The sequence below is a fragment of the Amaranthus tricolor genome, chromosome 17 (assembly GCF_026212465.1).
Source record: "Amaranthus tricolor cultivar Red isolate AtriRed21 chromosome 17, ASM2621246v1, whole genome shotgun sequence".
In the NCBI taxonomy this organism is placed as follows: domain Eukaryota; kingdom Viridiplantae; phylum Streptophyta; class Magnoliopsida; order Caryophyllales; family Amaranthaceae; genus Amaranthus; species Amaranthus tricolor.
In genome coordinates this window covers 14930820-14991090 of record NC_080063.1, presented here as the reverse complement: position 1 = coordinate 14991090, position 60271 = coordinate 14930820, and the positions used below count along the sequence as shown (strand labels likewise).

The 60271-nt window shown below is 32.5% G+C and overlaps 6 protein-coding genes across 18 annotated transcripts; 4 read left to right on the top strand and 2 right to left on the bottom strand.

Moving 5' to 3' along the window:
* Nucleotides 1-1995: 1995 nt before the first annotated feature.
* LOC130804575 (NADP-dependent malic enzyme) lies at nucleotides 1996-8340 on the bottom strand. The gene is made up of 19 exons (XM_057669055.1): nucleotides 8104-8340; nucleotides 7508-7683; nucleotides 6221-6341; nucleotides 6056-6130; nucleotides 5816-5967; nucleotides 5614-5719; nucleotides 5447-5512; nucleotides 4848-5015; nucleotides 4680-4763; nucleotides 4492-4590; nucleotides 4048-4095; nucleotides 3867-3920; nucleotides 3649-3747; nucleotides 3471-3560; nucleotides 3197-3274; nucleotides 3023-3097; nucleotides 2821-2911; nucleotides 2615-2743; nucleotides 1996-2349 (listed from the first exon to the last, which is right to left on the bottom strand). Exons 1-19 carry the CDS (start codon nucleotides 8131-8133, stop codon nucleotides 2261-2263), a joined length of 1830 nt encoding a protein of 609 aa, XP_057525038.1. The 5' UTR covers nucleotides 8134-8340; the 3' UTR covers nucleotides 1996-2260.
* A 2046-nt stretch (nucleotides 8341-10386) lies between these two features.
* Nucleotides 10387-21596, bottom strand: LOC130804574 (uncharacterized). Of its 2 annotated transcripts, XM_057669053.1 has the most exons (11): nucleotides 21263-21596; nucleotides 17078-19637; nucleotides 16030-16085; nucleotides 15871-15954; nucleotides 15630-15742; nucleotides 15488-15553; nucleotides 14350-14451; nucleotides 13693-14248; nucleotides 12467-12672; nucleotides 11983-12146; nucleotides 10387-10783 (listed from the first exon to the last, which is right to left on the bottom strand). In XM_057669053.1, coding segments are annotated over exons 2-11 (1485 nt in total). In that variant the 5' UTR covers nucleotides 17080-19637; nucleotides 21263-21596; the 3' UTR covers nucleotides 10387-10647. The 2 variants fall into 2 exon arrangements, with proteins under 2 accessions (XP_057525036.1, XP_057525035.1); XM_057669052.1 differs by lacking the exon at nucleotides 17078-19637 and having other exon boundaries at nucleotides 21263-21595.
* Nucleotides 21597-23693: 2097 nt separating this feature from the next.
* On the top strand, nucleotides 23694-38548 carry LOC130804572 (histidine-containing phosphotransfer protein 4-like). 9 transcript variants are annotated; one of them, XM_057669051.1, is made up of 9 exons: nucleotides 23696-23989; nucleotides 31821-32068; nucleotides 32182-32236; nucleotides 32952-33081; nucleotides 33956-34035; nucleotides 36854-36984; nucleotides 37067-37135; nucleotides 37576-37647; nucleotides 37755-38546. In XM_057669051.1, the coding sequence occupies exons 5-9, from the start codon at nucleotides 33988-33990 to the stop codon at nucleotides 37852-37854; spliced, it is 420 nt and encodes a 139-aa protein (XP_057525034.1). In that variant the 5' UTR covers nucleotides 23696-23989; nucleotides 31821-32068; nucleotides 32182-32236; nucleotides 32952-33081; nucleotides 33956-33987; the 3' UTR covers nucleotides 37855-38546. The 9 variants fall into 9 exon arrangements, with proteins under 9 accessions (XP_057525033.1, XP_057525030.1, XP_057525026.1 ...); XM_057669050.1 differs by having other exon boundaries at nucleotides 23694-23989; nucleotides 31877-32068; nucleotides 32952-36332; nucleotides 37755-38548; XM_057669047.1 differs by having other exon boundaries at nucleotides 23694-23989; nucleotides 31821-32040; nucleotides 32952-36332; nucleotides 37755-38548.
* Nucleotides 25786-29169, top strand: LOC130803786 (uncharacterized mitochondrial protein AtMg00810-like). Its single transcript, XM_057667988.1, has 2 exons — nucleotides 25786-25921; nucleotides 26164-29169. The coding sequence occupies exon 2, from the start codon at nucleotides 27979-27981 to the stop codon at nucleotides 29167-29169; it is 1191 nt and encodes a 396-aa protein (XP_057523971.1). The 5' UTR covers nucleotides 25786-25921; nucleotides 26164-27978.
* A 2227-nt stretch (nucleotides 38549-40775) lies between the features above and the next one.
* On the top strand, nucleotides 40776-52465 carry LOC130804571 (phosphatidylinositol N-acetylglucosaminyltransferase subunit A). Of its 4 annotated transcripts, none has more exons than XM_057669040.1 (10): nucleotides 40776-40932; nucleotides 41279-41337; nucleotides 48100-48227; nucleotides 48614-49186; nucleotides 49360-49514; nucleotides 50941-51031; nucleotides 51203-51319; nucleotides 51402-51505; nucleotides 52000-52090; nucleotides 52184-52465. In XM_057669040.1, the coding sequence occupies exons 3-10, from the start codon at nucleotides 48108-48110 to the stop codon at nucleotides 52277-52279; spliced, it is 1347 nt and encodes a 448-aa protein (XP_057525023.1). In that variant the 5' UTR covers nucleotides 40776-40932; nucleotides 41279-41337; nucleotides 48100-48107; the 3' UTR covers nucleotides 52280-52465. The 4 variants fall into 4 exon arrangements, with proteins under 4 accessions (XP_057525023.1, XP_057525024.1, XP_057525025.1 ...); XM_057669041.1 differs by having other exon boundaries at nucleotides 40777-40906; XM_057669042.1 differs by having other exon boundaries at nucleotides 40781-40932; nucleotides 41292-41337.
* A 2087-nt stretch (nucleotides 52466-54552) lies between these two features.
* On the top strand, nucleotides 54553-54981 carry LOC130803785 (egg cell-secreted protein 1.1-like). Its single transcript, XM_057667987.1, has one exon. It carries the CDS (start codon nucleotides 54553-54555, stop codon nucleotides 54979-54981), a length of 429 nt encoding a protein of 142 aa, XP_057523970.1.
* The last annotated feature ends 5290 nt before the right edge of the window (nucleotides 54982-60271 follow it).

The window sequence follows — 60271 nt, the reverse complement described above, 5'->3', positions numbered from 1 at the left end:
TAATTTCTTTTGAAATATATGCAAAAATTAAGAAAATAATATTGTTAGTATTGTATAATAAGTTAATGTATTAATGATAATGACATCATCATAAAAATACAAATAATAAAAGTATGATAATATTAATTATAAGAGCACCATCATTAGTTCATAAATTTTTAATTCATAGTGTTTTTTAAAGACAAAAATTTACCACAAATTAACACATAAACAATTTTTAGAAAAATAACATAAACATTTTTTTATTTTAGTTGTATTGTATTTATTATAATCACTCAAATAAGTCAACAAATAAACTCCAATATTTTATACTTTATTGTATATAATCTTAGTCAATTAAAGACACCTAAGTTTGAGCTTGATTCACCATTACCATCCATTAGTATGACAAAAATTTGTTAATTAAGGAGACTAAACTTACCAAATATAATCACCATTTAATATTATTTTTGTCATTAAATTAAGGGGAGTTTGGTGTTTTTTGAATTAATTAATGAATTTGTTTTGGTAAGTTATTCAAATAGGAAACGTCTTCGGTGGGGAGTATTTTGGTTACCATGTTCAAATCATATCCTCCCAATTATTTTAAAAATATATATGAAATTGTGATTTTGATTGACATTCTTTGTATATGCATGTGCTTATGTTTCTTGTTCTTTACATGATTAGTATCGGTGCTAAATCTTTTATTTATACTATATAGATATAATTATATATTAAAGTTGGTAATCTCAATAATATTATCGTAATTATGTATATATTTTCCTGCTAAAGTTAAGTGTAAAAAGAAAAATAATTAACAAATCAGTAGACATTTATAAATTTTTCACGATAAATATAAATATACTACTAGTTAAATACTTATGTAATACATGATTTTTATAAATTTAAAACTTATGAATAACTGTGCTTAAATGTAGTTCATAATTTATTTACGATTTTTAAATTGAGTTTTTAAAGTTTGATAACTAGACTCAAGAGTAACTTTATATTTATATGAAAGAAATCACATTATCAAATATTGACAATAACAATCAAATATTTGATTTGCAGGAATATCATCATATTTTATCTTCTAATTTAAATATTTAATTATCAATTGAAATTTTGACAAAAGTTATGTGGGTTTATTTTGAATGATTTGGTGATCCTATCAATAAATGGTGGGTCAAATAGTAAAAAAAAAAATTAAATAATAAAAATTTAAATCACAGTTCGGGTACTTAATTCACTATATATTATAATAACTATTTTTATCCAACTTAATTTTAAAGCTAAGAATTAGTAATTTTTATTTTTATAGACTTGTCCTATAGTATTATTTTTAGGTTAAAGTAATACTCTTATATTTATTTAGAAAAATGTTTAACACCGACTATCGGTTATTGTTTTATGGTGATTAGTATATGTTTGAATATATATAAAAAAAATTAAGAGAAAGTACAAATAAAATAGAATAAATTCGTATAGTGCTATCAAAATCGATTCAAATCATATAAAAAATATGATGACCCTAAAAAAATATGTTTAATTTCTAAATTTTTTTTAAAAATAGCTAAAAATACATTATTTATGTATTCTTTATAAATTTTAAGTTAGTCAATATTATGCTATTTAGTAAATTTAATTCTATTATAGGTTAAATTATTAATTCTAATATAAGTGCATTAACTACCACTTTAGAGTCAACTCTTTTCAATTAGGCATACAATTAAATGGCAATGTAGACTTAAATTAGACATAGCTAGTAAGGTCACGAACAGAGGTGCCTACATGTGAATATTATTGATTTGCCCAAGTTATACCGATTATGATAATAACTTGACCTTTTGAGATTGATGAGATTGATTATATATATATATATATATATATATATATATATATATATATATATATATATATATATATATATAATTTATTAAATTTATTATTAAATTATTGTACATGTGGAATATTTTCATAAGTTAAAATGTTATAATTTATAGATTCATAAAATTGATGATAAAGTATAGTAATTTATCGGATTATTAATCGAGAATTTATTACATAATTTTTTTGTATTATACTACTAATTCATAAAGTATTAGAATTAATGAACAATTACCTAATTAGATATTTTCCAAACAAACTTATCAACTACATTCTCAACAATTACATCATAACAAATATATGATCAAAATTGCACAAAAACCATATAGTAGTACCCAAAAGCCAATAAGGGTAACAAGAGCTGCAGGAACCTCAAAAAACTGCAAGAAATTCAACGGTAATTTCTGTAAACAGGGCTGTACATGCATCTCTCAGCGAACTTTACAAGATTTTCGGGTTTTGGAAGACGACCAGCCAAGCCTATACAGATAGATAACAACGGGTTAGTAGACTAACGAAACGATGTAAGTATTTCTGCATACATCAGACAATGGTCATGGTCAACAGCCTAGTGTCCCGCACGATTTCAGGGTCTTGGGGAAGAGATAGCGAACAAGTCATACCCGTACCCACTCGAGGGAGAGGGTAGGACAAGTGTGCGCAGTCAAGATAGCCCGCATGTAGTGAGTGCCCTTTCTGATATCTTTCGGATACATTAGACAGCGAAAAGAGTAAATTAGCTTACCAAGTTCATAAGCCTTTTCTGCTACTTTAGCAGCAATATGAGCAGATATCTTTCGGATGTCCTTGTATGGCGGATAGATAAGTCCCTTTGCTAAATGCTCCTCAGTAACTTGTGAAGCCAATGCCTCAGCTGTTTACGATGATAACAACAGTTATATATGGGTTCGCAGTTTCATTTGTAGAGATAAAATTTCGATGGGCACTTACAGGCAGCCAAAAGCATGTCATCATGTATGCGAATTGCACCACACATTATCAGACCCAAACCAAAACCCGGGAATATGTATGCATTATTTGCCTGAAACACAGAAATTCAAATCAATGATCTATCTATATGGGTCAGTCTGATGGTGAGATGGTCTCATACAATACGAGCTGTTAAGAAAAAGGTTTTGATTGTTGATTAAACCTGGCCAGGGACGAAAGTTTTTCCTTCGTATTCAACAGGATCGAATGGACTTCCACTGGCAAATATTGCCTTCCCCTACTTATATGAAATTATGATTTGTATTAGTTTCTTCATTTTCAGTAAGATATTTTGTAGAAAAGTACAAATTCAAAAGCAAACTGAAATTTTTTTTACTTGACTCCAATTGTAGGCCTCCTCGGCTGTACATTCCGCCTGTGAGGTAGGGTTTGATAGAGCCAGAATAAGAGGTTTCTGCACAAACAACCAAATGAGTCTTAGTGGGCCCAATATAACATAACTCGCCAGATTCGCTTTATGAATTTCCGATGCACTCAAAATCGCCAAAAATAGCCGAAAACCCATAATTTGGCTTTTGGGTTTGTGATTTGCGAGAAGATTGATGAATCATGTGACACAGAAAGGGGCGGTAAAAAGAAAAGAATAGTACCGAATTGATAGATGACATAGCTTCAACCACCTCCTTAGTAAATGTCTTTCCTTTACCAGAAGTACCAATCAGCACAGTGGGCCTGATTGTCTGAAAATTTATGCCAGAAAATAAGACATCAGATTTAGTCAAAAGGAAGTTGCGTAACGATCAAATGCATTCTCAGCACGCCGTTCACCTGAACTGCCTCTAGAAGAGTTGTGACTGGTTCAAAATCATGAGCCCACGGCAGCTTGAATGATTGAAGCGACTCCTTCCTAGAGCTGACAACAAGTCCCTGTCGTAACAATTGCAGCAAGCTTGTTAACCAAAAGGGGTTGGAATCAACTAATATGGACTAGATAATAGTCCATACAATAAGGATAATCAGCAACAAGTTCAGTGTGTGGAGTTTACCTTGGAGTCGACAAGCCAGATCTTTTTACGCATTTCTTCGATTGGAGAATTTGTCTGTCGAAAGATAGTAGAACAAAAAATTAAATAAAGGAAGAGCAAGTAAATGGGGTATAAAGAATGGAGTATGGGCGTAAACATACAGAGAAAACAAATAACGAAAAACATTGGATCAGTTGGATACCTTCTTCGACATCTCAAGTGCTATAAGCTCTGCAATACCGGTTCCAGCCTTTAAAGAACAAAATTTTGATTGTTAGAAAACAAAGCTCGTAAATGGGTAGCAATAGAGTGTAGCGACAAAGACCAGTATCAAACAAGGGGTCGATAAAAATATAGAAGGTAACAAGAAGATATCTCAACATAGTATATGCGAAGCTCTGTTGGAATGATTTATCCCACATCGATAAATTAAAGATGGTGTGCACACTTTATTAATCATTAGAGCTTTTCCTCTCATTGTCATATGGTTTTGGGATGGTATCTCCTTGGCTAATGAAGTGTATGCACCTTCTGTTTTCCCGAGTATATACTGGCATTGACAATAAGTCCAGCCTAGTTTAACAAGTTTAAGGACGGAGGAATACAAGAATAATGATTCGTGAACATAAGCTAGTTAAGTGCTCACTTCACCAGCGCCAAGGAATAGGAACGTATGGTCAGCCAAGTTTCCTCCCAGAAGCTTCAACGAAGCAATAAGCCCTGCAAGAACCACAGAGGCAGTACCCTGCACTCGAAAAGGAAACTTATGTCAATTAAATTTCTAAAAGCAACTAGACTATCTCAAGTCTTCCGACACAAGTATCGAACTTTTACCTGAATGTCATCGTTAAAGACAAGATGAGTAGTGCGATATTTTTCCAGCAGTTCAAACGCATTATGGTTTGCAAAATCTTCGAACTGTCAAATAACATCATAACATTAGAACTAATATTTTTTTGGAAGAAACTATGTGTTCAGAAGCTCAATTTTGTCAAGACTGACCTGTATGAGGATTTTCTCCCCATAGTTTTGCTTAACAGCAGACATAAACTCGTGAACAAACTCAGCGTATTCCGACCCTGTAGCCCGCTTTTGTCTCAATCCAATATAAAACTCGTCATTCAAAAGATCTTCATTGTTTGTGCCAACGTCAAGGGTTATAGGCAAGCACTGCAAAGATCAAAGAGAGGGGAAATTCAATATTTTGGTGTGAAATGAAGTAACAAGGATCTAACACTGAAACAAAGAGTCAACACAACGCAGTTGAGATTAGAGGTGTTCATTCGGGTCATCGGGTCAGGTGTTTCGGGTCTGTTCAAAATTGGGTCTTGCGTCCATATTAATTTTTACATCATTTTAAATTCATTTGAGGTCGAATCAATTCGGATAATATCAAGTCATTGGGTCTGTTTTGAACACCTTTAGTCGGGATATAAGCTCAAAGCTTAAGTTCATACATTTTAAAAAACTTCTAAAAAGCACCAGTGCGCGCTAATAAGTTAAGACAGGGAACATATAGTTCATGCTATCACCGTACACATTTCAAATTCAAAACCTATACAAAGATAAAAGCTTAATCAAATTATACTCCTAATACTTACTGCTGAAGGGCGAACTCCACCAAGTGCTGTGTACAACGAAAGTTTTCCAACGGGTATGCCCATTCCCTAAACACATCAAAAATTCATCAAATCAGTAAAGAATCAACAAGGTATAGCATTAGCTTAGCGCACACGAAAAACAAACGAGACTAAACAAGCACAGTTACCTGACAGCCAAGATCTCCTAGTCCAAGAATACGTTCACCATCAGTTACGACTATAACTTGAATATCTTTTTCATGCCAGTTCTTCAAAATCTCGAGAATCTTCCCCCTGTTACCCCAAATACACCGAATTCTCATTTCCTAAAACATAAAGGACTCGAGAATTTGAAATCGATGAGAATGCACTAAAACAAAAAAAACGTACTTATCCTTTAAGCTAATGAAAAGACCTTGAGGGCGTCTAAAAATACTTCCGTACTTTTGGCAGGCCTCACCAACAGTTGGAGTATACACAAGCGGTAGCAGTTCTTCTACATGGTCGATAAGAAGCTTATAAAATAGCTTCTCGTTCCTCTCCTGTGAATGTTACAGCATTGTTCTTTAAGTGACAAACAGTACAGAAATTGCACCCGTCTTACAAGTATAATGCAAAACAAAGATGTACCTGAAGATCCATCATGGCCATGTATTTATGCAAGGGAACTTGATATTGACGAAGGAGGGTCAAAAACTTCTTTTCCTGGTGGTTGAGAAAACTAGCGAGTAAGTACAATCGCTACGCAAAAAAGCTAAATAGATTGTATGCTCAAACAATGTTCAGTGAGGTAACCTGGAGCTCCTGGGATAGAACAGACGGAGGTAATAGACCGCGTAAGTAGTGAGCATCTCTTTCTTTATCTGTAAATGCAAGCCCTTTGTTGTGATGGGGATCCCTCAGCAATGTAAATCCACTGCAATTGATATTAAGGGAGATAGCAAAATCAGCATCAAATGAAAACATTTAAACTCATTAAAGGATATGACCCGGGAATTTTTTATAACGTAGTTATGGTATGATCTGTGTCACATGATTAGTTATCTTGTTATGAATCGAAAAAAATAAATTATGGTCTATTTTGGGCTATTTTCAGAGATTTTGAGTGAATTGAGGATAAAAAAAGTGAATTAGTTGGTGAATTATGTTACATTGGGTATGAATTTCAGAATCTCTTGATCAAACAATTTTGAACTATTTTAAGCTAAAAGCAAATTCAAAAAGCGATTTAGGTTACCATGCCCTTGCTCGTCTAAAATGGATGATAAAATAGGAAATGCAAGGCAATAAGAAACATCCATAACAGACATAAATAAATAGCCACATTTATGCATATATTAGGCTGTCGATAAGTCACATAATCACCTGGGGACACACCCACAGGGCATCCATAGGCTCGGACCTACAAACCTAGGGATCATGAGCATTGACTTGCATACAACATATAATGAGTTTCACTCTTTCCCAAAATCAAATGGCATTAAAAGATCCATCAAATATTATATACAAGTCTACAATTTACTCTTTTAGCGATATAAAATCTTCCTCACATGTGAAGTATTTCCGGGAAATTACATACCAAAATCCTCAACGGTCAAGATAACAAACAAAAATGACAAAATTTGGTGTACATTTCCACATTTAATTCAACTATTAGCCTATTAGCCATTAGATTAATTAACAAAAATAGCTTAACAATTCAACCTTATTATATTATTTAACAAGAAAACAATCTTAACGTTATATCTTATTGACCGCAACCTCCAAACTCCTTTGATAATGGTAAGTCGTCTTTTAATTTTTTTTTGGACCCTAATTATAATTTTTACGAGGGGATATACGGATATACAAATATGATGATATTATTATGTCATATAACAAACATGTAAGTATGTAACAAAAGATCAAATCAAGCAATACCCATCAAATCTTTGATCTTATTTTTACCAAAATCATTAAATTTTACCATGATCCATTTATTACCCAAAAACCCAAAAAGATCACATGATCCCCATTCCCAATTCCCACCCATCAAAATCATCCACAAAATTACAAAAAAAAAAAAAAAATAGAAATAATCACCTAGCAACAGAAAAGGCCCAAGGAGTAACAGGCTGATCCTCGGTGGCAGAATCCTCACCATAGAAATCCTTAACACCAGCAACACTGTTGGATCCTTGAGTCATCTCCTCCAAAACACTACGACTTCCCATTATTCCTCTAATCACCCTTTTTTCTTTCCTCCAATTCAAGAATCTCTACAAAACAAACCCAGAAAAAGAATAACACCCAGAAATGATCTGAAACAACAATGTATATTAATTCTTAATATTTATGGTTTCTGTTATTGAAATGCAAATGTAACTTTGGTCATTCTTATAAGCTACGTTGGGGAAATGGGAATATGAAAAGGGTTGAATTTTCTAAAAATAAATATGTCGAAAATTTATTAATTTATGTATGAAAAAGGGAAAATTTGTCAGAACACCAGGATTTGAAATTGAAAACTCAAAGATTATTAAATTATAATTATAAAAATCTAAAACGTGTGAGTTGTGATTGACTATTTTTATGTTGTTTGATTAGAAGCTTCTATAAGAATATTATTGCTTAAATAAATATTAAATTACTATTGATGATAATAAATTAAAAAAGATTATAAAGTGAATGTGAATTACCAGGAAATGGGGCTTGTTAAAAGCCATCATTTTTTTTGAATTTTTGGAAAATTAAGAGTATTATTTCACAAATTATCGTGAAAGACGGTCTCTTCGAGAGAAGTATTATTTTTTGTATTATTTTTGGGTATTATGGAAAGGGGTCTAATTGAGGAGAGATTATACCCAAGTTAGTTGGAAAAGAATAAAAATAGAAAATATAGAAATATTTGTAAATTGTAGGTGAGAATGTAAAATTTCAAAGTCTAATATTCCTTTACATTTACGCGTTGTTTTATTGGTATGAGCTAGTGGAAAATACTAGGACTTTTGTTTGTTTGTTTGACATAAAAAGTAAATTTTTAGGGGAATTTGCTAATTTTTGAGAATTTAATTTATTTTTTAAATTCTTAGGAATTATGAAAACTTGTTTATTTGAGGAAATGAAATATTAATATTACAAGAATTGGTAATTTAATTTCTATAAAGTGTTGGAATTCACACTAATTTTGAATTCCTATGGTTATACTCCATTTGTCACTAAAAATTATGATATCTATATTGTATAAAGATTAAAAAATGGTGAAATTATTTGAATTGTGTGGATAATATTAATGGGGATTGAAATATGTGATTGATAATAAAAGAAAGTTGTGAGACATTTTTATAAAAAAAAATTATAGCAAAGTAAATTGAACAGACTAAAAAGAAAAGTGTGATAAGACGTAAAAATAATTTTCTTTTTTTTCAAAGAGTACCAAGTAACGTTTTCCTTCAGTTGACCGTTAAATATAACGGTTGACTGGTCAAAATCGATATTTTTTTTCTTCATCTTTAATTTCGTTTTCAATTTAATTTTAATTTTGAGTTAAAAGTAGACGAAAAAGACAATGATGAAATTGAATTGGGAAAAAATTGAATATGAGGAAGAAGAATTTTTGATTTTGACCAGTCAACCGTTATATATTTAACAGTCAACTGAAAGAAAATTTTAATTGGTACTCTTTGGAAAAGAAAAAAATTTGTTATGTATTTTTTGACAATACTTTTTTTATTAGGTACTTTTTGAAAAAAAATATTTATTAAATACTTTTTCACACTTTTCCTTTTTTTTCAAACAAACATCATCTAAAATATCAGTTTACTAGATACAAATAGCCTCTGGATAATTTTTTTATTTTTGGTTAGGAGAATTTTCTACATGTAGAAGAGACGAAGAATTTATGTAAGGTGAAAGTTTTGGAGTAAAAAATTAAAGGAAAAACTTTTCATGATTCTCGGTAACTAACACCTAATATTATGTCTATATTTTTGGGCTTTTTTGTTTCATATTAATATTAATATTATGAGTCAAAAATAGGCAATAGTAATTTGATGTAGATAATATAAAACAATATTCTTTTTTGATGGTCATGGTCTTTGAACCATTTATGAATTCCTAATTGTAGTGCCATTTAATAACTATCTTTTGGAATAATTCAATGTTGATAACTTAAGAGATTGTCAAGACCCTTTTTTACATCATTACTTAATTATACCCCTAACATACTTTTATTAGAGTTTTTTACATAATTAACGGGTCTTCTTGACAAAATCCCTTTTGAACACTTTACGTGATAACTTAAAAGATTGTCAAAACCGTTTTTATCTTGAGCGTTATAGGTTTGATTCTTATTTATAATATATTTTCAAATAAGAAAATATGTGATAATAAGTGAAACGACTTAAAATAGAAAAATAAAATAGTTTGAAAGAAACAAAGAGATAAAACATAGTTTGAAAGAAACAAAGAGATAAAACATGAATATTCTTATGAATACATAGAAATTCCTAGTCAATCACGGTGATTTGTAAATCACCACAAAAAGACAATGAAAATAAATAAAATTTAAAAGGATAAAAGAAAATTCCTAAATCTTTTCCCTATTAAATCATGCAAAATAAGAGTGATTTATCAAGTTAATAAATAGCCGTAATATACCTAGACAAACTCTTAAATATAATGCTTGATTCCTTGATTCTTGAAGTGTATGCAAAGTATCCTAATTTCATGGGTTTAGAGTAGATAGCATATTACTTATTCTTTACCTACGTTATCAAACAACTTATTTTGTTCAAATTACTCATTCTAATTTCTAAGCACGAGGAACGCCAATCCCTCGAGCAGCCCGTGGACGGCACCATGAAATAATGGCAATATGCTGCAGCCTGCAGTCCTGTGCCCGTGCGGACTTGATTTCCCTCATGTATCCCTATAGAAACGTTCTACCCTGCTAAGTTCCAAAATTTTCACTATTTAAAACATTTATGAAAACCAGTCAAGCCATATATTGTTGAATTTTTACAAACATACACAGATTACAAGAGAGATATCCTATACAACCAACTGTCCCAGAGGAGCCTTGTTGGTTATACGAAAAAAATTAAACGAACTACACATTATACAGTTTCACTTGTTCGTATAGACACATACGGCCGCTCTCATTGACAAGACTACAGCATCGATATGTGACCGGTTTACTAGCAGAACACGTAAAGGAGGTTCGGGAGTCGGCTAAGAAATCCTTATCGCATGTCATCAGAAACCTGAGAACTTCGAACTCCCCAGAAAGATTTAGGCTTCAACTTCTTGTTTGTTGCAGTAAAAAGCCACCCCATGTGCCTCTCACAGGTAACACAGTTGACAATAGTCCACGCATATCTGCACAACGTTTGGTGTATTAGGTGCTCAGCGTATACGAAAAAACAAGAAACATTGGTGGATGATTTATCCTAATTGAGGGTATTTGATCTCAAGAACTACCCGTTAGTTGAAAATTAGTTAGCACTATCACCCATAAGTCCATAACCTTCACTCTACATCACATAATCAAATCATAATCTCTATTAGGGATAATTTTCTTAGTAGGATGATGTGAGAAAAACTTCATTTAACAGTTGTAACGTTGTACTCCGATTTGTCACATTCCAAAAAAAATTCCTAAAAAACTGTCTATGGCTTTATTTGTATGGACTGGACTACCAAACTCAGTGGGAGTCGCACGGAAAATATTTTTCTTGGAAAACTATTTTCCAATGTAAAATGCAAATGATGATATATTTTCTTATGTTTAGTTAGATAAAAAAAATCTCGACAAAAAATGAGGTTGTACAGGATGGAAGAGCAAATTTGGATTCTTCCCCAGTTTGGAAGGGAAAAGTTTGTAAAGTAATGGAAAAAACATTCCATCAAAGTCCCCATTTGAAGTCCGTTGTTAAACCAAAGGAAAATGGAAAAAACTTTTTTTACAAAAAAGTTTTCCCCCAAACCAAACTCTCTAAAGAATATAAGTCAAAAATGGTTTCGTGAAGGCTGCCTCAAGGGCAAGTTTAATAAGAAACCAAAATAAAGCTTGGCATATGTCAAAGAATTTGCTTATATCTTATTGCTAAAGAATTGCACATCACTTGTATGGATGAATATGTCATCCTCATTGGAGCCGAAGATTTATAGTATTTTAATTTCACATTATAATAGACTGTAGTAAAATGATTGATTAAATCATGTGCGCTTTTTATTAATGTTCATGTTTTATATCAAGAGTCAAGCAAAAATAACTTCTTTGTTTTGACAAGTTAGCAAATACAGCTTCGCAAATCAATATCAACACTTCTTCAGCTTTATGCTAGTTGCTACTTTCATTAATTTACAATTTAAGTATCCTGATATTTATTTGCAAATTATAAGTGTTACCCACTAACTTAATGTTAAGGGCCTAAGGCCTCAATCAAATAACATGTTTACAGAGGCCCAAAGCAAATAGGTAGTTTTGTGAAATCCACTTTAAAGTTAAGGAAATACTCCAATAAAGAGAAATAAACAAGGTAGCATGATCTGCCTAATATGAGAAGTGGTCATACCCTGGAAACCAGCTGAACTCCTTTCTAGGCCGGCCAATCAGTGCCAAACCATTGGCTTTGTAAAGAGTCATTATCTCATGCACGAAGCCACTAGGGTTAACATATGCACCAAGGGGGCCTTCGTTAGACATCACCAGCATATCACTTCGCCTGGCAATTTCGGTCTGCCACAAGGCAAAATCACCAGTTAAGATATTGAACAAATTAACACACTTGATGAATAAAGTATATGGCACAACAGCCAAGCAGAACCAAGACTTGGAACAGTTGCGTGTTAGTTGCAGTTGTAATGGTAAATTTCGGCAATAATGGGGGACCTAATTATCTTAATCTCGAAAATCAGGCACCTAGCTTGGTCCTTCACTAACCTAAAGGATAAGGCCTCAATCAATCTCACCCCACGTCCCCACCCCACCAATAAAAGAATAATTCCCCTTCAGGAAAAAATGAAAATCAAATTAAAAAAGGGAAATCTCTGCGGTACCTGACAATTTTTACACCTCACACGATCAAAACTTTCAAGTAATTCAATTTCCCGGCGTAGTCTATATGAGACTCCATTAATTTCCAGTAATTCTTGTCTCGTAGCCTCCGAAATAGGAATTTTACTGGCAATATAAAACGACAAAGTATCCGGCTTTCTAACAAAACCATCCATATTTGGTGCCCCAACTACCTGCTTCCACATACCTGCATAACAAGCATGTGTTATTGTTACCTTGTAGAAAACTGCAATATACCTTTAAACAGTCACTTATAGTATTCAATTTTCACATCAGAAGGCAGTCACAAGTCATAACTAAAGTTTCAGAAACTTTTCACCATTACAAAAAGATGCACCTCCATAATCCAGAACCTCATAATGGTAAAGGAGTCAATCACCACAATAATTTAGTGTTTAAACTGCATAGTGCAAAAACAAGGTCGCATCATCCCATCGTGACCGTATCGTAAAGGTTTATGAATTCACTGCGATTAAAAATATAGGCTGCATTGACTGCAAATCAGATTCGCAACCGTTTCCATGACCAAAACCGTCTTTTTGCAGTATACTTTGATGTTTGAAGCCTTGGGTGAAAGGAGGTTATCTACATGGTTTTAAATTTTTTATGCTTTGACAACATCATTGATAGAAGGAATCACATAAATCCATCAAAACAGACCATACAGCAGCTCTATCACAGAAGTTGAGAAAACTATTTCAAAAGACTGGCGGACAATTTGGTTCACGGAACAAATTCAGAGAGCAAACAGGGTTAAACATTGTCAAGGGGATACAATTAGGAAACGTTAGATTTTTTTGCCCCCCTTCCGAAGTTCTTGACAAATAAATGCATATTATCATGCTCCAAGGCCCAAGCTACTAGCTGCCCCATGTTCTCCACTTAATCCATTTGCATCTAATTTTGAAGTCCTTATCATTCATAGTTTACCCCCACCTCCCAGATAGAACTCATCATCAACAGAAAAATACTAAAATTTGTAATAACAAAAGGCATTTCCAATTCCAAGAACGAGCAGGACAGAAACCCACAGAATTTTGCACTCACCATGCTTCATAGCACAAACAAATAAAAATAATACACAAGTCACACCATATGGAAAGAAAAAATGGCGTGCAAGAACGTTTTGAAGATTATATCAAAATACGTCAGTATTTGAATGGTGGAGAAGGAGAAACGATTCTAGAGAAAGGAGAGAGAGAAGCACCTGCAGCCTTTTGAGCTAGAGAAAAAGAATCTTGCATCTGATAAACCCAGTATGGCCAGAATGCTCTGGGAACTGTGCGGAATCGATTCAACCTGGAAGGCATACCTCTCCTCCTCCACGGTTCCTCTTTCTGAGGCGATTGACTTGTCTTATCTTTTGTCAGAACTCCTGTGACAGCATTTATTCTCCTTCTATATTTCGATGCAGATGAGCCGTCACTTGATTGAGATATTCTTGAATGATGCTCCGAATCACAAACATACTTCTCATCATCACTACTTGTGAACTCATCAATCATATCATAGTCACAGCAGGACTCAATAACAGATTGATGCAATCTCATCTCTGATAATGAAAGCTCCGTCAGGAAACTTTCATCCGACTCGGCATCAGAATCATTGTTTTCAACATCTCCACGGCTCTTTGCCTGATGTGATTTTGTAGAGTCAGAAAAGCCCCGGCAACAAAGATTACTTAATGGAGGTAAGGTTCCAAATGCATCACGTGGAGTCCTCAAAGGCAAATCTTCTTCAATAACTTCAATCTCTCCATATGGCTAAAAATACAACATTTTGTCAATATTAATCTCTAGTAGTGGAACACAACAGCATCACGATAGTGGCACTAATGGTAATTTGACATAAAGTTTGCTCTTACAGCTCCATCAGCATCAATCCAATGCCGTCTAACATGGAACCGCTGCCTTCCACGGGTAACCACATTGACCGATCCATCCTCTAAACGACGAAATTGTCGAATCTGTGTCAGTGGAAAGAAGATTTATAATCGGCTGTATACTCAAGTTAAGGCACCCAAATGTTTCTTAATCCAATTTTATTTCCTCAGTATAGCTCAGACAACAATCATTGTTCAACAAGTAGCTATGACTGGCCAACAATTTTCAGAACAGGCGCACAAAGTAGCAAGAACAACGTAACACGTAAAGTGATAATTTGAAAGTGAAAGTCCACTTAGAGGATAAATCTCATAATGTGAGTACTCAGTACTACTTTATTCATTATTAATAATTTTTGGACAGCCTAAACAACAAAAAAGATAAAAGTGCAAGTCCTTTGGACAATATATGAAGAGCAGTCACATGCAATATTTAGTTTACCATGATTTTGGGACAAGTTTGGCGGCAAATCCTTTTGGCTCATGTACATTATCTTCTAAAAACAATGTGAAGCATAAGATAACCCTCACCTTGGCTAACACACTGCTTAGTAAAACATAATTCCCACTATCAAAACCTGGAAAGTTATCTGGTTGCGGCTACAGCTTCCCAATCGGATAAAAATTACCAGACCTAAACTGTGATTGACCCGAAAACAAAATCAAAGAGTCAAAAAGGCAAACTATGAACACACAACGTCTGATACCCTAAACCGTACAACAGGAACTGGACTAAATGACCAAAATCAGCAGTCTACTTGCAACCCTTACTGAAAAAGGTGTATCAGTGTATATAGTTCATTTCACCCAGCAAGGTTTCAATTTCATAATTCCCAGCTAAACAAGGAACAGCGCATATCCAGTAAATTAAAAGGCTATGCCATGACTTATCTGAGATCTGACACAATATTAGTTATAAGAAAAGGAAGATTACAAGCAACTACAAGATTGATAACAATGATTCTCCAGTTTAGAAAAATTAAACCAACAATGAAGACAATATTTATACGACATAAAATATCAGAATCTCACAAGCAATAGCTCTATTAGCATTGGAATGTAAAACAAGAATGGTAAGAGAAAATCGAACATATCTATGTAATAGCATTTAATAGAATACCTCAGCTGTGGTCCCAACAGATGCAAATCTTAGCCTTCTAGTCTCAAAATCCCAGTAGACACGAACCTGACAGCATAAAAAAGTCGAGCATAGTAAAATTAAAATTTAAAACTATGATAAATAAGGCAAGTAGTTTACGTACCACACCTATTGTATAAGGGGAATCAATCTGACCCATTGCTCTTTCAACAGAAACTATTAAATTTGGTTGTATGATTCTCAAAGGAAGAGTTGCTTCCGGAAACAGTACCACGCCTGGCCAACACAAAATAAAAAACAATTCACTTAGACGCATATTAAAGTTACATAAAAGGATTTAACAAAATAAAATTTAGACAATTGTATTGCTGACACATAATCGAAGTGTTACTTAATACAAAAACCTTCAAGATAGAAAAGAGGGAGTGTCAAAATGGCGCCTTTATCAACAATTGCTGCCCTGTGACTGTGATGAGTATCTTCAACCGCTGCATCATTTGTGAAAAATCAGGGAAAGACTTGTAAAATAAAAAAATTAACCACAATATAAATTATGTGCCTACCACCCAAATAGGTATGCAGTGATGCCAGACAGGTGTCAAATGTGAATTCACTCAGCCTGGAAATGACCACCAGAGTTAGAGGAGAAACAAGTAAAACAAGGAGTCAAAGGTTATGCATTAATAAACAAAGAATTCACACTATTGTAGCTATAAGGGCTATGCAACATATCAAGCCCAAATTTCACTTTTCGATCTGGGTCAACAACAAAGCCATCATTACCGTCCAAATTGGCCAGAGAGGGAGTATCCTTTTATAACCCTTCCTCCCAGTCCAACCCTAAATCCAGTATACCAATCCATAGTGCAAAAACAAGTCAAATTTTATCGTATCGGCTAGGTTGTAAAGTTCTTCATATACGCCAAACAGAAGCTACCCACATTATAAAGGTATAAAACACATGTTTAGACCAATTCAAGGGGTATCTCATTCTCATGGTCTCCGCCAATACATGGCCGTACGAGAACCAAGATAGTATTCTGCACCTTGTACCACACTTACAAAAGCAGCGTCACATAATTTCCTAATCTTCATAGGACTATTTTGGGTCAATTTAAACGAAAAGAGAAATAAAAATAACAATTAGCCACGCAAAAGCAATGAAATTACATATATATTTGCATAAACATAAACTAAACTAAGTGGAGATATGGAAAGAAGTCAAAAACAATCTGTTAAAAAACATGGCAATGTAAATTCCATTCAAAGTTTTAACAGGGCATGTGATATAGAAGTACACCTTGTGAAGCTTAGACTCTAGTACAAGTGTTCCTAGTGTCGCTGTTTCGGACTCATCAAGTTCTTATTTTGAGAAGTGGTCAAGTGGAAGACTAAATTTTTATAGGAAGTGGGAGACTTGTTTAAAAAAGACCCAATATATTTATTTTCTAAGTCATAAATAAAATAATTATTGCAACTAGAATACACATAGGAAATAGGAATACCAAATACTCTCTAGTACTTGATATAAACACAAAGGGAGAAAGAGATATCATGTTTTTTTAATAGTAAATGAGTGAGAGGCGGTTGTAAATAATAAATTAAGCATACATTTGTTTCTCATTTGACCTTCATAAAACCAAAAGGTGGTGTCTATAATTTCTCTTTCTTTCGAGTTTTCAGATCTAAGTTCCTCGGAGCAGAGTCTGTTTTCTCTCTTGAAATACCCTGGGTCGTTTCTTAGGGACACTGGGTCTGATGACAAAATTACAAAGAATAACCTTTAGGCTTTAAATTATATTACTTTATGAGGTGCAGAGGGATTTGACTGTGGCAGTATGCAAAAAAACTCATGCATGGGACCACAATAATGCCTAGAACACTCTATCCAGAAGTTGCACCCCACCACCAGCTCAAAGAAATAGGTCCCAAGCACCCAAAACAGGACCACTTTAAAGGGTCTTCTTTTTTCCATGATAGAATACATAGACCTGAAGCAGATTTTAAAACACCCAAACTCCTCCCATTAAGCTTAAACAAATCTGTCTCACAAGTCAAAAGACAACATGAATCAACTCTATCATGTAAGAGCACAGTTGAGCCAATATTTTCCAATCCCCAAATCACATTACACATAGGAGACGCATTTGGACGTGGACCTTTTAGGGGGTTTTGTGATGAACCCCGCCCTTAGAACAGGAAAAAGAATGAGATATTAGAAGAAAGAAGAGAAGAATTTAAGAGGGAGAAGAGGTACAGAAAAGAGTAAAGACAGAATAGAAGGAGGAAGGAAGGTTTTCGTAATACCAATCAATTATTACATCATAGTATTTATAGCATACACTAGCCTTATAGTCACTAGCTGCTAAATGATTGGTTATATAAAGATGCCTTTTCTAGAATATTCCTTTCACTCCTAATACCAGAATTCTGTTACTCAATTGCTTGCTCATGTGAGTCTGCCACCTCAGCATTCTTTTTGTTATGTCTCTGATACACCTTGATTGCCTTTGCCCTATCAGCAGGTATGACAGGTTTATTAAAGCAATTGCAAGACATAGCACCAGAAGGATCAACCCTCCACACCCTCATATAAACACGACCAAGAGAGATGAAGTCAAAATTATAAAATCCCCAAGAACGGCATGATTGTGATCCAAATTCCAGATGGAACAAATCCTCCTTAAAGGGTTCCAAGGTCATCAACACCCTCCCGAATGATAACTTAGATGAAAGTAGCATCATAATGATTAGAACAATACAGTTGGAAAGAGATGATTATAAACTGTTGAACATAGAATAGACCAGTCAAAAAAACCCCATTGCCACCATTGAACCTAACCAAGAGACAAGTAAGACTGTAAGAGAATCCACCTGTCATATTAAAATTCTACAATCAAGTAATGTCAACACTCCAGCAGGGTTTCTCTGAATTGATTATGTCTAGTTCTAATGATCTGATGCTGATGAGAATGACTAACCTGGGTATTAAGGACATTCCTTAGACACCAATATTTTAAAATTCAAGCAGAATGCTCTCAGTCAACAAACCAAATTGTAGTATGATCTTTTTTCTCCTCCACAACTATAAATCAGAATAAATTCCTTTTCAATCACAGTAAATTTATGATACACCATCAAAAGCATACAAAAGAGACGACTATACAATGGACTGTAAATCTACAATACAATTAACCTCCTACGATTTTATGCTAAAGAGAAATGAATGACCTGGCTATTACGAACATTTCTTAACACCATTACTTCAAAACCCAAATCCTAATATGGTTGTTTTTTTCCTCCACAACTACAAATCAAAAAATAAACATGCTACATGTCTAAAGCATCAAAGTACCAAATTGAGACATATATAAACGAAGTGCTACAAAGAACGGGATAGATTAAGATTAGGTCTAATTTCATAGAAACTTTTACAACCAATATTAAGTGGTACAAAGTTCATTTCACAACAAGGAAAGAGGGAGGGCATATACCAGAAGGAACGTATAGTGTATAGACCTAAAGGTGTTGATTCAAGCCATCGGATCCAAGACTCGGTCCCGTGTATCACGCCGGGTCATTTTCTTGTCTAATTTGTATGTAGTTAAACTAAGTTTCAGACTTGTACTTGAGTAATATTCAGGTCGGTTCAATTTTGACCCTATTGCGAACCTCTATACAGACCTTCAAGCAAAAACAACTATAGTTGCAGGTCCACAGAAATAGTGCAAAACCCGTGGAGAAATAGTGCCTTTATGTTTGCAATTACCAACCAAAATAATTTCAGCTAATTTACTATTTGCAAATGGTGAACAGGAAAAAAGCAAATTTTAGACCCTTTTGGCAGAATTGTGATACCATTAACAAGTTAGGTACCAATCAAATTCCCAACTATAAGATTCTTTATTTGGAAGATTTCACAAGATCCAATGTTTTACCACGCGGACACAAGACCAGCAAGGAACACCCTGGTTTATTTTGGTGCATCACAAAGCAAACTCAAAGTGGACATATGCCAACACTTATCAGAGGTATACAAGGCTGCGCCAAAGGTCAAATGAACTGAATTAAGCAAGAAGATTCAACAATGGCACATGTTTTGAACTGCTTAAACAGTAAGATGTACAGCAAGAGAGGCACAACTAGAGTAAAACCGTCGAACGCCGGGAACCTGTGCAGAAAAAAGAAACTGCACTGAAAGGACACCTAAGTAGAAAATAGAAAGAAGCAATCACAAAAAACCAATAATAAAATAGACAAGTCAATGTTGATCTACCTATGATGGATACACTAGAGCGAATAAAAGATTAGAAACAAGCTCAAAAGCATGAAAAAAATCACTCGTGCCATAGAATTTGTCAAAGTAATCATAGGAACCTATCTAATGACAAAAAGAAAAAAGACGGTGCCATCAACAAACTACAAATGAGCAAACATCACTTCATTGATAATCTTGTAATCACTCAAATACTCGATGCAATATGCTCCTTAGAAATGGAGATAAGTGTACCAAGTACATCACAAGGAACAAAAATAATAATGGAAAAAAAAGGAGAGAGAATCTACTTTCCAAAACAGCCCAAATCTATGTTTTCCCATTGACAATAGTGGACAAACAATAAGCTGAAGAGACGTTAACCTGAGAGCAGAGCCTGATGTCTACCAACGGTTATTTAAAAGTTTCCACTTGATTGTCTTATGAGCTACACCTACCTGAAAGTACCCTTAATAAAACTGATACTTTTGTTCCTCTTTGCCCCAAAATCCTTCGTCATCGTATCACTTGGCTTACAGAATTCATTACTACCAATAGAATTCATTCATTGACGCCCATGTTGTCCAGGCCACCTCAACCAATAAATGACTTCACTCCAGAAAATTTGATGGCCACCTTAGTGGTACATATTTCCAAGGATTTAGAAATTTTATCAACAAAAGCCCCCTTCTCAAATGAGTTCAGAATTCTTATACAATATTCCACCGCCTTCTTCTATCAACTACTTTCAGTTTCAGGATCAAAACAATTTGTAAATAATCTCATGATGGTCGCCCACTGATCACATTGGATCTTTAATTCTTTATCTTATACTTCATACTTATTCTCTCCTTTGCGACAAACTCCGTAAGTTCATAGTTGAATTAGACCCACTTCCAGACAAGCCTCTCATCCCTTGAGTTCTCACCCTCCAATTCAGAAATCTCCTACCTGACATCTATTTCTTAATTCTAGCCAGTGCTACGTAAATTTTATGTACATTCACAATTCTGCTTCCATTTTAACAAAACAGTCCAGAATTCAGATGTTTAGATTTGCAATATCCTGTTCATTATGCCACTTCTCCGATCATTTAGGATAATTTCTAAGCAAAATAACCCTTTTAGACAAACTCATTAAAAACAAAGACATAAGGGTACTTCAGATTCCTATTAGGTTTTCTACAATTAATCTGGCAGTGCACGAATTTTCGACATACAGTTGAATTCAATTAAACTAATCATGATTCATAATATAAAGTACTTTAATTCACCAAAATGCAAATGAAAATTGCTAGTTGGCATGTGTACATTCACTCAACTTCATTTCTCCTCCCGTATTAAATATGTCAATTTATAATCTACGAACCCTACAACGACTAACAAAACGCAAAATTGATTTCATATTCGTGCGGCAAAGATCATAAAGAGCAAAATTAGAGTTAAACCTCAATCAAACATGAAAGGAATCGAAGAAATCAGATCTAACAAAAAGATTAACAACGTGAATTTAGAAAAAACAACAGTGAAACAAAACCTTACATGGGTTCATCATCAGAATCTGGTAAACCATCAACTTCTTCTACCTCCAATTCCTCATTTTCAAGTTCTCTAATTTGAGCAATTTGAAACATTTCCCTTTCCAGAATGCGGTCTTCATCCATGATTATCAGGTTTAATGTTTTTGTAGATTTGGATTAAAATGAGGAGATTTTGGAAATTGATAGGGTTCCGAAGGATTAGAAGCTAAGTGGAAAACAAACTAGAGTATAAATCTTCGAACACGTCGTCGTTCATCCCCCTGATTTTGTTCTTGTTCTGACAAGTCGTAAATTAATTTTGATTTGTTGATTATTATGTCGGTCATGTTACCCTTTCTTTTTCCCTAATTTTGAAAGGACAAGTTTATTAGATTTAACTCAATATATACTTATATTTTTAAGAAATTATTTATAATTAGTAAATAATTTTGCATAATGAAGTTTATTAGCATAGAGATACATATATTAAAAAAAATATAATTATGCTTTTAATTATCAAATTATAATATTAATAAAATGTAAAAATTGATATAAGTTTTTATAAACATATAATATCTTTTATAATGAATAATTATTGATTTTATATTCTATTTAAAATTAGTTATCTTTGTGAAATTTATGATTTTGATAAAGAAAACAATTGTCAAAATTGATATGCTTGCAAAATTATTATTCACATGATCCAATAATTGACTCATTCTCAACAAAAGTAAAATACATGATAAAGCTATTAGAACATGTGACTTGCATAACATTGAATGTTTTTAAATTGGATAAAATAGTTTAATTGTATAAGATATACGTTGTTGTATAAAATAGTTGTAGTGATCACTTGTATTTTGAAGTAATTATTTATAACTTAAAGTGGTCACTTTTAATTTTACACTAGTCACCTACTGTGACAACCCGGAAACTAAACCAGCTGATTAAACAAAATTAACTTGAGGTAATGCGAAAGCTTAATACTTATATCGGGCTATTACATCGGTAATATAGTTTGTTGAGTAATTGATTACATTATCGATGTAATATAAGTATCAAGCTTCCGCATTAGCTCAAGTTAATCTTATTTAATCAGTTGGTTAATTTCGGGTGTTACACTTACAATATTAAAATGACAAATTATAACTTAAAGTGATCACTAATTAGAATTTTAGCCCATTGTATGAACTCGTATCAATGTATCATGATGTTGAGGAAGTCTTGTACAGACTTTGTCCATACCATTTTCGCGTGCAACAACCATAAAATATAAGTACTAAAACTTGTTGGTTTTTCTTTTATATGATGCTACTCCATCTATTTAGGGGTAGATGAGTTTGTTGATCCGATCAGTCCGACTAATCTGGTCAAAAAAACAAAAACTTTGGGTTGTTAGACAAATGGTAGTACCTAGTTGATTTATCAATTGATTTGATCAATTGATTTTGAATATGTTGTTAAAAGCAATTTTTTTAAAAATAGTTATTTTATAACAACAAATTGTTTCAATCAATTAATTTATCTAATATTATAAACATTAGATAGTTGGTCCATCAAACTAACTATTTGTGTCAAAATAACCTATTTTAACAAAAACATTCTAAGTACCCCTTAAACTTGGGTGGATAATTCTTTATGAATTTCACACTATCTATATATGGATAATTGGATATATATGTGTGAATTTGGCGAGTAACAAGCTAGATAGGTAAGAAAAGTTCCAATACATTTAAATTTTCATGATTTGCAAATTTTGAGCCAGATCTTATGAAGCTATATAAATTTATGGGGTTATTGAGCAAAATGGCTTATTGAACAATTATAACTTATTTTGATATAAATAGAGGGTTGAGTGGTAAAATCAGCTAATTATAATGTTTGGTAAATAACTGATTGAAACATCTTATTGATATAAATAAACTGTTTTTGAACAAAATGCTAAAACAATAAAATGCGAAACAATCCCTATATCTATCAATCTAGGCAATTATAAAAGGCATGTACTTCCTCCGTTCTTTTTTGATCTTCCACATTACTATAACGGGTAGTTTCAAAAGTTCTTCCACTTTAGAATACTTTCTATTTTTAGAAAGTTTTTATCCTACTTTTACCCCTTAAAATCCCATTTTCTTTTAATGTACCACTTTTTTTTTATTTATAATTATTTTCTCAATTATACCTTCAATACAATCATTACTTCATACTACTATTTAATTAAAATAATACTCACTACAACAAAAAAATTTTATCTTTCTTAATATGTGTTAAAAACCCAAAGTAAAAGATAAAAAAAGAACGGAGGGACTAACATTTTTTTACTATTCGTTTCTTTGATAGTGAACACCAATATTACTATAAACTGCTTTTTTTTTGTTTCTAGTTTTTAGATAGTTTTGGGTTTTTATTTTTAGTTTTTTTAAATGAAAGTATAATTTTGCTATATTTTTTAATTTGAAATATGCACATAATTTTACTACGTTTTCATTTTTCAATGATGAAAATACCACTTTAAATATTTTTCCAACATGCAAACAAAATTAAAATAGATTAGGATTGAACAAGAGAATCTCAAGCAATAAGCAAAATTATAAAGTAAGCAAACAAAAATCAATGTTAATGGCGAAACCCTGTGAGACAGAATTAGGGATTCCCGTACATTCACAAATCACTAGCAAGGAGAGGAGATACCGGTGAAGTAAAATCCGTCGTCGTTGATTCAGGAATCGGAAATCATCATGCCATTAAGGTAATCTCATTCATCTCTTTATCACTCATCTTTCAGTTGCACCTATCAACAGTGTAATAATACAAAACATTTCCTTCAATTTTTGGTTTATTATTCTTAATTGTTCATATTTACGTCTGCTTAAAAGAGTCAGAGGAGTATTGTTTAGATGGTTAACAAATTAATATTCTCGTTGGAGTTGAATGATTGACGCCTTGGCGGATTGAGGTTTTTGTTCTTTTCACTTTACTTCTACAAGATACAACATACATTTAGGGGAAATAAGGCAATAACAACATTTTACGCCCTATGTCCCAATGGTTTTGGTCCAAGTACAATTCTTGTGCAAAATTAAGAGAAGAAAGAAAAATAGGTAAAACGGTGTAGCTTTTATGTGCGGATAAGGATAAAATCATAAAAAGTAGATTTCTAGAAAAATCCAAAAAAATGGTGCAAACCTCGAGCACAGATGGACTATTACACCGATGGCATAAAGGAAATCCCAAATCACAAATTCTTGTGAGAGAGTAATAGAGTATTATCTTTAGTATCTTTAGAATATTTTGTAAATATTCTTATTATGTACAATATATTTGTAATTATTTAGTTTTCTTATTCTTAGATGATAGTTTGTATTTATAGATGATTCATATTAATGAGAAATAAAGGAAATCATTTCCAATATGGTATCATTGCCTAGGTCTTGATCACTCTGTTCTTCCTCCCTTCTTTCTTGCCGCCAACCACCACACACGGTTTTGCCGCCACCTCTTCCTCATCTCTTTTCTCTCTTATTTCTTGTCTTTCATGGTTTCTTCCACAAAATTACACCCGGCTACATTAGTTACTAACATTAAGACTTGTGTGCCTATTCAACTTGATGATGAAGGTACTATTTTCAATACTTGGGTCACTCTTTTTTGGCTTCATTGTCGGGCTAACCTTGTTGAGGATCATATTACTCCAATTGACTCATCGAAAACGTCAGATGCTAAGGATTCCGATTGGCATCGCCTTGATGATATTTTTTGCACATGGATTTATGGCACTATAAGCCCTACTCTTCTTCCTACTATTGTTCGTCACGATGATTGTGCTCTTGATGCTTGGAATCGGATTGAAAACAACTTTCAAAACAATAAAACTTCCCGTATTCTCCATCTTGAGTCTCAATTCAGTGACCTCTCTCTCTAGCTTTCCTAATGTGAAAGCCTATTTTAATGAACACCAAAACCTTGCTATTACTCTTACCAATCTTGGTACCACCATAACGGATAGTCGATTAGCTCTTCTAGTTCTTTATGGTTTATCTTCTGATTATCGTCCTTTTAAGTCTACGGTACAACACATGAATCCTCTTCCCTCATTTGACTCTCTCCGTTCTATGTTGGAGTTAGAAGAACACACAAACAACAAGGACAAAATTCCTTCTCAAGATTCGGCCCTTGTTAGTACTCACCATTCACAAAATTTTGAAAAATCTGAAAATTTGGACTCTCGGGGCACCACCCACCACCGTGGTGGTCGCCGGAACAATCATGGCTACCCAAACCACTAGCAGCACAGTGGCCGTGGGTCTTCCCATTAGCAGCAGCCCAATTCAAATGCTTCCCAGAGACCGTATGGTGCAGGCCCATTTCATCCAGATCCAGGTCCACATACCAATCCTTGGTCTTATTCGTCTTGGCATGGATGGAATCGTTCCCCTTGGGTTATTCCACCTTGCCCGTATCCTACTTAGCCGCAGCCCCACATGCCACGACCCAAATCTAATTCTGGGTCTGGCATTCTTGGCCCACATCCAGCGCAAGGTTTTTATTCGGGTTCTTCATCTTCTATGAGGTATTTTCCTACCGGTATTGATCAAGCGATGCATACTTTTACACTATCTTCTCCGGATGAGCAAATTTTATATGGACAACGGTGCTACTTCTCACATGACACATTCCCAAGGTACTTTCATTAATTATTCTCCTTTGGAGCATCATTTTAATAATGCTATTATTATTGGTAATGGTCATATGATTCCAGTTCTTGGTCACGGTCACGTTTCTCTCCCTTCCCTTAACCACAAATTAACCCTCAAAAATGTGCTTCATGCTCTAAACCTATCAAAAACCTCATCTATGTTTGCAACTTTACGCATGATAATATGGTTTCTGATGAGTTTGTTTCCTTTCGGGTTTTCTGTGAAGGATTTGGACACAGGGAGCATCATTCTGAGATCTAATAGCACTGGTGATCTTTATCCATTCAAATCGACACATGGAGCAACCTCTACACCTTCATCTGCTTTTTCAGCTTTGTCTTCTAGTATTTGGCATTCTCGCTTGGGTCATCCGGGCAAAGGAGTTTTATATTCTTTGTTTTCCTCTAGTTTGATAAAATGTAATAAAAATCCTTCTTTTATTTGTCATTCATGTCCTTTAGGGAAACATGTTAGACTCTCCTTTACTAATTCTATTTCTGTTAGTTCTCGTTCTTTTGAAATAATACATAGTGATTTATGGACATCTCCTGTTTCAAGTCCGTCTGGATACAAATATTATGTTTTATTTCTTGATAATTACACAAATTTCTTGTAGGCTTTTCCTTTATTTTGTAAATCTCAAGTTTATAAAATATTTGTCAATTTTAGTAATCTTGTCCAAACACAATTCAATCTTCATATTAAATCTTTTCAATGTGATTATGAGAGTGAATTTGATAATAAATTATTTCATATATTTTGTGTTAATCGGGGTATCATTTTTCGTTTTTCTTATCCTCATACTTCTTCTCAAAATGGCAAATCGGAACGAAAAATTCGCTCAATCAATAATATTATTCGTACTTTGTTATGCCATGCATCTCTTCCTCCTTTTTGGCCTCACGCCTTAGATACCGCTACATATCTCCTTAACATTCTTCCATCTAAGTTGCTTAGAAATCTCACTCCGACTCATTTTCTTTATCACAAAACTCCTTCATATGATCATCTTAGAGTTTTTGGTTGTTTATGCTTTCCTTTATTTCCCTCTAATACTATTCACAAATTACAACCTCGCTCCACTCCGTGTGTCTTTTTGGGATACCCGTCGTCTCATCGTCGTTACAAGTACTATGATCTCTTCACAATAAAATAATTCTTTCTCGTCATGTTCTTTTTGACGAAGCAACTTTTCCCTTTTCTCCCTCTCCTCGTCCCACACATAACTATGATTTTCTTGATGACCATTCTCCTTTGGTCATTTTAACAGAAACCGAAACCCCTCCGATCCCTGATCCAATTATCCTCAGCCCACCTCCTCCCAGCCCACCCGCCATTACTTCTCCCTTTCACGGGCCTTTACAAATCCCAGAACCTATCTCCTAAACACAAACCAGCCTAACCATTCCCCTCCCTGTGCGCCAAATCCAAATCCCCCCTTCCCCTCATCATCTGGGCCTGTCAGCTGCTCATTGCTTCACCCAACAGCTTCCACTGGGCCTGCCTCACGCGGGCCAGTTTCACATAACCTTCATCATAGTCCCATTCCCTATCAACCTCCTTCTCTTTGATTTTCCTCTAACCCCGGCATGACTACGCGTAGTTAACATGGTATTTTCAAACCCAACCCCAAATATTCTCAAGCCTTATCTGTTACCACCATTTCTTCCATACCTAAAAACCCTATACAGGCTCTTCGTGACCCCAACTGGAAACAAACTATGTAAGAGGAATATGATGCTTTGAGAATCGTACTCGGGATCTTATACCTCGTCCAGCTAATGCTAATGTGATACGCTCTTTGTGGATTTTTCGTCTTAAAACTAAATTTGATGGGTCTTTTGAGCGCTATAAGGCGCGCCTTGTTGGGGATGGAAAGTCTCAACAGGAAGGTGTTGATTGTGATGAAACTTTTAGTCTTGTGGTCAAGCCTGCTTCTATTCGTCTAGTTTTGAGTATTGCTATCTCTAAGTCTTGGTCTATTCATCAGCTTGATGTTAAAAATGCTTTTCTCCATGATCATTTGTCTGAGACTGCTTATATGCATCAACCTTTGGGTTTTCGCGACCCTGCACACCCTGATTATGTTTGTCTTCTCCGAAAATCTTTGTATGGACTCAAACCGGCTTCCCGTGCTTGGTATCAAAGATTTGCTGACTTTGTTACCACTATTGGTTTTCGTAATAACATTTGTGATAATTCTTTATTTGTCTATTCACATGGGTCGCATCTTGCTTATCTCCTTCTGTATGTTGATGATATTATTCTCACTGCTTCATCTGATTCTCTTCGTCAGTTTATCATGACTAAGCTGAGCTCAGAGTTTGCCATGAAGGACTTAGGTCCTCTTAGTTATGCTTTGGGTATTGCTGTTTCTCGCACTTCTGCAGGTCTTTTTCTCTCTCAACGTAAGTATGCCACTGAGATACTTGAGAAAGCCGATATATCTGATTGTAAACGTGCTCCCACTCCTGTTGCTACGACCAGCAAACTCAGCACTGACTCTGGTTCTCCTTGCGACAATCCTACCTTGTATCGTTGCTTAGCCGGTGCTTTACAGTATCTTACTTTCACTCGACCGGACATTTCGTATGCTGTTCAACAAGTCTGTCTCTTTATGCATGAGCCTAGCGTTGAACACATGGCTGTTCTCCATCGTATTCTTCGTTATGTTCGCGGTACTATTGATCATGGTTTGCAACTTTACAAGTCCTTGATTTCATCTCTTTGGTCTTATACAGATGCTGATTGGGGTGGTTGTCGTGATACTCGTCGCTTGACATCCGATTATTGTGTATTTTTGGGTGACAACTTAGTCTCTTGGTCCTCTGAGCGTCAACCCACAGCTTCTAAGTCCAATGTTGAGGCTGAGTATCATGGTGTTGCTAATGTTGTTTTCGAAACCTGTTGGATTCGTAATTTACTTCTCGAGCTACATTGTCTTATTCCTACTGCTACTCTTGTGTATTGTGATAATGTTAGTGCAGTTTACCTTTTCGGCAACCCGGTTAATCATAAACGCACTAAACACATTGAGATGAATATTCATTTTGTTCGTGAAAAGTTCAAACGTGGTGATGTTCGGATTCTTCATGTACCTTCTCATTATCAAATTGCAGATATATTCACCAAAGGCCTTCCTAAAATTCTTTTTGATGATTTTCGTTTCAGTCTCAGCGTTCGCAGTCTTAGCGTTCGCAAGCCTCTCGATTCGACTGTGGGTGTGTCATAGAGTATTATCTTTAGTATCTTTAGAATATTTTGTAAATATTATGTACAATAAATTTGTAATTATTTAGTTTCCTTATTCTTAGATGATAGTTATAGTTTGTATTTATAGATGATTCATATTAATGAGAAATCAAGGAAATCATTTCCAATAGAGAGACCATCTCTAATTGGGCCGACCCATTATATATTTTTAAAATATTATAAATAGGCATTAAAAATGATGTAAATAGACATTTAAGATATTGAAAGTAGGTATTAAGGATACGGTAAGTAAGCATTGGATAATGTAAATAGGCATTTAGACTACGGTAAATAGGCATTAATCTTTAATGGGCTGGGCTTGAGATACGTCTTTTAAAGAAACGATCTCTCAAAAGACTAGCTGATCCCAATTAGTTGGGATTTGGGGTTACATGTATAAATAAGAAATGATAAATATTCTATTTGAGCACAATTCACCATCATGACCATATTTGTATTTAGAGTAAATATTTATGTAAGATATAAAAGTCAAAACTAAAAAATAAAGTTATTAGTGTACAAAATCAAGAAAATGTAATTATTGTCAAGAGTAAGAAATGCTCGTAAAGTAATAGAAAAGGAGAAACAGATTATTCTCTTCATTTTGGGTAAATATTTACTCCGGTGAGATGGTGGGGAAAATTTTTCCTCCTTCCCCCAAATAAGATGATATTCTCCCGTGTTCTTCATTTTCTCATACCATTGTATCATCTTTCCCCTCTACTTACCTTTATTTACCTAATTTGACAATTATCTCTCTCTTAAATATATTCCAATACACAACCTTATTTTTGAGATTTTCATGGCTTAGGACGATCTTAATATTAAACTTAAATAAAAAATTAACATTTGATTAGCCCAATATTGTTAAGTGCTGCTTCCACTTATACGGGGCCCTTGATAACAAATAAAAAAATATTAAACAATTATAACTTTTAAGATATTCAAAAGTTTAACAATGAGTTTTGAACATATTGAATTTGATTGACTAATATTATAAATTAAATTTATTAATATTCACACAAAATAATCTTTATTAGCATTTCAAAACGCAGAATCCATCACAATATCATGTACATATATCTATTGAAATACATTGTTCTTATATAAAATGAAATTCATAATTTTCATGTTGGGGCCCTGGGCGCACGCTTCTCTCATCCTACCCCAAATTCAGCCCGACCAATTCAAGGATGGCCAAAAAATGAATTGAGATAATGATCATTATGGTGAAGAGAAATGGGAGGAGAATGTGAATTAATTGAAAGGAAAAGCCTCGAGATTATTTCATGATTATTTACTTTTGATCCCTATATGTCTTTCAAATACATAGGAGAATGCTGCTACATAAACAAATTTTTTTCTTTATTTTTTAAGTTGACTATGAATCAAACAAAATTTGTGGATTGGATAAGTTTTTGATTGATTTCAACCCTAACTGTTCCTTTCCAATTAATAGATCAGCTTGGTATGGTTTAAAATTGATCAAAGTTTTGTGTTTGATGCTTGAACTTACTAGTAGAAAGCAACTTCTCAGATGAGTACCATAGTTTTGGACAGAACATATGGAAACCAGCTGTTAAAGAAAGTGGGTAAATGCATGTACACTAGATGTGTACTACTTTTTTTTGGAAAAAGTGGGATACTCTTTTGAAGTGTAACCTCAGGCTAGAACTTATATAGATTCTTATGCTTGTACTTTGTATAATCATATGTAGTATATGCTAGAAAATGGGTTGGGGGAGGGGGAGGGGGGAGAGGGGGTGAAGGGGTAGTGTGAACTTGTGTTATTCAAACTATTTGGGCTTTAGTAATCTTTTTATGGTCCAATGAAGAGTTTATGGCTTGTACAACTACAAGAATGTCAAAGGTTTAATCCGAACAATATGAGGTCAATTTCATATGTAAATTTGAGTTCTGATAATAATACATAATATTAATGTACAAGTTACAACTAACAAAATCAATCCCACTGATCGTCAACATATATTTCCATCCTTTCAAATCTATTTCATATGTAAATTTGAATTCTTTGTATTATTATTTGCTCTTGTCATCTAATTCATCTTCAGCCTTCTCAGTGTAAATTATCCTCCACATCACTGTAATGCAACAAGTGATAGGTTTTAAGTTTATAACGATCGATATAAAGGCCATGACAACCACAAGACCATCCGCATTGACCACCAAAATTTGTTTCTGACCCTGACACTATGGGTCTACCTTTTTCTCTTCTTAACACCTTAAAGTTCCAACCATATAAGTATACTACTATTGTATATTTATTTTCTCTTATTTATATTCAGTATCTGCAACTCCAAGGCCTATTTCATGTCTTTATTTCGAATTTATATCCTTTAGTGTTCATTGATCTTAACATTCTGACCCATATAGCAATGCTGGTCTTATGGTGGTACTGTATATTTTTTTCTTTAAATTTAATGACACACCTCGATGGCATAATATGTCGGCCACAACTGTTGAGCATTTGCTATTGTAAAGGAATGTTATCATTTTGATGGAATTAGAAGTCTTTTTACATGTTGACTGAATGAATGTACTGAAAATGTTAAGGAAACTTATTACTAAATAAGTTATAGCCAAATTATAATTGTATTGTTTCTATCACAGCGTATCTCCAAGTTGTGCAGTGAAGAACTGATCAGGTTTTGAGATTGATCTAGCAGATGTGTCTTGATGATTACTGAGTCACTGGGTTTATGCTATGAGAGACACCTGTGAATTCAAATGAAGCAAACCTTTGTTTGATTCCTCGTCGCCCACAAGATTTTGTATTGTAGCTGCAGGCACATTCTTGAGATGGGGAGTTTATCAACAAGGCATATAAAAGGTTAAACTAACCTCTCTATGTTGGCCACGTGGGTACTATTATATTCTCTTGCTTTCAATCATGCCTTTTTTGTCTGATGGATACTGTTTATTGCTAGCTATTTCTTGCTATAATTCTTTCTTGCTGTCATTGCTTTTTCAGGTATTTGTTCTGGTCTCTATTTTCAGTATTCCTCCCTTTTAAGTTAATGTGTTATGTAAGCTCATTCTCTTTTCTTAATGGTTTCCGTAATCTATGTCTGTTGTGTATGTAGTCATCTTTGTCCATGAGTGTTGCCTTGTTAGGCGTGACAACTGCACTACATCGAACATGATTTGCTTAGGTTCATGTAGCACACTTCTTGCCGTTAGAGATGTTATAGCTACAATACATTCTATTGTTGCTAAGCTTCTTGGCTCATGGTGTATATATCTTTAATTTTGTGATTTATCCTTTTTGGTTTTTTGATCGCAACCTAATGGCTTTTGGCAACTGTTCTATTTAGATACTTGATTGACAAAAAGAATGCGTTTAAATAATTTTCATTTCAGAAGGATTTTGTGCAACAGAATGGACGTTGAAATTTTTTAGGATTATGTGCTGAATTTTTTCTTCTTGGATGTTTGATTGACTCTTTTAACTGAATTTTAGATTTTAGTCATAACTGAACCTAGACTTTATCCATAGTGGAATTCAAATCTATTTCATGAAAAATCAAGTTGGCTATATGGCAACATCTTTTCCATGGGATTTAGAGTTGGACCTCATAGTAAGATTTTATCATGTCCAAGATGGAATTCTCATCAACATCAAAGAAAAAGAAAGGTGGAATATGTTTTGTGGGATGGAAAAGTAAGAATAAATGATTACTAAGATTCAGGTCACCAACCAATAGCTTTTGCTTATTTAGCTGGTCCTACATCCATTTGCAGAAATCATAGCATAGAGGGCTCAAAGGTGGTGTCCTTTTACAAAAAATGAAATGAGACGGAGACTTCTTGGCTCGACACGGGTTCTTTGCCTGAGATGCGCAACCAGATAATGACAACATGCTAGTGAAAGGTAAGGTGTAATCATTGTGGAAGATTTTTCATTAGTTTTTATATGCAATTTTATTTTCTGAAATTTTATCTCCCTGATCTTCTGTCTTATTTTGGTGTTTTGTTTTGTAGTCCTATATGTGTATGTTTTGATGAGATCACATTTTTTCTAGTGAAAAACACTTAAGTGGAGATGACCTTCTAAGAATTATAGATGGTGTCTATTAAAATGTCAGTTTTAATGTGTTATGAATATTATGATTGGGAATATCTTTTGTATATTCCAAACCATGATTATATTTACATTAAAAATATCCCAAACCAAGACGAAGAATATTAGTGTGTACTGTGTTGTGTGTATTCTCTATCAAGGATTATTGATGAGCATCAATCTTTGTGAAATATAGGCTATTTATTTTATTTCAGGTTTTGAACAATTTTCTAAAGGTTTACGTTTAGTGATATCTTACACGTGCAAAATATTCTTATCACCGGCCACCGCACCATAATGGTTTTTTGAGGTTACCACAACCGAAATATAAGCCCGCGTTAACAGTAGAACAATCCACCTTGACCGCAAGACTGGTTTCTGGACTTCTCTAAGATAACAGTGCAATCTTCCACATTGACCGCAACCGAAATATAAGCCACGATTACAGTGGAACCATTCACATTCAAGAATTTCAATCTTGGAATGCATAATATCAACTTATTTTCATTTGCATAAGCTGATCAATCAGGTTTTATAGTAATGTCTAAGGTTACTTAGGCCCCTTGTATTTTAGCATGGGAGAGAATGTGTCTTGTTATGTTTTATGTTATGGGATTCAATCCTTGGTGCTATGGTAATTATTATTAGGTTTTAATTTGTTTGACCAACTTTTCTACTTAAACAGAGAAGGACAAAGCTGTATGAAGTATAAACTTTATGATCTTCCTATTCCTCTGTGCTCCTCCAGTTGAGCTTCAACACTTGGTCAATTTCTTGTTCTGATCTTTTTCATCATTTTTTTATGCTATTTAAGTCATTTATTGAATGATTTCTGTTTCTTTTCTAATTCTTAATGTTGTGCAATACTGATTATTTAAAATGCTCCATCTTTTTAAAGATTCATTACATAAGCGTTTTTTCCCCTTGGCATTCAAATTCTTATTGCTACTCCAGTCGTCCTCCTTTTATTTAAATACAAGGAAATCTGGCATTTTTTTTACATTGAATCATGTCTGTAACTGTCGAGTCTTGAATTTTCCATGTATTCATGCTGTGAACTTGGATAGTAATTTATGGTAACATTTTAGAATTTGACTCAAACGTGCCTTAGAGTTGTCTTTTGTTGATACTTGATAGAACATAGGGGTGTTTGATATGAGAAAAGGAATGTCTTTTGTGAAGGGTATGGAATGGTGAGAGAGAAGATGGGGAGGATGAGTTTGCTTGTTTATTTCTTACCTCCCATATCATTGTTGTAACAAAGTAAAGGAATCACTTATGGAAAAGTAATGGAAACATTACCCACACAATCAAAACAAACATCAGGTAAAAATTTGCTTATCTGATTCCATTTCCAAGTATCCAACACCCTTCAAAAACAGCTACCAAACAGCCCCTTAATGTAAACATTTGGAGACTACGTGTATAACTATGAGATGACCTTTAGAAATGATCAAAAGCTGTAATACTGTTTCTATTAGAAACATCAAAATGTTAAGCCATCATATGCATGTATTTGGGTCATATTCTATGATAGTAACACTTCACATCAGTTGGAGTTCGATTTGCATTTCTCGATTCTCAAAAAGAAGTAGATAAGAATTTAATATGTAATCATGTCCTTTTCTATTTCTGAGTGAATGTGCCTTTAGTGTCTTCATGATAAGAGCTTAATTGTACTGCCTGATGGTGATTGATGCCATCCCTTCCCTTGCATAGTGTTCTTCTGCTGAATATGATGGGCTATGTTTTATTATTAGCTCAATGCAGCATCATATAAATTGCAAAGCAAAAGGCTTCCTCCTTTGACTTATAAATTATATGATAATCAATTCTTTTGTTTCTCAATAATTATCATCCTGTTTACTTATGTTTGAAATTGGTAAATATAACAGTCCATAGTCTCTCTATGCTTTAAAATACTGAAGCATTGAATGGTAATTGTATATGGTTCTTTTCAATTTCGTGTAACCTTTGTAAATGTCACTTCAGAATAAGACTCTAGTTTAGCCCCATAGCATCGTGTGTTTCATGGTTTTCTAATATTATTCATTTATTTGTCTGATTATCTTAAATATTCAGTTTAGAGTTTTATCTTAAGTCAACATCACCTTTCTCATTTGTAACACAGAAATGAAAATACCCACTCGTGTCTTCTACATAGAGCGGTCTCAAACGCATGAGGCATGTACACATTCACTCAGCCCCCAGTTAGAGTTGTTCAAGATTAACCCGACCTGAAAATTCGAACTAGAACCAAAAGACTCCTAACTCGAAAATTTGGTGGTTTTCTAATCGACTTGACTTGATCCAACCGGATTATGTTTCTGAACCGATAATGCCTGAAAAAGACTAATCGAACCCAAGCCGAGCTCAATATCGGAAAAGATGTGCAACTGCAAGCTGAATCTGAATTGTTCCAGAAACCGATTGAGACTTGAGGAAAGACCATTTTAAAATATTAACCAAAATCGATGTGGACTCAAACAGATTCCAACCCGAATCGAGAAGTAATTTATTATGTAGCCCTAAACCCAACCCATAGTGATTTTATTTTACATGTTTTGAAATAAAGTAATGCAACCCTAAGACAACAATTGTTCCTCCTAGTGAGAAAGATCTGCCCTAACATTCGTACCCATCTTTCACATCTTGCTTTTAATTTCCCCTTTTCATCTCACTTGTACTTGAATGTAAGCTATTCATGTATAGGTGTAAGGAGATTATTGAAGTGCAAAAGAAGATTCCATTTTCAAGGTTATTGTAAAATGGTTTCAAAAGAATCTGCTAGGTTGTTCATAAGGATAAGATTTTTGACTGACAAGTGACGTCACTATTATTCGCAGTCAACATCGAAAGCAAAATCTTATTTCTGAACTGCATGGTGAGCTACCTTTAACTATATAAATAGCACTTCGAGACATTTACACAATCATTCTCTTATAACTATTGATTTATCAGGCATGTCTGTTAATACTTGTGTTCAACTGTTTAGATCAAGAATGGATACTCCTTCGTTGCACGACCAAATTGTGCAACTAAGGAAATCTTTTTTTGACCAGGTCTTGTGTTGTTTCTTCTCATTTTTGCATCCATGAACTTATAGTTATATTCTTTCCATCTATAGTTTGTTTGCTATATAATTCCAAAACAAAAGAAGAAAGGATGATATCATAGAATATCTGAAGTTGAACCTTCAGTGTCTTTAGACCATTGAAATTGTCAAATCATTTACTGCTCAGAAAAATTGGCTCTGTATACTTATTATGGAGACAACTTATATTGAAACATTTGAGTTACCTTAAATGAAGCATCATCACGCGGTCATGCCGTGTAATTCTGAAAGTAGAAGTTACCAAAAAACTAGAGATACAATGTGATTATCAGTAGGATGTTAAAGTGACCATGCATATATAGCTTGCGTGTGGAAACCTCAGACTTGAAACTTTACCATTCAAAATTAGTAGAGTTGTCAGTTTGCTGTGTATGTTTAACTTCATTTCTTTCAAGTTGCATCAATATTGTGTTAGTTGGTTCCATTTGAATGATTCATAGTTTGTTTTACATAATGTCAATGCTGCAGGGATATCTCGATGAACAATTTATTCAACTAGAAGAATTACAGGACGACGCCAGTCCTGATTTTGTTGAGGAGGTAGTAACCTCTTATTACTCTGATTCTGCAAGACTAATCCAAAATATTGACCAAGCATTGTGAGTATACTCTTATCTGATCAATAATTAAGGACGGCCTATTGTTGGTGTTCAGCTTGCTGACTATATTCATTCGTTACAGGGCAAAACACCCTATTGACTTCGAGAAGCTTGACAACTACATGCACCAGTTCAAAGGAAGTAGCTCGAGGTATGATAAATATCTAAATGCTTTGAGTCATGAATTAATTAACTTAACATATGGTTCATAAATTCTATAATTAATCAAAATTATTTATGAATTATGGAGACAATGCTGAAGGATCCATAAGTTAAAACAAAAATTTAGTATCCTCCGCATGATTAGTACTCCCTCTGTCCGAAAAAAATTGCTACAAGAACAAATGAGTGTTCTTTAAGGGTTGGGAAAAAAGGTGTGATTTTGGGGAGTTTTGAGAAATGTGAGGATGAGATAAAGAGATAAGCTAAATATTGGATGAGAACTAGAGAAAAAGTGCAGGTAGCCAAAAATAGAGTTGCAGCTAATTCTGTGGGACGGAGGGAGCATTTTTGTCACTGTTTTTACTGACAATAATTCGTGAATTTACTGAATGTACCTTTTTTACTCTTGCGAATTGCAAAAATTTGCAGCATTGGAGCGAAGAAAGTTGTGCATGAATGCTTACAGTTCAGGAAATATTGTGCAGCAGGAAATGCAGAAGGGTAAATTTCATTTTAATTTTTTTCCATTTACCTATGTTACTTAGGAACTACTTCAGTGTTATTACTTCTGTATTGTTTTTCTGATTGAGCTTATTCTCCATGTTTAGATGTGTCAAGACTTTTCAGATGATAAAACAAGAACATGCAATACTGAGAAAAAAACTCAAAGCGTATTTTCAGTTATTGACTTCAGCTGGAAGAACTTAAAGCCATCTTACACTCGTGCGAAATAGCTCTAGTACTATTGTGCTATATAATCAGTAACAACTATGTGTTGCTAATTTAGTTGTAAAGATTGTATTGAAACGATATGTTCGTTGTCTCTAGCGACTAGTCTAATCAACTACTTCTATACTTAATACAATCAGGATAACATCGAATTTGTTACAGATAATATGAGTGCTAGACATTCCGTGCAATTGCGTATTACTCATACCTCTGCTAGAAGATTTTTTTTTTTTTTTGCACGTCTGATTGTGTGCGGAACTGATCATGTGACATATACAAAAGCGGGCAAATGCTTATATTGCTTGAGTGTGCATGATACCTGGCACACGCTAGAGCATGGAAGGCATTGGCGTACAAAAGCTAACTCTAGTCGGGATTGTTGATTTGTTGTTCACTGACAATCGGATTTAATATGATCAATGAGAGATCTTGAGTAATTTTTATAGATTAATTAATTTAATATAAAACCGAATAACTAAAAAATTTATTAACACCGATTAAAAATGTTTTAACACTAAAAACTATTTTATGTTAGCATTCTGCAGGCTTGATTTTGGCCGACTATAAATAATTTGATCACTTAACAAAAGTATAATCCATGAAAGAGAAATATGACAATCCTAAACACTTTTCCATTGAAAATCTTTAATGGTATGTAAAATTCATGTGGCTTTGATACTACATTAACATTGATTATCAATAATGACTTTTTAAGCATCAAAAGTAGGGCTGTAAAAACGGGTTAAAAGGTCGGAAACAGGTCGGTCAAAAACAGGTTCGGTAAAAAACGGTCGGTCAAAAGCAGGTCGTATAAGTCTTTCGGTATCGGTCGGTTTATTCGGTATCCGGTCGAATCCGGTTTTTTTCCTTGGCGGGTGTCGGTCGGTATGGGTCCGGTATTTATCGGTCCGGTCATTACCGGAAACAGGTCACATTCGGTCGGTCAAAAACGGTTTTTTGCAGGTCGTAATCGGTATACAGATCATAACCGGGCGGTCAAAATCGGTAATCGGTCGGTCACAATCGGTATTCGGGTCAGAATCGGTCGGTATCGGTTCAGTTCAATTTAGTTGAACCGGGATTCAGTTCTGTTCAGTTCAGTTTTGGTTGGTATCGGTTCGGTTCAATTCAGTTAAACCGATATTTCGGTTAATTTGGTTGATATCGGTTCAGTTCAATTCATTTAAACCATGATTTAATTCAGTTCAATTATGTTCCAATTATTCTGTTCCAATTTGGTAAAAAATCGCATCGTGTTGCCTCATAATGTCATTGATCATGCGTTTATCCATGATGGGAATGATATATAGAAGGTGGAACCTCACATCAAGTTTTATAGATGTCGTTAGGTTATGAGTTTTATGACATCAAATTCAACTAATCAACTCCGTCTAAGTTAATTAATAGATCATAACATGTTAATTGATCGACTTCATCTAATATCAATTAGACAATTACAATTTACAACAATAATATGTTATTAATGTCACAATGTAAGTTTGTTAGATTGTCTTAATAATATATCTTCATCACTGATTGAATTGACCTTCGTTTGTCCATGGGGTGTGTTATTTTCAACTAATGTGATCGGTCATAATGATATGACTTGTTCTCATATATCTAAACCGTTTAAGTTTATACGAGATATTATTTTACTGCGTGGATGAAGTCAACAATGTATTATAAAGTCGATCCAAGTTATTCGATTTGTTTTTCATTATAGTTCGTTCTATTTAAGTTAAATAATCGATCATCTACGCTGATAAGTTTGATTTTAAACGAACTCTATTTAAGTTAATTAATATATTTGATCATAGGTCTGATTATTTCAACTTGATAAATTGATTATAATTGATATATATTTGATCATATCAGGTTAATTATTTTCAATTTGATAAATCATGTTGTTATCAATGTTGAGAATGATAGAAGGTGAAACCTCACATCAAGTTTTTATAAATGTGGTTAAGTTATGAGTTTAATATATATATTCAACTAATCAACTTCGTCTAAGCTAAGTTAATTAATAGATCATAACATGTTATTACAGTCACAATGAGTTTGTTAGATTGTCTTAATAATCTATCTTCATCATTGATCTGAATTGACCCTTGTTAGCCCATGGGTGTGTTATTTTAAGCTAATGTGATCAATCTATCTAATCAATCTAGCTGCCAACGATCTAAGTTAATTGATTGGTTTTTCATTCTATTTCGTCCTATCTAAGTCAATCATGACAAGTTAACATGTAAATCCATCTACGTTGATATGTTTGATCATAGGTCTGGTTATTTCAACTTGATAAATCGATTATAATTAATTAATATATTTGATCATATCATGTTAATTATTTCTATTTGATAAATCAACTCGTGAATTATTCTAACGATTATCTTTTTGGGTGTAATTTATAGACTTTTCAATTTCAATATAGAATTATATAAATACCAATAACATTATAACATTGTTTTTTTTTTTTGGCAAATAAAATAATAGTTGCATAATTAGAAGTATATATATATATATATATTTTAGAAATAAGAAAGAAAGAGGTTTATTTATTAAAATTAAGAAGTTTATTTAGAAACCATTAAATCAATGAATTACTCATATTTTAAAAAAAAATTTAGTTGTAAAAAAAAAAAAAAAAACACATAAGATTATCCCATTGGTGCACAACCTCAATACATGGATTGTCAACTTGGCAAAAGGCATGATAAATCATAACCCTTCATTTTGAAATCAATTAATCTAAACCATTGATTAAACATACTCTAATATATTTAAAAAAAAAAAAAAAAAAAACTAATATGAACCGTTAGATCAAGGGATCTAATCTAAACCGTTGATAAGCCCAAACCCTAACAAACCCTAAACTTCGATTCCATTAAAAACAAACCCAAAAACAAAACCCAAAAACAAAGAAAGCAAGCAGCCAAGCCTCACGCGAAATAGCGAACTCGCGAACTGCTCCTCGCCTCCTCCCAGCTTGCCTCGCCGGCTCGCCGCCCTGCTTTCAACCCACGTCGACGTCGTACCCCCAGTTCTAGATTTTTTGTTTGTTCTTGTTCTTCATTCTTCATTTGATTTTATTTGCGTTCTTGTGAATTTTTTTGACTTTCATTTAGTTCTTCGTTCTTCATTCTTGTCTTGTTTTTGTGCTTTCTTTCTGGCTTTCATTCTTCGTTTTTGTTTTAATTTAGTTCTTCATTCTTCATTCTTGTTCTTGTTACTTTTTATTAGCGTTTTTGTGCTTTTTTTTTTTAGTATCATTCGGTTTTATTTTGGTTACTTTTTATTTTGATTTTTGATTTCTTATTCTTGTTTTCATACTTGGTTTCATGTTCTTGTTTTTGTTATTGATTTCAGTTTTTGATTTTGATGGAGATTTCATTTTATTCAGATTTTGTTGTTAGGGTTTTGTTTCTTCGGACGGAGCTGCAGTTTTCCACTCATTTCACTGTAAGATTCAAATTTTATAATTGTTTTCATTCAAGTATTGATTTTCTATCCTGTTTTTTTTTTCCTACAATTTTGTGTCATTTTCGGATAATTTCATTGTTAAATGCTGCATTTTCGGATAATTTTCTATCCTGAGTTGATTGATTTTGTGTTGATTATATGGTTATAATTGGAATTGAAATTTTATTTTTTTAATTAATTGTTTGCAAGTTTTGATCTTGATTGAGTTTTATTATTATTTTTGTTGTTTTGAATTTCATTCATTAAGCTGTTGGACATGTCATAGGTGGTTGTAGCGTGCTTTACGTGGAAATTGTGATTGGGTTTATCATCATTTTGGGATTTAAGTGTGTCATCTGTATAATTGTTGTAATTAGTTTGTTTGCTTTGGAGATATCTGTATAATTGTATAATTGTTGGGATTTAAGCGTGCTTTGCTTTTGACCGAATGTAAATGTGGTCAGAAACCTGTTTTACCGACTTGTTACCGACCGATACCGAACCCGTTTTTGACCGAATACAAGTGACCAGATACCGACCGCTACCGAACCCGAATGGTGACCGAAACCGTTTCCGACCTGTTTTACACATACCGAAACCGACCGGTACCGAACCTGTTTTAAACCGAAAACCATTTTCGACCTGTTTTTATCATACCGTGATCGACCGATACCGAACCTGTTTTCAGACCGAAACCTGTTTTCGACCCGCTTAATACCCGTTTTTAACCGACCGTTTTTGACCGAATCTATATTGTACCGAACCTGTATTATACCGAACCTGGAACCTGTTTTGTACCGAACCTGTTTTGGACCGAACTTATCTACATAATTCTTCTAAGTTGTCAAAATATAATAAAATTTTATATAAAATAATTAAATTAAACTTAATTATATTATTTCTATATGATAAAAATTAAATTAAATATAAATTTTTATAAAATAAATATATAAATTATAAGTTAATATATATTAACTCAGTAATTTAGTAAAGCCTTTTTCTTTTCTAAAAAATTAAGTATAAATTTTACAAAACTCAGAAATTGCAAAATTGCATAAACATTGTTCATACTTTGCAACCAATATAAGTACCAAGTTCAGGTTAATTTGCTGACTAATTAATACTGTATTAAAATCAACATATAACAATATAAACCAATACAAAATATTAACCTATGAAATTGATAAACCACTTTCATTTCATTTAATAGTTTAGACGAAATTTAAAATAGATCCATTACATTTTTTTCCCTACCAATAATATAAACATCAATAATCCTAACTACACAAAAAGTCTTTTCCAAATTTTAGTTATGCATAAGAAATTGCAAAAGTATAACTCATTTCATCACTTTTCTTTAATTTTCTCAGAAGTATAACTCATTTCATCACTTTCATCTTCTTCCTCCTCTTCCATCACCACCTTAGATCTCCTGCTCCTAGTCCTCAATGCGACACCGCCTTTCAATAATCTGTAAGGAACTGCTCCACCAAACTTAGTGTACCTTAAGATCATATAAAAGTAACAACTTTCAGATACTGAGTATTATGATTAAGAGCATGAGATGGAAAAACGACAGAAAGTTATAATAAATAAAATAAAAAAATATAAATTAATTATAAAATATAAATTGGGCGCTCAGATATGATAATTTGGTAAAAAACCCAATTACAAGAAAAAAATCTTCATAGAGCACTACACTTACCTGAAGCATTATCATCATGATCAGTGTTATTTTCCTCAATAACACTTAATATCTCCTTCGCATTTTCCTCGGGTTCAAACCCAAATAGCCAATTTCGCGTTGTCACCAAAATTTCAACATTTTTTGGTAACAAAGAAGATCTCAATTTGTTAAGGATCCGACCACCAACACTAAAAGCAGATTCAGATGCAACAGAAGTAATTGGAATGGCTAGAATATCTCTAGCCATTAGTGCGAGTGTTGGATAAGAGGTAGACTGTCCCTTCCAATATTCAAGAACATCAAAACCATCATAATCAACAACAAGAGACATGGCCAAATAAGAGTCCACATCACCTCTCGCCGTCCTAGATGCAGAAATACGAGGAAAATCATGACGTAACTTGCGCATTTGGAACGGATGAGGAGGACCAAGGTTTGACGGAGAGGGTGCAACAGGAGCAGATTGAGTGGTATTCATATAACATTCATATAAAGCAACAAACGCAGCAAGCACATCATTTACCTTTTGTTCAACCGCAGTAGGTACATACAGCATAGAATAATAATCACTAAGGAAAGTCATCTTAAAACGTGGATCAAGTAAAAAGGCAAAAGACAGAACCATAGAATGATCGGACCAATATTTATCAAACATTTCCCACATAGGAGCAGCCATCTTTCTCACAGCATCACTAGGATCTTGGTGGGAATCAGTCAAAATCTTTTCAATACATATTATGCAAGAAAGGTACAAATTTGCAGTGGGATATTTTGAACCAGAAAAAAGCTTGGTAATCTCATAGAATGGCTCAAGAAAATCACAAATATCTTGTAGTGTATCCCACTCATTCTCAGAAATAATATCAACATCAATATCCCTTTCACGAACAAGATATAAATCAATAGCATCCTTTACCTCAAGAGCCCTATGAATCATGTCATAAGTAGAGTTCCATCTAGTGGAAACATCCAAAACTAATTTACCCTTTGATTGCAAACCTTTATCAATTTTAGCTTTCTCAAAATTTGTAAGTCGAAAATCAGAAGAATCAACATATATAACAACCGCACGTAACTTAGTCACGGAATTATCAACAAGTTTCAAACCCTTTTTAACAATAAGGTTCAAAATATGAGCACAACACCTTATATGAAAATACTTGCCATCTAAAGGGAGAGGAGAAGAGGAGTGCAAATCACGTTTTAGTTTTTCAACCATCCTATTATTAGAGGAAGCATTATCAAGTGTGATTGAAAAAACTTTTCTACCTATATTCCTGTCATTCAACAAACCTTTCACAAACATGAATATAGATTCACCATCGTGGGGTGGAGGAAAACGGCGAAAATTTAACAAAAGGGAATGCAATTTATAATCATCATCGATGAAATGGGCAGTAAGGGCAAAATATGAACGCGAAGTACATGCTGTCCATCCATCACAAGTTAAGCATATACGACTCTTACAAGATTGCATATTGTCAAATACTAGTTTTTTGTACTTTTCATGTTCACCCATTACGCATTTAGTTATCGTATATCTAGACACATCTTTGACATTAGGATTTAACCAACGATGCAATTCTCTAGTTTTAATATGCTCTACCATACTCAAACAATATCCATGATATAATATAGAATCAGCAAACTTAAGCACGTAAGTATCATGATCATACACAACATTAGCGTTTGGGTTATTTTTTATGAACTCTTTATAACCTTTACAGCCCTCAGTATGACGTTTATAATTAGTTGTACCTGCACTACCTGGTGCTACCGCCTCATAATCGCAGTATTTACACTTTATCGTCCGTACGTCATTGGGGTACGATACATGGTACTGATCCCAAACCGGTGACGTAATTTTTTTATGTTTAACAACTCTTCTTTGTTCGGGGACAGCCACAGCAGGGTCAGCCATACCTTAAAAAAAAAAAAAAATTAGAGCGCAAAAAACGACTTTAAAAACATCAAGAAGATAAACAGTACATTTGAACATGAACATTCATCATACAAAATACCTGATTTTATTTGCCAACATGAACATGAATCTAGCAACTGATTTAGCAAATTAACCCAAACATTCATCATACGAACAAAAAAATAGAAAACAACCCACCTATGACATATCTCCAAAGCAAAGCACGCTTAAATCCAATTTTAGAGGGTATTTGCCTAGAGTAAACTTGGATAAAACCCGATGACCTACTATAATAGTTAATTTGCCAAAAAACGTAAACCAAAAATTAATTTAAAATTAGAAAAAAAAATTGAAAATTTACTTAAAAAATTCTAAATAATAAAAAAATCATAAATTTTTTAAAAACTTTTTTTAACATTTTTTTCGACATTTTATTTTAATTTATCTTTTTTAAAAAAATAAAACTTGTTATAGCAAGTCATACAATTGTCGGGTTTACTCTAAGAAAAAACCCCTTAATGTTGGGATTATTCATGCTTAATCAATAGGTGGGAGTATTATAGGAAAATCATGAATAGGTTGGATTATTTTAGGTAATTTTTTCTAATTTTTATGATGCGTATTTAGAGGTATTGAGGCTCACAAATTGCTATAGAAAGGGTGCAAAAAGGTAAATGGGAAGACCAAAAGAGAAAGGAGGGAGTACTTTTTGAAGAAAAGCGTTAATAGATGAAGCTCATAAAACACAAGCATACAAGCTAGAAATTGGACATTTATAATCTCGTACCAAATCAACTATATACCTTATCATAATTAAGAGTAGAAGAAAAATTCTATTATTTAAGCACTCAATAGTCAGGTGTTCACTCTGAAAATGACATTTAGCAAGAAATAACAATATAAAATAGAAATTGTAATCCTTTGTACCCGACCCATCAAGAGTGACCAAAATAAACAAGTTCAAGAAAGTATATCCTTCACTTTAGAAGACTTCATCTAAAACTCTTGCTTTCATATTAGAATTCAGATACAGGTTTTGAACTCAACAGGTGTTCACGGTCCAATTAGATAAAGCCAAAAAGGGAAATTTTGGTTCTTAGAATACGATATCAGTTAAGAAATTTTCTGAAAAAACAAGGTTTTCAGGAAGTTATGTACTTTCAACTATTAGACGGAGGAGCAAAGGCAAACAAAGCAATCAAAATTGAACCTGTTTAAAAATATGTGCCCAGATATCAACACAGATCGAACTTGAGCGTGCGGCACAGCACCCAACATTTCTACCCTATCTTGAAGAGAATATTTTTCTCGCATCTCTTCTACCCGTACTCTTTTAGCACCATCACCTCCAATGATGAAACGAACCTAAGATAACCGTTTAGTATCAAATTTTAATAGTGAAAGTCAAATAAAAAATTCATGATGAATGTTCCAAGAGACCCAGACCAAGAGAAAGGATCACATGAAAGATATATGAATTATATGGTAAAAACACTACTCCAATCCCAAAAAAAGAATAGAAATCCCATATCACTAACATTCGGATGTAGACGACAAACTTCAGGATTAAAAACCCCTTAATGTTGGGTTTACTCTAGGAAAAAACCCCTTAATGTTGGGATTATTGACAGAGAAATTTTAAGAATCATAAACATCTTAAAAAAATGAAATAATGTTATTATGCGAAATGCACACATTAAAAAATGTTATGAAAAATATCTACGAACTATAAGCATTAAAAAATATTAAATTTAAGGTGACTAAAGCTGATTATGTTTTACATCAAAAAAAAGCTAATTATATTATAAATTTAATATAATTAGAAATATTCTTTAGAAGAATAACAAATAAAACAACCTAAAATAAAAAACAGAAATATCAAATAAAAACGGCCTAAATGAAATATTTTACTATTCTTTTTCTTAATACTCTCTAACTCTTAACAACAAACAATAATCACAAAAAGTTTAAAATAAAATGAAATTGTCTCTCTTGTCGGACTGGAGCATTTCCGACCCGATCTCACCTCCTTCCCTGCCTAAATTACAAGGAAAGTACTCTTTATCATTGAAGAATTTGAGGTATAATATAAATTCGATATTCTGTTATAAATGCGGACTAATTTTTTGTATTTTTGTACTATTTTTGATGCGGTTTATTGCGTAGAATTGTAGAGTTGAATCCATTGAAAGATTATTAATTGAATTTTTCCTTGTATCATTTCTTTTGTTTGATGGTGTTTGTACTGGTTAACTGTTGCTAATGGGGTTTGATTAGTGTTATATTAATGCGCACTATGTGTTCGATGGTTTGTTTGTGAGAGGTTTTGGGTATATCAAGGCCTGAGAGTTGATGTTGAGGTTTTCCTAATTTATTGATCATCTTTGTTCTCGAGTTATTGCCAAGCCGAGGGTCTAATTGGCTGCAAACCTCCTTTGATAGGATCTGGTGTGCTGTCTTCTATCCCTGATTACAGTTCTATGAGCGGGATATACCGGGTATGATGATAATGATGTTTTTGAGGTGATAGTCACAAAAGTGTTGTTGTGAGAATGGCTATCTGGTTTTTCGTATCGTTGATGACCCATTGGCCTACTATGTAGGGATAGTTTATATTTCTAAAAAACCAGAGATCCATTCTCTGATTACAATTCCATTTTCTGTATTCATACTTAATAAATTAGCAGTCTAATCTGGACCTCGGGAATTTATTGGCGGTATTTTACTTTCAATGGACCTTTTGTAGGGTAACTACAGTCCATTTGCCCACTTGTTTCCAAAAAATGAGGCTTTTAATTAGTTAGTGTCATTTTAATCTATAATACTGTCTGACTAGAAGCTCTCTTATCTGAAAAAGGGACTTAATTTTCTACTATGTTAGCTCAAAGTTATTTTCTACTGAAAAGTTAATTCTTTAGTTAGTTTTTATTTTTGGGTGTAATGGTTTCGTGAATGTGGATTGTAGAATGATGAGACTAAGACATAGGAGGTTATATTTTTCTAGCTTCATATGTTTAATTTAGTGCAACTCAGGCATTTGAATGTTTATCATTTTAGATGAAGTCCAATTTTTTAACACATTGTTAATCTTTTGATAAGCTGTGTCTCTGGAGAGACAAAAATGTTTCTCATTCCTTGCTTGTTTCGGTTGCAGATTGTTCAATGGAGGAAAAGAAAAAGCATAGAATATTGATGGTGTCTGACTTTTTCTACCCAAATTTTGGGGGAGTAGAAAGTCACATTTATTATCTATCCCAGTGTTTGCTTGAGCTTGGTCACAAGGTAAGCGAATCATACTTGTTCTATTGCTGTTTATAGCCTTGGTTTGTGAGACTTTATATTATGTTTTCTGGTGGAATTTTCGTAAAAGTATTAGCTGGAGCCTGGAAATATGGCTGGAAATTACCAAATTTTATTGTTGTAAAGAATTTTCTCTTCTGATACTGTGTGATGGATGTTTCTGAATTTAATTGGATGGTATCCTAATTGATTTCTGTATGATGAAGTCCCAATCTTTGTACTATTGCTGTAGTCTCTTGGATCAATTTTTTCGTTGACAACAGGCATGTTAGATTTTAAATTGAGTTGGTGCATAGGCTTTTGCTGATTTTGTGTCTGGCCTGTGAGATAACAGTTTTGATGGTTTTCGGAACATTTTATGGTTGTAGGTTGTAGTTTTGACGCACGCATATGGAAATCGCTCTGGGGTGAGATATATGACCAAAGGTCTGAAGGTTTATTATGTTCCATGGAAGCCTTTGTTCATGCAGAATGTGTTACCCACTTTCTCTGGGACACTTCCAATATTGAGAACAATTCTTGTGCGTGAGAAGATTTCGTTGGTCCATGGACACCAAGCCTTCTCAACTCTTTGCCATGAAGCTTTGATGCATGCACGTACTATGGGGTACAAAGTTGTTTTCACTGATCACTCTTTGTACGGTTTTGCTGATGTGGGTAGTATACACATGAACAAAGTCCTACAATTTACCTTAGCAGACGCTACTCAAGCTATCTGTGTCTCCCATACAAGCAAGGAAAACACAGTGCTAAGATCAGGTATTCATCCTGAAAAGGTTTATGTGATACCAAATGCTGTTGACACGGCTATGTTCAAGCATGCTCCTGAAAGGCTTTCATGTGATCAAATTGTCATAGTTGTGATTAGCAGACTGGTGTACCGAAAAGGTGCAGATTTGCTTGTTGAAATCATTCCTGAAGTTTGTCGTCTACATCCGAATGTTAGTGATATGGGATTTCTATTCTTTTTTTGGGATTGGAGTAGTGTTTTTACCATATAATTCATATATCTTTCATGTGATCCTTTCTCTTGGTCTGGGTCTCTTGGAACATTCATCATGAATTTTTTATTTGACTTTCACTATTAAAATTTGATACTAAACGGTTATCTTAGGTTCGTTTCATCATTGGAGGTGATGGTGCTAAAAGAGTACGGGTAGAAGAGATGCGAGAAAAATATTCTCTTCAAGATAGGGTAGAAATGTTGGGTGCTGTGCCGCACGCTCAAGTTCGATCTGTGTTGATATCTGGGCACATATTTTTAAACAGGTTCAATTTTGATTGCTTTGTTTGCCTTTGCTCCTCCGTCTAATAGTTGAAAGTACATAACTTCCTGAAAACCTTGTTTTTTCAGAAAATTTCTTAACTGATATCGTATTCTAAGAACCAAAATTTCCCTTTTTGGCTTTATCTAATTGGACCGTGAACACCTGTTGAGTTCAAAACCTGTATCTGAATTCTAATATGAAAGCAAGAGTTTTAGATGAAGTCTTCTAAAGTGAAGGATATACTTTCTTGAACTTGTTTATTTTGGTCACTCTTGATGGGTCGGGTACAAAGGATTACAATTTCTATTTTATATTGTTATTTCTTGCTAAATGTCATTTTCAGAGTGAACACCTGACTATTGAGTGCTTAAATAATAGAATTTTTCTTCTACTCTTAATTATGATAAGGTATATAGTTGATTTGGTACGAGATTATAAATGTCCAATTTCTAGCTTGTATGCTTGTGTTTTATGAGCTTCATCTATTAACGCTTTTCTTCAAAAAGTACTCCCTCCTTTCTCTTTTGGTCTTCCCATTTACCTTTTTGCACCCTTTCTATAGCAATTTGTGAGCCTCAATACCTCTAAATACGCATCATAAAAATTAGAAAAAATTACCTAAAATAATCCAACCTATTCATGATTTTCCTATAATACTCCCACCTATTGATTAAGCATGAATAATCCCAACATTAAGGGGTTTTTTCTTAGAGTAAACCCGACAATTGTATGACTTGCTATAACAAGTTTTATTTTTTTAAAAAAGATAAATTAAAATAAAATGTCGAAAAAAATGTTAAAAAAAGTTTTTAAAAAATTTATGATTTTTTTATTATTTAGAATTTTTTAAGTAAATTTTCAATTTTTTTTTCTAATTTTAAATTAATTTTTGGTTTACGTTTTTTGGCAAATTAACTATTATAGTAGGTCATCGGGTTTTATCCAAGTTTACTCTAGGCAAATACCCTCTAAAATTGGGATTATTCATGGTTAATTAATTGGTGGGATTATTATAGGAAAATCATTAAAATGTTGAAATATTTTAGGTAATTTTTCCTAAAAATTATATAAAGGGTATAGTAAAAACCTATACATGAAGACGAACCTAAGAAGATTGCACATGGATATATTTTATCTTTCAAATTTTTAAATATCGTTCCAAACCCTTATTTAAATTTCTTCCTTTCTTGAAGTGGAATATTTTAGAAGGGAAGAAGATTAGAGAACAAAGGGAGTGTATTTTAATGAGACACCTTTATGTTTCATATTGTTCATAGGTCATGTTTATGCTAGGATCCTTATGAGATAGTATAAGCCTTTATGGAGTTATCTTTTCTTTTCTCATCAGTAGTTGTCTTGGCCTTCTATGTCTTTGAATCTATCTTGCCTGAGAATTCTTCGCTATCTAATTTTTGGATTCTGGACAGCTCTTTAACAGAAGCATTTTGCATAGCAATATTGGAAGCAGCTAGTTGTGGATTATTGACAGTCAGTACTCGTGTAGGAGGTGTGCCTGAGGCAAGTGTTTTGAGTCTATCCGTACACTTGTATTTCTCATCATTGGCATTCAATTTCATCAACCAGCATGTATTGATGAAACCTAAACATGGGCATTCTAGAGATATGTATAAGTCGAGTGCTAGGAAAGATTTGCTTACTGGGGCAAAGTTTCACATTTTTATTTAATAGGTTTTGCCAGATGGCATGGTCGTACTTGCAGAACCAGACCCCAGAGCTATGGTGCTAGCTGTTGGAAAGGCGATAACCATGCTTCCCAACATTGACCCACAAGCTATGCACCTTCGAGTTAGTAAATTTTTTTATATATATTTGCTTTTCTCCCCGCTCTTTCTTCTCTCCTGATGTCACTATGTACTGCTGCTGATAGGTGAAAGGACTATATAGTTGGCATGATGTTGCTAAGAGGACTGAGAGAGTCTATGAGCGAGCTCTTAAGTGTGCTGATCAGAATCTTCTTGAACGCCTATCCAGGTAATGTTTGATTAATGCATGCTTAGCTTCTATCAAGTTTTATGAGAGCAAACATTGTGGTACATGGAGTAAAAACAAGGCCGCAAATCATCGGCCGCGTTGTTAAGTTTTTAAAAATAAACAAATTGATATTTCCTGCATTGTAAAAGTGTAAAAAACCTCGTTTTGGGCCTTATCAACGGATATCTTATGGTTTTGACCGATACGTAGGCGCTACGGTAACATCACTCCCGTTACCACATCACTGTTCCATTACCGCGATCGCTATCGTTACAGCATTTTAACACTATGGCTTGGTATCCCTTATGCCATCAATATGGAGTCCATTTCAAATAGAATAGATGGCAAGTCTTTTGTATGAAGCAAAATGCTCTCCTCTTGATTGTATTTTGAAATTTGCTTCCGTGATGCATCAACGCGGTAGTCACACATATCTGACAATGAAATATATTGGTCTCGCTTTGTTGCCTTTTGAGCAATTCAAACTCTTGTAGGTACCTTGCTTGTGGTGCATGGGCGGGCAAGCTTTTCTGCTTGGTTATGATTATCAATTACGTTTTCTGGTGTCTGTTAAAACTATGGCAGGTACTCTAGTCCGACCTCCAACCTTGTTATCTTTCGTAAACTTACGTTTCCTTGTGTCACTTGAATTCATTTTTCGATTTTCTTCATTTATAGCCTGAGGAGGATATTGATGAGGCTCCGGATGTTCAATTACTCGATCAACGAGAATTGAGATCTGAGGATTCTATAGGCTGTGAAAATATTAGATGACACAGTACATATCTGCATTCTGTACTTCGCAGACACAGTATGTAAACTGTACAGCCAGCAGATTGTACATGGATTCCCAAACATTACACATGCAGTTGTATTGCTGCATTTTTTTTGTATGTATCTCTTATTACTGTAACGAACTATATTATTGATGAAATTGAAGTTTCTTTGGTTTCGGATTTTGATGGAATATGGCAAAATTGGTGTGTGTATGGTTCACGTCACAGGGCAACACTTTTAGGGCAACACTTTTGAGTAATAATAATACTTTCTTTGTTTTCATTAGTTTTTTTTATTTATTTTTTGCAGATTTCAATACAAATTTAAAAGTCAAATAATTTAATTGTGAGTTTTTGAAAATTTTACAAAATTTAATATTTAAAAAGTATATATATATTGAGACGAATCTATTAAATTCTCATGAATGTTTTTTCATATAGATTGATGAGAAATAATAGTTAAAATTTAACGCAAAAATTCTTAAATTCTATTTGAGAATAATATATGAAAACGGAGTGAGTAATAAATAGGGAGTGAAAAAAAGTAAATATTGATTATCTTTTATGGATTTTGATTTTGATTCATCATCATCCTACTCAGTATATTTCGCTCGTAGAAAAACTATGAATATGGTCTGGAAAGGGAAGAACGGCGGTAACTAATACCCATAAAGGAGAGCGCGACCAAAGAAGTCCCCCGACTCGAGAAAGATAAAGAGACGTATCTACGGGCAAAAATAAATTAAGGATTTTGATTTTGATTGACTATGGTAAAATTGTCGTGTGCAATCATCAGAAAAACCATTCACCCACTCATGGGGCCAAAACTTATTATGTGAAGGTTTTTTATAACGGTTTTTGACAAACCATAGGTGAGCTCCATGCATCAACCAAATTTGAGTTTAATATATTGTTAATTATTCAAATAATAATAATTAATATGTATCACATTAAATTTTTTATTTCTTCCCTATATAAATAGATATTCATATTGCAAAATTTCATATAAAAAATAATTAAGGTGAGATATAGTAAATAGTGAGTGAAAAAAATAAATTTTGACAATTTTTTTGATCATGAGGGAAATAATAGTGGTTTTTTCAACTATAAGTAAATGTTGCATTTACACTTTACACTAGTGTGCCTCTAGCTAGAAATTTAAATTTAGAGAGCTAAATAGTCATTTCCTAGTAAATTATAATACAAAAATTAGCTAAAATTCAAAGTTTGTTTTTAATTGAGAAAATTTTTATCCTAATCTAAAACAAAAGATGTTAAAATATTAGTTCGGAGAAATTATAATAAAATATAAAATTTATCACAAATTATCAAATGAGATGGTCTCACGGTGATATCATCTCTAATTCTCTATTAAATTAACCAAATGTACATTTACAGTCTTAAAATGATCACTTATAACCTTAAATTGATCACTTATAATCGACCAATTATAATTCTTAAGTGATTACCTTTATATAGTATTAGAGTGATTAGTTATAATCTTGTGATCACTAACAATTTTAAATGATCACTTGCAATTTTAAAAATTGATCAATTAATTTATAATCTTAAAGTTATCGCTTATAATTTTTAAATGATCACTTACAATCTTAAAGTGATAAATTAAAAAACTCAGTTAATTATATGAATCCAGTCCATAGTGAGACAATTTCATATAAAACTTGTTAAAAATTAACAGTTTTTGTAAATGGCAAACCTTGTATCTTATTTTTACTGCTTTAACAATTAACATAATATCATGATTTTTAGTTAATTTTTAAATAATATTATATTATATTATATTTAGAAAGGAGTGAAGTTAAAGTACAATACAGAAATTAATATTGAATTGAAGGGTTTTGTTCTCATAATGATTAATGAGTTACGTTACTCGTTACTCCTAATTAGTAGGAATATTAAATATTATATATAATAACAAAATAAGTAAACTATTTATTATTAATTTACTTTTACTTGGTTATAAAAGAAGACATGCCAAAGGCTTCCAATAATTTAAAAAAACTCATTAATCATTACTCAACTACATCAAATTAACTTATTCAATTCAAAACGTTTAAACTTTCCATTTCCTCATTCTTAATTGAAAAAATTAATCATGAAAATTTAATTATGAAAAATTGATTATAAAAAATTAAATATGAGAAATTTATTAAATCTCTTCATTTTCTCTTCCATAATACACTATATAATCCAACCCTATAATCCACTCATAACCATCAAAATCAAATTCAAATCAAAATCTATCGAAAAATGGCTCTTACACAAAAATTCCTAGCCACAATATTATTAGCATTCACATTATTTTCATTTACGGGTGCAAAAACACGTCCTTTAATGATCGATTTTAGTCCGATCGAGTCACAAAGTTATATAAATCGTCTAAATTTAGACGAAAAATCGACTAATTGTTGGGATTCATTGCTTAAACTACAATCATGCTCAGGGGAATTGATCCAATTTTTCTACAATGGGGAGACATATTTGGGCTCAGATTGTTGCAATGCAATTATCATCATAGTCCAAGATTGTTGGCCCGTTTTATTGGGCTCATTGGGCTTATCTTCCGAAGAAATTGATGTTCTTAAAGGTTATTGTGATGCTGAGAAAATTAATCCAGGCCCGAACCCACCAAGCCCACCTATTGCTCTTGCCCCAACTAAAGTTGATATTATGGATTAGGAAAATATTTAACTTTATAGTTAAGTCAATAATAATAATAATAATAATAATAATAATAATAATAATAATAATGATAATAATGTTAAATGTACTACTCTCTATTTTATTTAATGTTTTCATGTGGCTAATTGAGCGAGATAGAGGATTATTTAGTTTTGCTTTATCTTGAAATGCTTTTTAGTAATGTTGGTGTTTTTGTTAGGTAATGATAGTCCTATTTGAATTATCAAATAATGAATAATAATATGAAATATAAACTTTAATTATATTTTTGTATTTATTGTATTTTAACTTTAATTATGTTTATATTTTTCGTGTTTATTTAATAAATGGTAATAACAATAATAATAATAAAAAAGGTGTGGGTGCCAGCTTGTTGCTCGACTTTTCACCAACTTTTTGTAAAGTCTCTTTCTATGAAATGAAATATCTTATTATAAAATAATAATAATAATAATAAATAATATTAATAATAATAATAATAATAATACCAATTGCACATAAATTCGACACTAATTACATACACAATTGATAGAGACGATCTTTAAAAAATAGTTATATGATTGGAACAAAAAAAAAAAAGTTTTTTAATCCACGGTATATGGTCAAAAATGAAGTAATTAAAGATATCATTAAAAATGTGAAAAAGTGGCCTAAGAACTTCATTTCAACCTCCCACTTGCAGTCATAACACCAACCAATACCAACTGTGGCTGCCAAAGTAAAGAAATATAAAGAATATAAGCATGCTTCAACATCACATTTAACCATCTAATTCCTTTTAATTTTATCCAAAACCTAATTTTAAATCTAAGATGCTAATCAACTTATAAAGTGTAATTATTACCATAATGGCCCCATTCTAGCAATTTAAACAGATTTAGGGGTTACTACATTTTATTATTGGAAAATTATATATAAGAAAATAATTTTGTGTTTCATTTGTACAATTTAATATTAATTTTTCTTTGAAAATAGAAGAATTTAATTATACTTTAATAGTTTAATATCTATTATTTCTTGGAAAGTTAAAATAATTATATAAAATATTTATTGTTTTTCAATTTCTATATTAGATTCTTTTAAAAAGTTAGAATTATTGATAATAAAGAGAATTTGTTAATTTTTATGTACAACCTTAATTTTAAGGGCCATAAATATCATTACGTAATTCAGCAATCTTAGTAAAGTTTTATATATATATATATATATATATATATATATATATATATATATATATATATATATATATATATAAAAGATTAATTAAAAAAATGAAAATTGATCATGCTTTTACATAAAAAGTGGTGAGAATTTCTAAAAGTAATATCAAAACTTTGATTTACACCATTAAAGTGAGTGCACATTGAATTAAAGATAAAAACGAATAAAATGGTGGAAGACAAAGCTTAATTAAAGCTAAGCAAGAATATAATCAGCAGTACGTTAGATGCTTTAACGTTTGATGATAGTCGACGCCCATTTTGAGAAGTCCCTAAAAATGCGACGCACAAACCATAGGGAGAAAGGAGGTTTCATGGCTTATATATGATGAATTCGTCTCTTGACTTATGGTAGGATGTTTTTAGGATCGGAATAACATGTATGTTTTATAATTTGTATATAAAATCTCCTTTATTTGCTGTGTAATATTTATGACTAGATCTATCAAAATGGTTTGAGGAATGAGTTTTGAGTCGAGTCGATTTTGAGTCAGGTCAATTTTGAGTTGGATCAGTTTCAGATCAGGTTATGTCAGTTTAGGATTGGTTAGAGTCAACTTAAAGGGTGGTTGACACTATAACAAAGTTAACTTTTCGCGATATTGAATTTAGTGGCCTTAAAAAAATGTCACTAATGTATATTTTTAGTGTAATGATTGTTGGTTTTTATTATTAGTTCCACGATAAAATGCTTTAGTGACACTTTATTTGGCCTTTAATGGTATAAGTAATTGTTACTATAGTCTATAGTGACATTTATGAAAAAGATCACTAGATCTTATGTCGGTAAAAGCTTTAGTATGATTTTTTTATTATACTGCTAAAGAGTCTAATAAATGTCATTAAAATCCACTATATATACTATTAGAAATTTGAAGAAGTGACATTTAAATTTAAACCAAACTAAACCAAACAACATTGAATTACATAAAAAAAATTATAAATAATACTTTTAATTATTGCTCATTGACTAAAAATATTCCAATTATTATTAAACTTTGTATACCCTCAAGTATTAGGATACTTAATCTTAAACACGATGCACATTATTTTCAACCGGCTATTTTGGGTATTTTAAATCAATGAGCAATAATTGGAGGAATTTAAGGTTAAGTATTCTAATACTAAGAGCTATATACATAGTTAAATAATAATTAAGGGTATTTTGAGTCGATGAATAATAGTTAATAGTATTATTTACAATTTTCAATAAATATCAAATCAAACCATAAAACCAATTTAGCTTAACTACAATGTAACAAATAACTAAATCTCAAAAAATAAATGATCAAAAGTTCAATATACCAAATGTTTCAAAGTTCGAAGCATCAAAACTAAACCATTATTTAAAGTTGTAATTAATGAATAAAATTTAAAGCTAAAATCTTTTTCTTTTCTTTGGACACATGTTTTTAATTAGAAGAATCTAATCTAATATTCAATTTTTAATTGTTTTGTTTTTACTAAAAAAGGGATCATAACCAAAAATCCAAATATTTACTTTCCAATCCTAATTAAAACAAATTTAAAAAAAATCTAACTATCAACTATTACTCTCAATTAAAATCTCAAAATTGAACTTTTTTCCTTTAATTATAGAGCTTAAAAAAATTTCAAGCATGTTAAAATATAGCAAAATAAATGTCTAATTATAGAGCATAATATTTTATGACCATTAGTATATTTTTATGTATATTTATTTTAATATTTGTATAAATAAAAAAAGCCCATTTAAAATAAAGAAAGTTGTTTGGACAAGTATCAACCTCTTACTTGTTTGGTGAACAAATTTGTTTCCTTCAATATTTCCACTCTAAAAGTGGAAAAAAATTATGAGATTTTTTTTAATTTACTCTACCAATGAAATTAAATTTTGGGAAAAAAAAAAACTCTACATGTGAAATATTCCTCCACCATTGAAAATGATCTTAAAAAATGTTTTAGTTGGTAATACTTTTCCATTTATTAATGATTGTATCACTCAAGACACTTATATTATGATTTATGACTTACCCCCTAGTCAACATCAAAATGATAATCCTAATATTCTTTCATCAAAGAGTCCAACTTTACTTCTATAGTCTCCATCCACTCCAACCAATATTTTCAAATTTATTTACTATTATTTTTTATTTTAGTTTATCTTATATATTTTATATCATTTATTTTGAACAGTAATTTATTATATTATTTTAATCTCATTTATATATATTAACATTTTTTTACTTTTATCCATACAATTTAATATCTCTTTTTATTTTTCATTACCAAATACTATTATCAATCTTTTTCTTTAAAAAACTTTATTTTATCTTTGTTACTAATCTAAAGGATGAAATAGTATCTTTCAAAGAATGAGAATTTAGTCAAGTCTTGTATTCATTCATATATTTCAATTTTTCTCAAATCTCATCCACACTATTTAAATGATGTATTATTTCTTAATCTTTGTGAAATATATAAATTAGCCATTTCTTATTATAGAAAAATTGATAATATAAAAATATACAATCAAACGATTTAAATAAGATTTAAATTTACGAAAAGATAGAATATTTGTGAAATACTCCTAAGATCTTTGCAAAATATTTAACCATATTATATAAAATAGTCTTTAAAAATAAATAGTATCACTAAATTTAATGTGACGATCTAAAGAGTACCGGAGTAAAAATGAAGTATATTTGTTAGGAACGGACAGGAATCGCAAGTTAATTTAAAGAAACCTACTCTAACTTTAGGAAGAAACATGTCAAAAAGTGACTTTTTATTTGTTGAAAAAGGTATAAAATGAGTAGTACGAATATTTGCTTTTAAAAAGCACCATTAAACTTAGGTAGCATTTGAAAACACAAATTTTATTTGAACTTTTGTAATTCAATTCAAGAAATTGAAATTATAGATTTAAATTCCAATTTTAATTCCTCAATCTCATTTGAAAATCAAAGAATTTAATTCCTATATTTTAAATCCACATAGTTGTTTGAAAAATATTAGAACTGAATTCCCAAATTTAAATTCTATAACATTGTTTGGATAACCTTATAATTACATTCAACCATAAAAACGGTAAAAATGAACATAGAGTACTATAGAGAAATGATGGCCAAGTATTACTTTCTAAACCTTAATAGTGAAATATATAGAGAAGGAAAGACAAGTATTACTTTTAAAATAGTGAATTAATTATAGCAGTCGAAAATTTCCTAGTCACACAAAACATATACCACTGCTATAATATAGAAAAGTAATAAATAGTGAATTAAAAACAAATTTATTATCAAATGAAAATGTAGTGAAACTTCGTATGAATACGGTTCGGTTTGGTCTGATCTGATACTAAAATCAAACCAAATCAAAAATTTCGGCCAGGAAAATTTTGTAGACTGGACCGAACCAAACCGTTTACAACGGTCTGGTCTGCTGTATCGTTTTTTATTTTTTTATTTTTATCCAAATTAATACACGTGTTTATCAAATATTTCGCATCTATAATCACTAAACATAATAATTTGTAATTAGTTGATAATATCAACATCATTTAAGTATATATTATTATACAAAAAATACTACATCTTGAAATATCTAGGAAGCAACTTAATTTCTTTTTAAAAAAATTATGATTTGGACCATTGTAAGGTTTGCAGTCTGGTCTGGTCTGGTCTGGTATGAAAAATAAAAAATCGATACTAGAACGTAAACCGTAATTTTTTTTTTTTTAAAAATAGACCAAATCATTTTGACCGTAAACCAGACCAAATACTAAAATTTTAATTTGATCCAATTTAATTTACGGCTTAGAATTTAGACTAAACTTGTTCAGTACGTGTAACCATATGAAACAAGTTAGTGGCCGGCATTAAAAGACACAAGTCAATGGGTCAACATTACAATTTAGCAGTGGTAATCAAGTCAATGGGTCAACATAGAGTACCAAACAAAAATAAATGGTCCTTCATTACCAATAGTACAACCTTGGAAATTAAAACAATAAATAAATTTATTTATGATTTGCTTAAGTAGCGCTGAAAAATAAAAAAAATTTCAATTTAGGGTGCACCAAAATT

What these genes read in the sequence shown, in the direction of transcription:
- LOC130804571 (XM_057669040.1), top strand. Translation starts at nt 48,108, where the DNA reads ATGGAGGAAAAGAAAAAGCATAGAATATTGATGGTGTCTGACTTTTTC. An exon ending in GTGTAGGAGGTGTGCCTGAG is followed by an intron (nt 51,032 to 51,202) that starts GCAAGTGTTTTG and finishes TTTATTTAATAG; the next exon opens with GTTTTGCCAGATGGCATGGT. An exon ending in GTCTGTTAAAACTATGGCAG is followed by an intron (nt 52,091 to 52,183) that starts GTACTCTAGTCC and finishes CTTCATTTATAG; the next exon opens with CCTGAGGAGGATATTGATGA.
- LOC130803785 (XM_057667987.1), top strand. Translation starts at nt 54,553, where the DNA reads ATGGCTCTTACACAAAAATTCCTAGCCACAATATTATTAGCATTCACA.
- LOC130804575 (XM_057669055.1), bottom strand. Translation starts at nt 8,133, where the DNA reads ATGATGGCTTTTAACAAGCCCCATTTCCTG. An exon ending in TTCATTAGCTTAAAGGATAA is followed by an intron (nt 5,720 to 5,815) that starts GTACGTTTTTTT and finishes TTGGGGTAACAG; the next exon opens with GGGGAAGATTCTCGAGATTT. An exon ending in GGGAGAAAATCCTCATACAG is followed by an intron (nt 4,764 to 4,847) that starts GTCAGTCTTGAC and finishes GTTATTTGACAG; the next exon opens with TTCGAAGATTTTGCAAACCA.
- LOC130804572 (XM_057669050.1), top strand. Translation starts at nt 36,234, where the DNA reads ATGTCTGTTAATACTTGTGTTCAACTGTTTAGATCAAGAATGGATACT. An exon ending in CAAAATATTGACCAAGCATT is followed by an intron (nt 36,985 to 37,066) that starts GTGAGTATACTC and finishes CATTCGTTACAG; the next exon opens with GGCAAAACACCCTATTGACT. An exon ending in GCAGCAGGAAATGCAGAAGG is followed by an intron (nt 37,648 to 37,754) that starts GTAAATTTCATT and finishes CTCCATGTTTAG; the next exon opens with ATGTGTCAAGACTTTTCAGA.
- LOC130803786 (XM_057667988.1), top strand. Translation starts at nt 27,979, where the DNA reads ATGCATCAACCTTTGGGTTTTCGCGACCCTGCACACCCTGATTATGTT.
- LOC130804574 (XM_057669052.1), bottom strand. Translation starts at nt 21,384, where the DNA reads ATGGATGAAGACCGCATTCTGGAAAGGGAAATGTTTCAAATTGCTCAA. An exon ending in CTGTTGGGACCACAGCTGAG is followed by an intron (nt 14,452 to 15,487) that starts GTATTCTATTAA and finishes CCACTGACACAG; the next exon opens with ATTCGACAATTTCGTCGTTT. An exon ending in GAGTTCAGCTGGTTTCCAGG is followed by an intron (nt 10,784 to 11,982) that starts GTATGACCACTT and finishes AACGTTGTGCAG; the next exon opens with ATATGCGTGGACTATTGTCA.